This window comes from Pteropus medius, unplaced genomic scaffold, assembly GCF_902729225.1.
Source record: "Pteropus medius unplaced genomic scaffold, Ma_sr-lr_union100, whole genome shotgun sequence".
NCBI lineage: Eukaryota > Metazoa > Chordata > Mammalia > Chiroptera > Pteropodidae > Pteropus > Pteropus medius.
The window spans coordinates 5677142-5749230 of NW_024351729.1; the positions used below are offsets into that span (position 1 = coordinate 5677142).

The following is a 72089-nucleotide window of genomic DNA, read 5'->3' on the forward strand; positions in this document are numbered from 1 at the left end:
AAAGAGATTTATGCTCATTATATCCGAGATGCTGAAAGGTCTCCTTTTTTTGCAAATGAATACCTCCTCAAAATGAGTTTCAATATTGAAAGAGATAACAGAACACCCCGGTAGAATTCCTCCCAACAAAATTGCATTTCACTACCCATTTTTACCTCTTGATTTCCAAGAGGGTGTTAAAGATTTGCATCCCATCTTATCCCTAGAATAATGCCAGATGTTTTCTCTGGAAAAGGAATTTTTATGTTCTCAGCAGTACTGTGGCTCTAAGGAAAGAAGTGTGTCAGTGTCAGGGTAGCACAACCAAACCTCTGCTGGAGCAAAAGAGGAACACAGAAAACCCAAAGGAGAAGTGTTGTGTCGTGTTTTTTTCTTTTTTAACTCTCTTACAATGCATTCAGGCTCACTTTGACCCAAATAACCATCTGACTGGTTACTATTTTAAATGTGAAAGTAGTACAGAAAGGACAGTCTGTAGCCCCCATAAACCTGGAATGGACTGGGCTGAAGGCAGCAAAACTTCCCCCTAAGGCATGGAAATTACGCCAAATGTTCAAATGTTTTCTTTGATGGTTTCAATACTTGAATTAACAGTCCTTTGCCTAGATTAGTCCATGACACAAAAAATAATAAAATAAAGTTGAACTAAGGAGAGATATAAGAAACATAGAGAAAACATTTTTCAAAAAAACATTATTTGGCCTGTTGCTAAGTCCGATTTTAGGTATAAACAAAACAAAGCTCAGTGATAGTTAAAACTGAACGATAATTAAAAGAAAGAAGGAAAACTTTAGACATAAAGGCAAAATTTTTTAAATCAACATTTCATGCAGTAGCTCCTGCCGGGCCTTCCCATTTCTCAATAGCTTTGATTTATGGAAATAATGGTTATGCAATTTCCACACATTGTGCTCCAGTCACAGCATGTAGTCACTAGTAAAAAGAAAACAACTAAATGCACTTGAAGCTAGAGATTTTGATAAGCTTTTCTTTTTCATTTTACAAAGGTTTTTAACTTGATATTCTAAGGCAACTGAAATATTTCTATTGAGCTTTAATCAGATATATGTGAACATGGCAAAGTGTCTCATTTTCTTAAATGTATCTGTGGCAGCGGCACTGGTTAATCTAGTTGTGAAAAATTAACCAAAAGAAAACTGTTGGACTATGAGAATTCCACAGCTGACAGATTGTTGGTCTTTCTCTTAAAAAAAAAAAAAAAAAAAAAAAAAAACCTCCGCCATCTGTTTACAAAAGATGAGAAAACTTGGGAAAAAATTACTTCCCTTAGGGCACAATGCAAGAGCCATTCAAAGAGAGGTCGCCAGCATTTTCAGCGAGGATTCAGTACAAGGAGCAAGACAGCATCAGGTCTGCACAGTCGTCGGCCAGGACAAACAAAGGTGATTTCCTCTGGTCCTTATTTAGTTTTATTCTTTGTACTTGCAACAGTTTATTATTGTTGTTATTATTTTTTATTGGGTGTGGAGTGTTTCAGAAATCATCTTGGTTCCCTTTTCTGTTTTGTTTGTTTGTTTGTTTTTTAATTTGTTGAGACTGATGTCTGAAGTGTGCCACCTTCGCCACCTGTCACTGTAAGGAGGGCTGCAACTTGGAGAACATTCGAGTCTGAGTTCAGCTGCAGATTGGATGGTGAACGGCGGCAGCAGGAGGTAGAGGTGCAGATCTGGAGGTAGGTGGCAATACAGTATTTCAAAATAAAAACCCTCAAGTCGAAGATCAGTGGCAAATTTTCATACACTCTGTTTCCTGGAGAAATAAAACTAACCTATCAAATTTAATTCACTCAGACTGACTTTTCCCTTTTACATATAAAATCCTGGGAATTTCACTTCCTCATCCTGTCATTTCTACGTGATTAATCAATCGTATATCAATCACTTGTCACTAGATGGCATTGTGTAGTGTTTCTTGACAGCAGTAACTAACTTGGTAAAGGTAACAGCTAGGGTAAGTTTTCAGTATTTTCTTCTTTGGTATGAATCTAGATAATCTAAATCAGATCCTGGATATTTCATCTTTGCTTTATGGGTTTGGTTTTGTAAAATTTGTATATTCTTTGAAATTCATTTTCCTCAGTGTATCTTGCTAATATGTGAACCCAATAATTATTAGTCTTAAATAAATAATAAATTAGTTCTTCTAAATTTTCTTCCAAGTCACATACACAAATATTTACTTATAGACATTTTGCAAAAAATAAAATGAAGCTCAACGTATCCAGGATCTTTACCTAGATGTGCAAATAGAAAGAAATATATGTGTGACAACTTGTTTTATCTAAGCATGACCAGTTGGAATCTAGTCATAGACAGACATGTTGATGGAATAATACAAAAATGATCAGTTGATGCTTTCATAATGACTTGAAATTTATAAAGAAAAGATAACAGCAAAAAATAATGAAAACTGATGTAAATATGAGTTAATGGTCTTGTACGCCCAAATATGACAGGTAATTATAACCATTTTTATTTTTGTATTCCAATAAACTTTATGTTACTAAAGATGAACTCTAACTCTATGCTGTTAACAAAAGTCTTTCTAAATAATAATTATGATTTAGTGACCTAAAAATTTATAAACAATAATAGATGATAAAATGTATTATATAGAGGGAAGCTAATAAAATAGGTGACAGATTAAATGATAGATAAATGGATAGCATCTAATACAATACTTAATAGTCTAAATAGTTGTCTGAGATCTACAATATTCATCTGTTATTTTTATTTACTACCTAAAAAATTCTATTTCATTTTCTATTTTAATTTTATTTCATGTATTCATTTATGCATTCATTCAACAGCTAAATACCTACATTGGATTAGATACTACAGATGCAAAAACAAATAGGACACTAAATTTGCCCTCAGAAAGCTTTTAGTTTTTTATGTGTTGTTAAGCATCCATAAAGTAAGTTTCAGATTCAATCATAGATTTGGAGTTGAGAGGAAGTTTGAGAATGGGAGGAAGAAGCGGGGGAGGGGGGAATGCAGAGAGTCTAGGAAATAGGATGCATATTTTATTATGATCATAGTTCTGGCAGTAACTCATGCTATAACTCTGGATCTCCCTCATTGTATGTTCAAATAAAATAATTTTATATGAAAGTGATTTGTACATTGTAAAATACTTTTTAAATGTAAAGGTTTTTTTTTAACTTTTTAATTTCTTCCTATAAGGATCCCACAGTTTAAATAGAACTTTGATCCTGCAATCAAGTGCTCAGTCCTTTTTCATTTCCACACAATTTCAAAATTCTAACTGCATAAATAAAACCCATTAAATTTCCAACACACCCTGTAAAACAAAATGCAGACTGAAGTACCATGATCTTGGAGAGAGAAAAGGTAGGAGGCTAAACTCAAGGGCCCAGTGATCATATCAGACTCCGAAACACTGAGACTCTGAAATTAGCCCCTTCTCCTCTTCTACTCTGCTAACTGTTGCTGCTTCTCTTGGTTTCTGCAGATGATAAATGGAATTTTAAGCATATTCTGTTACAATAACACATGTGTGATAAGGAGACCTCTTGTGGAATCCATTCCGATCCTATAACATTACCTCTTCTTCACTTTGATGGTAGAAAAAACTAAAAAAGTTGGAGTTGATTACTGGATTAGGAGATTTGATACAACACCATGAATTCTTAGACTAGTTCAATAGTTTTGCAAAATGCTTCTTATTTTTCATTAAGGCCAGTTATATCACATTCTACAATAGATAAGTCAGAAAACTTCTTTTTCTACCAACTGTATGCAGAAATCAATATGTAAGAAACTCCGAATTCAAATGTATTTAAGACTTTAATGAAAGACACATAAAACGGTTCTTGGTCAAGTCCTTGACTGGATTGGGGTATGTAGAAAGTTGTTTTATCTTTACTTTCTGGTCCATTATCTGGGGATCTATCTGTCCTTTATTTTGTTACTGTATTAAGCGGTATTTTTGGTATGATAACAGCTTACCAGTAAAGATGAACTTAATTAAGCATTTGGGCTGAAAATGTCCCTTCAATAAATTAATTAGTATATCCTTGCTTGAAATAGTCTTATTTCATTAGGAAAATTAAAAAGTAGCTTGGATTTTTTGCCTTTAGAAAATGTATGCATATTCTTATTTTGTTCAAGAATATTCATTTTTGCCATCAGACATGATCTGGGAGAAAACTTGAAAGGCTGGAAATTAAACTTTAGAGACTGAGATATCTATTTATCCTATTTTTTTTTTTCCTGGCTTTCCCCTTAATTTTTCAGGCTTATGGCATTTTTTATTTTTTTTAAAGAGATATTAAAAGAATGACTTATTAGTATTTGTGTACAAGGAACCTAGTAAATGGAACTCTACATCACCAGTTTCAGAGACCATAACACTTAAGACTTTCACCATCAGTATATTTGGGTAAAAAGATGATCTTTATCATAAAAGTAGATGCATCCATATTTAGCTGTGGACAGAACTTCCCTGGTAGGAAGCAGAAAATTTTTAAAAAATTATTTTGGGAAAGTGTGTTTAGGCTTTTCTCTAAAAATAAAATGGTATTCCATCAGTACTGGTCATTTTTCAACCACTTGTGAAAAATGATCACAGATGCTCCTAAAAATCTAAAATGAACTTAATGTTGTTCTCTTATGAAATGGCAAACATCTTTTCTTTAACTGCATTTTAGAACAAAAAAGAAGGAGTTTATTGTATTCATTTGAATATGCAATATAAGCAAAACAATGTTCCCCTTGTCCCACCTACCCCCAAAAAACAACCTATAAACTTTACCACTTTGATTGAAGAGAATTCAGGAAGCCATATGGTCCCACCCAAAGTTCCTGTATTCAAAATGTCCTCATGGGGAAGAAGGTTCAAGGTGTTTTTAAGAACAGAACTTTCATGTTTCTGCCTATTAACAATGGCACTTCTTGTTTTGATCTCTAACCACACTAGACTATCAAGAAAGTAAAAAGATGGACTTCTCTTTTTTGCACAATGAAGAGCATTTTTACTGCCTCTCACCGTGTGTGTAGAGTTCAAAGTGAAGATTATCACAACTTAGTTCTCCTGAGGTCCTATACATTGATCTATGGTCTCCCAACAAGAGTTGGTATTTTCAATAATTTACTGTTACTAAGCCATTAGCCTGGTATTGAAGTCAACAAAATGTGCAACAATCCACATTTCAAATATAAATAAAGTTCCATGTTGCCTCTAAATGGCCCCAGTATTTTACTAAAATCTATTGATAGCCCCTAACAGATTTGAGATTCAGCGACTGCCACCTTTTAAGTCACCTTCTTACAAAAAAAGAATGAAGAGAGGAAGGAAATGGGGGGAGAAAATAGTCAAGTAAAAAAGAAAGGGTGGAAGGAAGGGAAAGAGAGGAAAGGGAAGAATAGAGTAGACTGAGAAGACTATCATTTCAAAGTGAGAAAGAAACTACTTGTAAGATTCAATAATCTAAGTACCTGCGGCTTCCCAAAACCAGAAAAAGAAAAAAAAAAAAAAGACTTAAGCAAATCCATTCCATGGGATATAAAAAATAACTTATGTTAATTTTTAAAAGTAGATACAGATTAATGGAATACTAAAGATGTATGACATAAAAAAAAAACCATTTTAGAAGGTAATGTTCTCAAAGTTAAAAAATATAGTACTCATTTTGAAAGAGGGCATTATTTAAAGTAAAAAAAAATCTCAGCAACTATTCTATTTTCTGTAATGACAGTTTACAAGAAATGTGAATATGTTTTCTTAACAAAAAAAGACAAAACTTGTCTTGGAATTTGTCTTTCAATTCTTGAGGGAAGTTATATATTTCTATGCCATAGAAAAGCAATTTATTGGCTTTCTTTCCAGATTCCAAAAAATCTGCTTTATATATGCATATATATAATTTAAATGATATATGCATAGATATAAATGTTTTAGGAAGACTTAAATGACTGCTTTCTTTAAAATATTTTAGTAATTGGGATAAATATAGTAAAAATAAATTCCTTCAGGTATTTATTATGATCTTTAATGTTTTCTGTATGGCTTTTTTAAAAACAAGAAATTCATGTTTCAGATGCAAATTCCAGATTGTACCCATACCAAATAATACTAAAATAATAAAACATTTGCTAAAGCAGAAGAGAAGCAAAACATCCTCAAAAGATGCTATTGGTGCAGCTAATAGCAAAGTTGTCAAGACTGCTAATCCCATTTGGAAATCTGTGCAACTTGATGAACAGATGCATGAAAGAAATTAGTGGGAGATCTGAGATAATGAAAGATAATTAGAAGTCAATTTTTAGCAGAATGCATTCTAGGGCAAAAATAAGTTTTAGATGCAGAGGATTTTTCTGTCAAAATAACTAAAGTGATTAGGCTTTCCTGACTAATACTTCCATAAACTTATAAAACTAAAATAAAAAATAGATACCTGTCTAAAAATAATGTTTTCTCTTTCTTCCATAAAATAACAAACACTTTATAAAATAATTTTGCTGTAAAAATAATTACCAGTACATGTTTCCCTTAATTCTTGACATAGGTTTTCCTATATTTTCCACAAGTAAACAACTGATAATTATCTGATACTCTTCATTCATTAGCAATATCAATCAAGTCAGGGAATTAGATAATAATTTTTTTAAAAAAACTTTATAAATAAAGCATATAATGTGGCTATGATAATCCATCAAGTTCAAGGAGACACTCAACATCTAAGATCACTTTTATCTCTAAAAATCAATTGCTAAGCAGGTCTAGTTTTAGATTGAGTGCTTAAGAGCAGGAACTAGAGAATCAGATAGTCTGTATTCTAATTATACTATAGTAGTACCACTCATTAGTGTCTCTAGTAAAGTAAACCAGTTTATCCCAGGAAAACGTAGTTTCTCCTTTTTAAATAGAGATGGTGATAGCCCACTTTTTGTAGGATTGTTCAGAGGATTAAATGAGATAATTCATGCTTGGTGCAATGTGTAAGACACAGTGAGTATGCTATAAAATTACCAGTTGCAATGTTATTGATGTTGGTGATAATGGTGATGCCTATTCTATAAAGCTTCTAAACTTCCTTCTGAGATTTCTAGTTTTACCTGAGACTAAAAGTTAAGCCCCACTTTCATGTTCTTCTTGAGAACTCAATGAATGTATCTATATAGGAGTAAAATGTTAGAATTACACTCTTGTTCCTGACATCTTCAACCTCCATAGTTCTTAGGTAAAGAGGTATGTAGACTTAAGAAAAGGAAAAGGTCATCCCTGTTGTACATGGGAGCCACGTATAAAGGAAGAAAACCAATTTCAAAGATGTAAGTAAATCTTGAGGTTGGTTATATCTCAAATGTAAAATGAGAGTCTTATAGAATTTGATAAAATTTTAAAGTGGATTTTGGAAGTTCAGGAGCACAAGGTCTTGTTAGGGAAAACAAAGAGAATTAACAGGCTATAAAAATCACAAAAGCTAGAAATATGCAGTGGATTAGGATTTGATGGGGAGCTATTGTGATGCTAATTAAGAACAGCAAACCCCTCCCAAAAGACCTTCACAGGAATACAGTACTTTTGACTGAGGCTGAGACCATTTTGACCTCTCACCCTGTCGCACAGACCAAGATAGAAGAAAATTTATTTAAGGAACAGAATTGCATTGCATCCTTTCTTTGGACCTGAAGAACCTTGAAAAGTTGTTGCCAGGGTAAGTCTTATGTTCAACCCACCCTGAGCTTAAGATGATATTATCAAGGCTGTGAGAAGGATCGTTAGTGCCTCTCTGATGTGCCAGTTGTTTCTTTACCATTTAAACTTTTGAACTTGGCACTTGCCCAAGATTCAAGGATGGTAGAGTGCTTCCGGAAGATCAGTGGTATATTTTGTTGAAGACATAAACTTGAACTTCTGTATAATAGACACTGACTATCCAAGGAAAAATTTTTTGTTACCTTTGATCTTAAGATTTATTACCTTGTTCTTTTCCCTCTTCTAATCCCTTTTTTGTATTCTTAGCAACGTAACATCTATGAACTACTAACTAGCAAAGAATGTAAGTTTTTGGCATATAGAAAATTAAATTATTGATGTTTGTGGTATACACGGGGAATCATTCATTTGAAGCTTTAAATTGTTAGATCTGTGTTTTTAAAAGGAAGTTATCATAAGAAGAAACAAAACTCAGGTGACTGGTTCTTTGCCATTTCTCCAAGCAATGTGAAATGTTCATTCAAAGTCTTATGAGTCAGTAGTGTAGTCCACATAATTATAATTGCGAAGAACCAAATATGACATAAGCTTGACTTGATCCGCTCAAGATTTTCAAGTCTGAGAACCTTGATTCTAGTATGATGTAGAGTGTTGGATGTATGACACAATTATCAGGCAACATTATATAATGTAGTGTGCAGAACTCTGTATGAGTGAGAGAGAGAGAAGGGGGGGGAGAGAGAGAGAGAGAAAGAGATAAAGAACTTTGCTGTTTGTCAGGGAAGGACAAACCTTTTTTTTTATCCTCTTAGGTTCTGTGGCTAGCTGAAGAATTAAACTGACATGAAACAGATTAACAAGAGAAAAGCATACAGATTTAATTTTTTTTCATATACATGACAGTCTTCATATAGAAGAAGCTATCAGGTCCAAAAGTTTATATTATAACCTCTTTACACAAAGAACGATAAATTGTGGGGATGTGACAAGACAAAGCGTCTTGGACTAGGGTAAATTGTGGGATAGCGACTAATAATTACAGGAAGGAGGCAGCTAATGGAAGGTAAGGGTTTTTTTGATAAGCTTGTACAGGTTCATTTCATCTAGGACTTCTAGTCTCTGGTGATAAGAATCTTCCCTTCAAGGTACTGGGAGGGCGCCTTTCTCATGGGTAATTTTATGACCTGCTTTAGGTAGAGGGTAGGTCCGACAGCCCTTCAGGCATCTGCTGTTTCTCAAGCACCTTCTGCTCAAAATAATCTATATGCTGAAGTGTGTGTAATGGAGTATTTGGGGATGGCATGTTCTGAATCCTTTCACCTGATAAACTTTTCAAATAAAAAAAAAAACTAAAGAAATTTTTTAAATTTCTAGTGTGGTGCATATGTTTGCTCTTTGTTCATAACATCATAGTAATCTGCACAGTAACCACTCTGCAGTCCTTCAGTTTACAGCCTGATAAATAGTCTGAGGCTTATGTGTAATTTAGTCAGAAAAATAAGCAATTTGATCAGCAAAGATTTTCAGGTTGAGCAGAAAACTGAAATAGTAAATTTTTAAGTCAGTGAGATATGTAAAACTGTAATGGAAAAGATATACTACTAGCATGACCGTACCTCTTTGAATTGATTATTAATCCCAAAATACTTCAATGACTTGAATGACAGACGTGAAGGAACACATGCAGAAAAATCAAGGGACAAACTGAACACTAAAAAAATTCTCTGATTCAAAACAAGTCAATTAGAAAACCTGATTTGAATTGCAAAATACTTATGAAATGATGAAATGGAATATTAAATGAATGGTAAAGAGAAGTTAGGAAGGATAATAGACAATGAAAATAAATGCAGATAGATTTTTATGTAATGTAAAGTATGCACATTAAGACATCTAAAAAATGTGCAGTTTTCATAATGCTGGCTTTTCAAGTGGAAGAATCAAAGATAATAAAAACACTAAGACTAAGATAAGGTCATTATATATATAGTATTTGTGTTTCTTGGGGAACTAAATATTAATGTAGAAGATATGTAACAATCTTTTAAATCCTGCTTTATGTTATATATTCTCTCCTGGAATTGCTTTGTGCTCTTAAAATTCTTTTTAATATGTTGCGCCTTCAGATTAGTTGTGCCAAGGGTACAATTTTAAAGATACAATAAAATTACTTACAGGCCCAGACAGATCAGTAGGCATTTCAAGTCAAGGCCAACTGTGAAGTGTGCCGCAGGTGTCCACTCCCTGGGATAGAAGCTCAGACTCCAAGCTGTCGGAAGGCCTGAAGTGTGAATTAACTGTGTTGATGTAAACCCTCTTCTAACTTGAAACACTCTCATTTCCCCAGTGTAGGTGGCTCATCCCCAGTTTATTCTCCTTTAGAAAGTGTGTGATTTAGAAGGTTAAAACTTTAAGGAGAATTAGTGTTCAGGTGTTCAGGAGTAGCCTTATAGATGCCCTGATGATTATTTTGCCATTTACTGAAACAAAGCAATGACGTGAGCACACTAAATAAACCTAATACCTGTGACACATCTGTAAAAACTGATGTTTGTAGGATTATTTATTTATTTATTTTTTATTGTACCTTACTGTATGCTCAAAACTATTCAGGGTCTCAATTCTATTGGTTCAATGAAATTGTCTTATTCCAGATTATGTGAATCTTGAGGAGTTTTGTTTTTCTTTTATTGATAAGGGCGATCGTGGTTTGTTTTTGCATCTTTGGTGCCTGATCCTAATCTTCAGGCTGTTTTATCATATAATAATTTTAATAATTAAAAAAAATTAAGTTCTAGATTATCTTTACTTAACCTAATCTTTACGTAACCTAATCCATATATCCAAGTAGATATTTCTCAATTCTCTCTAAAGCCTATAGTGATCTAATCTTAAACTTTCTTCTTGATAACCTCACGTGAAAGCCCAGCCCATTAGATTATTTCACTCAAGTCTCAATTGCTTCTTTACTCAGGACACCATAGAAATGCACCTAGAATTTCTTCGACCTCTTACGCTTTTTTCTTTTTCCTAATATGCCGTCCTGTTTAACTCAGGCTTCTATTCCCAACTCCCATTTCCCTCTTTTTTAAATTTTTATTTATTTTATTTTATTCCCTCTTTTTTAATTACCACAAACCGGAGTACTTTTCAGTTCTCAATGACCAGCACTAAAATGTTTACAGCTGAGGAAATAGTATCCAGAAATAAAGCTGTGTGTAACAACGTCTTATAAGGGTGTCTCAGGTAGGAGAAGCATTACCCTGTGATAAGTAAATTGCCCACTGTTTGCTGTGAAACTCAAACAGTTGAGGTTCCCAGGACTGCAGGGCAAGTGTGTGAGAGGTGGCCCACAGACACAACCCTCACTGTATGCAGGGCCTGAAGGGCAACTGTGGACAGAAATATTCAGGCCACTTGTCAGCATGTCCCTGATTACAATTGCAGTACTTCAATGGACAAAGATATTTTGTACTGTTTGAATCCCTACATTTTAAGCACTTCTATAGAGCTCTCTAAAATGAAATATCGGCAGGCTGTCCAGATTTCTAGTATTTAGTACTTGATTCCAAAAGCCTTCCAAAAGAACCAACACTGGCATTTCATTTCTTTTATTCTTATAATAAGTTAAAGATGAACTCTGGTCCAGAGATGAACTATTTCTGGCTTACCCTATTTTCAGCCAAATGCCTTGACAGCTTAGTTACCAGACATTTCTAGATTGCTACATGAAGATTTGGAGCATGAAGGGGAAGGAAAAGAGAGTTTTGCTTTTGACCAACTGTCTGGTTTGCGTACAAATAAGAGCAAAGCACTAAGCTGCTGGTGTACCTAGTCAGAATCCAAATTCTTCTCAAGGTAAAACAGCAACCTTTCAAAGTGAGTCACTGGCCACATTTGTAAAGCTGTGAAGGTGGGACACCTGATATTGTAAAAAACACCACTCTAAATTTGTAACCATACCAATCATGGTAAAGAAAAAGGAAAAAGAAAAGGTATGAAAACTCCGAAAGCCAAATCAAAGCTACCTTCCAAAGCAAAATGCCGACTCCAGGATTTTGGCTAGGTTTTTTTTTCCCTCGATTGCAATCATTTTAAGGACAAGGAGCTGCTTTCTCCAAATCTCATTTCTTCAAAAAAGCAAATCAAAGCAGAAGAATTAGCACTGATCTTCCTCCTGACAGAATCTAAAGAGTAGGATGGGGCTGTGTAACAGTGATGGAAATAGGATGAAACTCTTGTTGCTGTTTTCCAGAAGTGAATCTGAGGGTTGTCATGGTAACTCGCCAGGGTATAAAACTATTGTCAGCTTAAAGGTGTAATTTTGGGTTACATTCTTAAAAGAAGATATCAAGCGTTTGCATTAAAAGAGGAAGAGAAGGATCTTTAGGAAGTAGACCAAAACCGATTTCAGATTTAGTTTGGACTTTTGAAAGAATAGGTGTAGGAAGAAAACAACGGAAATATGTTAATTGGTAAATTTAGCTTTCTTGCTAAGTCTGGGGGTGCTGGGGGAAGACTCACACCAGATAGTAGGATTAAAAGAAAGAATCTGGAAGTCAAAAACAATTAGAGCCCTTTGATAACTTAAATATGAACATTCTCAAAAGAATTAACTCTATAAATAGAGAAAATTGCTCTCAGCTATTAGCTTCTCTGTTGTCATCTTGGTGCTACTTATGCAGGACTCCATTTCAGTGACCCTGATTCTGCTGCTGTTTTCCTATATTCTTTTCATTTTGAAGTCATTGCTTTTATACATTAATAACTTTATACAGTTTCCCCCGTTTTTACAGGAGATCATAAATGAAAGAAGGTCTCATTGTAGTTTACTTTTAGGACAATTATTCTTTGTAGAAGTTTTTTAACTGTATGAAATTCTAAAACCAAATTTTTACCTACTTTCTTATTCGAGTATGGTAGTATCTGAGCCTGCATCTTTGGGTTTTCAGATTCTAGTACCATATCCTTGGAGAAACAGGGCTCTATACAAACATACATGCCTTCCTGAAGCTCTAGGTTTACTAGGAAATGTATGGGAAAACCAATTATAAAATAAAATGCCAAATTCACAACAACATTTAAAACAAAACACAGAACTAGAAAGAAGTTTCCTGTTCGGGGCGGGATGATTTTGCACTACCTATGATTCTCACTGTTACTACTTTCTGGAAAATTTTGAGAAGCCATGATTCAAGCAGTCAGTCTCTTGGAGAATCCTGAGGACAAATCCTAACAATGCAATATGCAAGTAGCCCCAAACTACTATTTACAGTTGACCCAGGAACAACTCAGGTTTAGGGACTCGGATCCCTCATGCAGTTGAAATCCATGTATAACTTTTGACTCCCCAAAACTTAACTACTAATAGCCTGCTGTTCACTGGAGGTCTTATTGATGCCATAAACAGTCAATTAACATTTTGTATATGTATATATACTGTATTCTTACAATAAAGTAAGCTAGAGAAAGAAAATGTTATTAAGAAAATCATAAGGAATAAAAAATACATTTACAGTATTTACTGAAAAAAATCTGTGTATAAGTGGACCTGTGCAATTCAAATCCGTGTTGTTCAAGGGTCAACTATAATTATTTACACTTGGTTTGGGCCTGGTGATTTGCCTTTTTACAGTAATTACAAGGTTGAGTGTGGCTTAGTATAAGTCTAAGTCAGAGGTCATCAAAAAATCTACTCCCCGAATGCTGAATCAGGTCCACTGCTTATTTACCTACAGTCCATAAGCTAAAAATGGTTTTGAAGTTTTTCAATGATTAAAATATATATATACATATATATATATATATATATATATTTCATGACATGTGAAAATTATATGAAATTCAAATTTCAAGCTTAAATAAAGTTTTATTGGAACACAGCCACACTCATTTGCTTATGCATTGTCTGAGGCTCCTTTCTTGCCATAAGAGCAGAGTTGAATAGGTGCCACAGGGTCCATATGGACTGCAAAGCCCAAAATATTTATTATCTGGTCCTTTACAGAAAATCTTAGCCAACCTCTGTTCTAAGTCATGATCCACACTACTGCCAAGTTGCAGCCTGGGTTATCTAAACTTAAAACATCAATCAAATTATACTAATTCTCCACTAATGAGAGCTGTTTTTGATAAGAGTTTATTGTTCTGCTATGGAAGCCTGAAAATATGCAGAGACCAGATTTCTCAATGGTAGGGCTGCCAAGAAGATAAGATACACAAAGAGAAAACAAGAGATATTATAACACTTCTAAATTATCTCTTCCAAAGAAAATGGAAAACTCTTCAATGACATTTTCTGTTAGGTTTCCTTTTTTCATATGAGAAACCAAACTGACCCAGTTTCAGCCTTGTGGTAGCTGGAGACACTCCCACTTGATCAGTGATTTTTCTTTCAGAGGAATTAATGATCTGTCTGTGCATGTTCGAATCCTGACCTTATTTGTCAGGCTATCTGGGGTTGAATGTGCTGAGAAAGTGACAAAAGGAAGGAAGCATCTAGATATCTTTCTTCTGAGACTTCATTCATCTTTGGTTAACTGAAGAAGCCATGTGAATAGCTTTCTGGGCAAATGATAAGTGGCCTGTGTTAAACAGAGGAAAAGTATTCTTTTGAATTAAAACTAGTGATTATAATGTAGCTAAGTCTCTTGTCTCACTATTTAAGGCTAGAGAGTAGTACTTTTTCTTGGTCCTAGTAAATCTTTTTTAAAAAACAGCAACAGTTGGATTTACAATTGCACCGTTGCCTTGTCGGAGTGCTTTTCAACCTTTCTGCTCACGCACATGTTGGGTGATGTTCACTTGGGGTGTGCCCAAGCTTATACATAATTCCCACTCTTCACTGACTCATTTCACACTCAGGCTTGTAGAATGCAACTGAATACAAGAAAACTATGAATTCACTCTCATGTTATTTTTAAGTAAATTTAAGTACATTTATGCCAGTTTCAGGACTTGGGAACAACAAATTAGTTGAGACATATCTCCCATAAACTAGTCACAGCACTTCAGCTGAATGGCAACCATGGCCTTACCTGAGAACACTGGTTCCATAGTTGAAACATGAGATGCCCTGGCCCTGTAGCCTTGGAGAACATTCTCTGGGCAGTGACCTGGGAGGCAGCAGAGGAGCTGGCTTCAACATCATCTTCGTGGTGCTCCTGTGAGAAGAGGTTCCTGGAATCTGAGCTTTAAGTCTCTTTCAGCCCCGCATTTGGCACACTCTGGCACACTCTGGCACACTTTGCCTTTTCGAACTTGTTGCCCATCAGTGCAGTGGGCTGTTCGGTTCAGTTCCACTGAACGCAGGTAAGGGATCTATCCTCATCTTTATGCCATCCCCCGCATGATGCTGAGGTTCTCAGGAACCTCACAAACCGCTGGGGAAAAAGGTTTCAGTGCATCAGGATTACTTCTGTGCATGCTCTCAGTATTTTTTCGAGATTGTGCTCATTTTTATTTGACATTAAGGGGCGTTCTTCCAAGGTCATACCTTCTCAGAATCTTTTGCCCTTAGTATTTAGGACAGCAGGTACTTCCGCAGTGAGCATTCATCAAAATCATTCTTTTAAAAAATTATTTGATACATGGTGTCTTCTTTTAACAAGAAATAGAGAAAAAAGTTTGGGTACAGTGGATCGAGGTTAAAAGGATACCTACATTTAGGGAGAAAACGAAATTTCCTAAGTCATCACATTGGCTTTTAGATTTCCTCTATCTTCTTTTATAACAGCTTGTGGCTTCCTCAGACATGGATAGCAGAATGGATCCAGCAGATCAGTAATGTGGCACAAGGCAAGTTAGGATAATTGTGTGAATCTGCAGGGAACCTTCGATCTCCAGGGAGTTGCAGGTCTAATTGTCAAAAAGAGGAACACAATCCTAGCCCTGAAGTGGAAGACAAAAGGCCCTTGAATATGAATATGGTGGCTGGCCCTGTGTTCTGCAGAAGCAGGAAGTCCGTTCTTAATTACAAGGCTTGTTGCAAAAAACAAGATTTAGTTAATATCAGCTCTCTAGATAACACGGTCATATAATTTAATTTCTGGAAATGGTGTACACCACTTGGCAGCCACAAACCTGTCACTAGGGCTGCCAGCAGAGCTCTGTTCATCCAGTTGGACTTTTCTATTTCTCCCCGCCCCGATCAAGAGATAAAGCTTTTTCTTTTGTGATACAAACAATTATTTTTTAACTTTTGAACAATATTCTTTCTCTTGGTTTATTTTTTCTTACTGTGTTAAATGCTTTGTATGAAAGTCTTTATTTCCTCATTTTTCATTTTCCGTTTGCTTTTCCCATTTTTTTTTTTTTTAGGAATTGTGTTATTTCAATTTTAAATATGAATCTGCTGATGTTTTATTCTCTTTCAAAAGTAGTGATAAGATTTGATCGATTTCCTTAGCGTGACAGAAATTAAGATAGCAACATGTTAAAAAAAGAATCTACTCTTGATTAGATTGGATTTATGTTATTCATATAGCTTCTTTTTTTTAAATTTTATTGAAGTATAATCTCTATACAATAAAATTCAATAATTTTAAGTGTACATTTGAAAGAGTTCTGAGAAATGTGTAAAGCCCTATAACCACTACCAAAATTAGCATACAGAATATTTTCATCACCCTCAAAGACTCCTTTCTGCCCCTCTGCAGGTAATCTCCTCCCCTACCCTCCCACCCTCACCCCCACCTCCACTCCCCAGTCCCCCGAAGGGCCACTCAGCTTTCTTTCACTGCAGTCTGCCTTTTCAGAATTTCACATAAATGGAGTCAACTTTGTATGTATTCATTTGTCTCTGGCTTCTCTCACTCAGCATAATGCTTTTGAGATTTGTCCATGTTCTGTAGCTTGTTCCTTTTTGTTGTTACATGTATTAGTAGTTTATTCCTTTTATTGTGAAATAGTTTTCATTGTATGAGTCTATTACAATTTGTTTATTAGTTTACCAGTTGATGGACATTTAGGTTGTCTTCAATTTTTTGACTATTACAAATAAGCTTCTGTGAACATTCTCATACAAGTCTTTATGTGAATATAAGTTTTGGGTTCTCTTGGGTGGATAGATATCTAGGAGAAATATTGCTGGGTCATATAGTAAATGTAAGTTTAACTTTTTAAGGAACTGCAAACAGTTTTCCAGAGCGGCTCTGCCGTTTTGCATTTCCACTAGCAACTTATAAGAGTTTCACTTGTTCCACATAATCGCCAAGACTTGGTATTATCGACATTTTTAATTTTAGTCAGTATAGTGGTGATTTATGTGATTTTAATTTGAATTTTCCTAATAAATAATGATATTCACAATATTTGAAAAGACTTGTTTCACTGATTTTTCTCTTTCTGTTCTCTATTTTCTGATCCACTAATTTCTGCTCTTTATCTTTTTTCTTTCTTCTATTTACCTTGGATTTTAGTCTTATTTCTTTTTCTTCTTTCTTTGTATTTTTTGTATTCTTTTTCTTTTTTTTTTTTATGGCGAATGTAGGTATCCATCCTTATTTCTTAATTGTGTTGCTTAATGTGAAAGCTTAGATTGTTCATTTTAGATCTTTCTTCTCTTCTAATGTAAGCATTTAGTATTATAAAGTTCTCACCAGACACTGGTTTGGCTGCATCACATGCATTTTGCTATGTTGCACTATTTTTATTCACTTCGAAGTTGATGAACCTGAACTTCTTGAATGTTCCATGTACTGTGAAAAAAAAAGTGAATTCTGCTGTTTCTGAATAGAGTACTCTGTGTATGTCAATTAGGTCAAATAGGCTGATGGTACTGAGTTTTTGTTCACTGCTGTATCCCAGGTACCTCTTGGTTCCCTATCAATATTTGTTATATGGATGAATAAATGAATGATTGAATACATGGTCTGTGCCATGACTATAATTATTATTTTTATCTTTCATTCAGAGTTCTAAATAGTGGGCTGTCTAAAGAATAGTCTCAAATATAACCAGTGCATCTATCTATCAAACAATCAAACAATCGCATATGAACAGTAAGTTGAAACGTCATTTAGATTGCATGTCTTCCCTTTTATGTCATTTCTACATCTTTCACTGCAGGGTTTACAGTGTATTCCTGGTTATTTGAATTTCAAGAGATTGCTAATTATTTCTTTCAGGTGTAAACTGTCTTTCAATCATGTTCTGAAAGAAAACATCCAGAGAAAAAGAACTTAAATGCATTTAAGGAGAGTTGGTACAAATTTAATTATGGTGGACAACAGAAAATGGGGATGGAAAGGGGCCAGAAGGAAGAGAGACTGTGGCACTGAAATTTTTATATCTTAAGCACGTTCTTTAGTGATTGCAAATTTTTTCGTGTACTTTCCCATTACAAAGCTTTTGTTTCTTTGCATGACTTTTAAAAGAATGATCAGTCACGTTTGTGGCCCAAGAATGAAAAAATGGTAGTACTTGCCATCAAGATTATCAGTCTTTTTAAAGTAGCCTCATCATTCTCCCCAATGTATTTCTTATTTATTTATTTTCAAAGTTCAGGCAAATCAACATTGGTACTATTTTAAGACTTTTACACACTTCTCGGAATTACTGTAGATACACTGGCAGGCAGGACAACCAGGATTTCTGGATGGGGATTGTAACTGCTTTGTAATTGTGAAATTTAACTAGAGTTATAACTTGAGTAGTCTCCAAAAGTAGTGTCAGTTATATTTTTCTTCGTTAATGCACCTAAATCCACATAAAATTGGTGCACTATTAATGTCCAGCTCTGCTTTCTGTCACTTTAGTTCTCTAAGAGACTAATACCTTCTTCTGTTTCTTTTTTAACTCCCTCTAAGGAAACCTTGATAGGAATCAAGTCTGGCCAGTTTTGTTAGTTTTCACCTTAAGTGTAAGTGCTATCTTTAAAATCGCAGACTTCTGCTTGCTAGTCTGAGGGGTTGCTAATTAGGCCAAAACATGTCTTAGCCTGAGAATTTATCTTCATAATTTAAAACTTGAATATGTAAGAAAGTTAGCCAAGAGATTATGTGGGGATTCGGGGAGGTTAAACCTACTGAAACTAATTTAATGCAATTCTCTATAAAAACTTTCCTCTACCTCCAATCCCAAACTATTTTAATTAGATATTTCTCTGAGTATGCACACATTAACTTGACATACTCTTGTCTTTAGGTCATGGTCTCCTACATTTTCCTTCTGACTATTCCTTTTTTATTATTCCTACAAAGGGATTCTTTGTAGCTTGTTCTTAGATAATCAGGAAGAATGATTCTGCTCAAGTATAAAGGGGAATCATTCCAAATCCAACAAGAACTGCTCAGTTTGAGAGCCTGAGAAGGAGGCCATTAGTCACAGATTTGGAGACTAGTACTGTCCGACAGAAGCTTCTTGTGGGAGCAGTGATTGGAGGAAGTGGCTTGTGCGAGGATGTAGGCAGTGGGAGCCTAAGCTACTGTTCCCCTGGCCTCCATGGCCCCCAATGCTTCACTCAGCTAGAAAGCCAGCACAATCTTTGATCCTTCTGATGTCAAGAGGAGGAAATATAAGCTTCTCCTGAAAAGTGGGTTATAAATCATGGTGCAGGTTCATAGTAATATGGGTCTTCTATGTCACCTATTAAGTTGAGTTATTCCAAGATGGCACTTGGAGTCCTTAGTGCCAGTCAACTTTTGAGAAACCTTTCACTGACTTTTGAGTATGCTTTCATTTTGAGGCTGCTCAGGGCCACTGGCTAGTTCTGGTTGTGTGAAGTTAAAAAAAGCACCTCTTCTTCAGAGGCAGGAGACACGGCACTTGGCTTGCCTGGTGGCCTTATGTAAAAAAAGCTTGCACAAGTGCATATGTGGCTGCCTTGCAGCTACAACTATGACCACGACCCTAAGATCATTTCTGGCAAGAAATAGTCTGTCCCAAATATGTCTTGTGATCACCTCTGGATTGTGATAGCCAGCAACTACAGAGCAATTACAGGACAGATAAGGCTGGCAACTGTCGGAGTGCTGCAGAGAAAGGCTGTAAGATGTGGAGAGAAATCATATCTCCCTAAATTTGGCCTCTTAACTCAAATTTCCCATCCTCAGAGAGATTTTCCCTTGTCAATCCATCTAGGATAGAGTCCATTTTTTCCTTTATGCAAGTGACAATTACCGTATTCATGTGTTTATCTTATTTATTACCTATGTTTTCAACTATGTCCGTGAGGTTTCACCAATAGACTCTCCAATACATAGTTACTACTTGACACAGAGTTGGCACTGACTAAACATTTGCTGAATGAAGGAATGCCTTTAGCAACCTACACCAGTGGCAAGAATGAGAAGTATGAAGATGATACAAAATATAAGACAGGGTAGACAGCAGCCCTTGACCAAAGGGACACAAATCTATTTGATCTCTCATACTACATGGGTTTTCCTTGAATCTCACATGTTTATAGATAAGAGAGGCTAAGCATGTTTCATTGTCTATTTTTGGTTGACATTCACTGAGAATGCTAAGCATTGTGCTCAGTGATTTATTTACATACATTATGTTATCTAACCTGTACAACAAGTACTCTATGAAGTAGATATAATTGTTATTCCACTTTATGAATACAAAAACTGAGAGTTAGGTATTGGGGATGGGTGGTGGTGGTGGTGGTGGTTATATAACTAACATAATAAATGACGATGCAAGACACAACCCCAGGTCTCTCTGACCTCAATTATCACATTCTCAAACATTAGCAAATACATATTTCTCTTGAGCACAGTGAGATGGAGCAAGAAACGCAGAGTGCAAGCGTCTGGTACAAGCTCCCTTATCCTGGGTCTAATGGCCCAATCTACACTTGGTCTTTACGCACAGTAGAGGATTTCTGGTTCTGCCTGTGTCCTAATCTAGTAAATCACAACCTCCATGTCCATTACCTTATTTTGCTTTCACATTAGTGCTTACTCTCCACGCCTTGGGCAGAGAGCTATCTAACGCGTGGTTTCCACGTCCCTGGCCAGATTCAAGCTATTTGTCATCCTCGGTAAAGCATGAGGGGTCTGATACAGCCCAACAGCAAATAATGCTCAGTCTCTGGTGGGATTTTTTTCTCAAAGTTTTAATGATCCTTTTAAATGGTGACTTTCTTTACCTATCAGTTTTGAAACTGTTGTCATGGTGGCCCAAAGCCCTGGCAGCTTGGGAATGGCATCTACTCCCAGGAAAAAGGAAACTTCTTGAACCCAATATAAGAAACATTTATTAAATTTTCTCATCCCAGTATTATGGTAATTATTTAAGATATATATAGCAATTCAATATATGCGAATGAATTATAACTTAAAATTCTCCATTTAAGCATATGTGTTGAAGGCCTAGGTGACAGGAAGAAATAAAAATAAAAAGGTTAACTCTAAGAGGTTAAAAATCTAATTGTAATTATTTTTAACAAGACCCAGATATAATGAGATATTTTGATGTTCTGTTTAAAATCCTAATATCCTTTACAAACCCATCTGACACGCTGACCTCCTACCAACAGGATGTGCGCTTTCTTTCCTTTGTCTTGCTGATGTTAGTTTAGTTTGGTAGGTCACCTCGCATATTTGAGAACAGACACACAGAGTAGGGTAGAGAGGAGCAGTTGCACCTTTGTTAGTTTCCCTCTCGCCCTTGATCCAGCCGAATTTTGCAGATGGAAAAATTGAGACAACCTGGTTTATGGGTCATCCAGATTCGAATGTGGGGTAACATGGAAACATATAATCCAGTGATTCACCAAATTTTTTTATGATCCTGTACACTACTTAGATATGGCTAAAGACAAGCTCAAGTTTAAACTTCATTGTATTTTGTAAACTTGTGAAAGTTGCACTTAGTGTATTTTAATTACCCTTGATTATCATCCATGCTAGCCAGGAAGTAATTAAAATCAGAAAAACATTTCTTTCTGCATCTTGAGGCCTCTACCACTAAACATTAAGAATGGTTCATCTTGAGTTCTTTAAGAAAAATATAAAAATTTATACACTGCAATTTAAAAGTCAACCATGTTATTTTTCTTTATGTTGTTTTTGATCACTGTACCTTAATAGTGATCAAATAGTGTGTGGTGAAGATGAAAGCGTCAACTGAAATAAGCTATTTCTGCATGCTAGAAAAAGTGATTCTGAGCAAGGCCAAGTAATTTATTTCAATTCAGCAATCATTTATTGAAAGCCTAGGACCAAGCTATGTGCTATAGGCAGGGAGTACAAAGAGTAGCATCTCTCCTAATGGGGAGATGAGACAAAACAGAAGTGACTAATATTATGGAGTAGGACAGTTGTTTAAACGAGAGGGAGATTGTAGCTTTGGGGATAGGGAGTGGGGAATATTTGAGAAGTTGGTGATAGGAGGGAGTACATGATATTTCAATTAAATATTCCCCCAGACCATGACCTCTTTGAAAGTAGAACATAACACTTGAATCAAGCTTCACTGGTTTTTGTTTGGGGCATTACTTGTCTCTCACTCACATCTCTCGCTTCCATTACTACTTCCCTTTCCAAAGGAAGAGAGTAATGGAAGAGAAAATACTTTTCTTTCTCTGCAAATGCAAAATGTATTGTTTTGTTTAGGAACAATAATATAGACGAACTATTTACAAAATATACTCATATACTTGGGTAGGATAGGGGCATACATGCAGGCTATAAGAAAGTGATACAAACCTTTCCAGATTTCAAAGGGATTAACTCACAGAAATAAAAAAGTTGGAGGGGGAGCACGTATAAAAAAGGAAAAGCCAGGATGTGTTTCTTGCCATTTTACTATAGTCATGGTGTTATAAAAAGATCAGTCCAAAAGACCTTGTTTTATTTATTTAAGCAAGTAATCACACTTTCCAAAACTTTTGGATGCAAGTGCAGAAATAAAGGTATTTGTGAAGTCAGACTTGCAATTGCCAGGAAGTTGTAAAGAATGCCAATTTAATCTCTGCTACCTGTGTAAGTCCTAAGGGGAAGATGAGCTCATGAATGCATATGTAGATCATCACAGGTGGAATTAAAATACATAAATGTGGAAGTCAGATATAAACCCCTGAGGGTTATACAACATAAAAAAGATTAATTAAACAACCTGACGCTTTAAAAGGGGGAAACCTAAGATCCTCACAGGCTAGGGAAAACAGTTACTGCTCATTCTTCGAGGAAAACACCTTATATAAAGTTTGGGGTTTGAAAACCCTAACATTCCAACTAATCTAAGAGAATGTAAATTTAGGAGGAGGGACTTGCTTTATCTTCCATTGTGGTCTCCACAGCCTCTGGACCTGACAAGCATCTATATAACTGCTACCTGAATTGGATTAAGCTGAAATAAAAGAGATAAAGATTCTAAATCATCTATTGAAATCTTTAAAGGGTAAGTTTTTCTTTCTTTCCTTTTTTTTTTTCACCATTTTTTAAAAGTGGTATAGTTACTTAGCAAAGTATATGCTATTAGCCAATAAACAGCTGAATATTTATTTTAACATTTCATTTTGTGGTAACATTGTTTTCAGCAGTATAAGGATCAGTACAATGAGTGAGAGATATGCCCCTCCCCACACACACCAGGAAGTATCACATTTGCGGAGTGTGTCATGCAATAAACCTTTGATATATTAATGAATTGGCATCACAAGGGGATTCACTGGGGACCAAAACTAAAAACTTTCAAAACTTTAAAATGAATAAAGTAGCTACCAATCAAAAGGAAGAAATATGTAAATTCATACAAAGGAATAGAACAAAAATATGAGTTAAAATTGAGAATGCTGAGACTATGGAAAACATTAAAAAATGGAAAAGCAGAAATAGGAAGGAGATTTATGTGCAAAGACAAATTTGTTTGTTTGTTTGTTTGTTTTACGGTGACATTGGTTAACAAAATCCAGTAAATTTTCAGCTGTACATTTTAACAGTAAGGCATATATACATTTACACTGTGTGTTCACCTCCCATAGTTAGATTTCTTTCTGTCAGTACATATTTGACCCCTTTTATCTAGTCTACCTTCCGCCTCTCTCCTACCCCCTACCCTCTGGTAACCACGAGTCTATAGTCCATGTTTATGAGTCTTTATCTGTTTGTACTGTTTGTTACTTTTATGTTTATATCCTATGTATAAATGATATGTGGTTTTCAACTTTTTCTGTCTGACTTATTTCTCTTAGCATGATTCAAAGACAAATTAGTTTAAGAACCATAATATGGATGAAGGATTTTATGCAGGAGTCGGTTGGAGATTGTTCTCAAAAATAACCCAAAATGATTGAAAAAGAGGTATATGGCTAAAAAAAAAAATGAGCCAACGTAGACATTCCTTTTGAAAGGTAATGACTAAATCTCTAAAATTTGTGGAGAACCACAAAAGTAAACAGTAAGAAAAACGTTTGGACTAATGAAGAAAACATGTACAGTACATAGATATGTATTATTAAAATTTCAGGAATGTTTGTTTAGTGTAATAACTAACATGAACAATATAAGAGACAAAATCTAGAAAAAAAGAAATACTGGTTTCCTTCTTGTAATCTCACAAATAGACCTAACCAGACATGTTTATAGTTAATAGAGATTAAGTGATTACTTACAAGTGGGTTTAGGATCATAAGAAAACTCATCCTAGAGAATTCTGGAGCAGAAACACAGCAATTAGACCTGAAAACCTAGATAATTCTACCTGAGCCTCTATAAGGAGTCCTTTTATTCTGTGTCTTGAATTACTCAACATCCAGCAAACTGAAAATTTTACTAGTCAAAAGGAAATAACAAAGCACATCACCTTGGAATTCTGCAGGTCTTCAGCCGCAAAGACTCATTAACAACACAGCAACTAAAGACACAAGTACAATTCTTTCAGTAACAAACTCTGACAATTTAAAAGTAAGTAAGCCAATGTCAACAGTAAGAATTTAAATCTTGTTTAGTGCTTTTCTCCCACACAGAGAAACCAAAATGAAATGGGGCAGAAAAGTCCTGTACTCAGCTTTTGGATTCTCTGGTAAAAAGCACTGGTCATCAGAGTGTAATTTTACTAATAGTTGGATTTTAGTCTGTCATTTAGGTTCCATCTTGTATAAGCAGAACATCTTGTATTTGCATGTTCTTTTCTTTGAAGTGATTCCATATTTAGGGATTGGTTATATCATGAAAGGCTCTATCCTTCCTTGTTATTTCTGGTATAACAGAAATACTAGCCAATGTGCCTTTAAAACTTAAAAGACCAACAAATGGAATTTAGTACCCAAGTTCTTTATTTACTTTTTTTGGTCATATTATCATTTGGCATTTTAACCATCCTTTTGCTGACTTCACTATTTACTTAAAAGAGTAAATTTTATTTGTTCTGCAGGTATCTGAATCCATACTGATAATGATGTAGATGCTTTTACATGCTTTGAGAAAGTGCGTTGTGTGTGTGTAACTTTTTAAAAAATCAACATCTATCTCATGTGTACCTATTTGGAAGTCTGCCCCTAACTCATCTAGGTATTATTCTATGCCACCCGAAAAGATGAGTAACCAGCCTCTGCCCTTAAGGAGATTACCATCTATTTTAGCTGATTTAATTCACCATATATGTTCTTTTTTAGGATAAAAGAACAATTAAGCTCTCCGTGTGTTGAGTAAGCACCTTGCCTGAGTGGTAGTGAGATAAAATAATTTGGGAGACAGACGGATCTGGGTTTGAACCCTGACTGCGTACATTTAGTACTTTTGTTGATGCCTGACATTTTCACTTACACAATGAGGGTACTGATTTTTAGATTATTGAAGTGTCAAGAGGGTTAAATACGATAATGTATATAAAACACTTACCACATAGATAGGTTCTAAATTTTTTGCCCTTCCCCCTTATGTATTATTTAAATAAAATGCTCAGGTTTAGCATTGTCCATAATTTTCTCCATTAATTTTAGTCTAGGATTTTAAAATAATTTCATAAATCCAGCCAGGTTGTAATTGGCAGTACTTTTGGGTGGTAAATGAGACAGCAATCTAGTTGTTAAAAATTTAGAGACAATGTCGGAATGCCAGACCATGAAGCTCAAGAGCCAAGCCACAGCCCTTCCACACATTCATCACTAGTCACAGCCTCTGTGTTAGAATGGTCTGCCAGTGCTGGGGAGTGGGCAGAGGGAGGAGAACGGGGCAAAAGCATCCGTGGTGTTTCTGAAAAGCCTGGAGGAAGAAAAAAAAAGTGGGTAAGGAAATAGGGACTTGCTTTGCCACGGTTCTCTAAAAAAGAACATGTAAGTTCTACCAAGACAGTTTGACTGGAAATAAATATTGGAGTTTCTCTTTCACCACCTCCCAGTCTACCAGATCCTTCATGTGTTTTTTTTCAGAGAGAACACAAAGGAAAATCCAATCACATGCACACCTTTCATTCCTGGACAGCTCTTCTGCCCACAGTCCTTCCTCCTTCCCCATTCTGTTGAACACGAAAGTAAATTTGAGGCCAACTTTAATTCTCTACCTGAAACTCAAATAGTTGATTTCCTCTTTGTCTTCCAGGTTATTCTTTGCAACAATCTCCCTCGAGAGAGAATCAGGGTGCTCCCCTATGTGGATTAAGGAGACAGAAGGGCTCTCTAACTAAGAAATTCTAAAATTTAACTTAAGTACCCAAACCTTACTAGCTTTTTGGACTTAATCATTCTTTAATTCCCTTTTCCTCACATCCTATGCCTAATGAACTAGAGAATGTTAAAAGAAAAAAAACAGACTGGTCATTTTGCCATCCCCTGGGTAAAGAGTTATTTCTCTGTATTTTTAAAAATGGGACTCTCTCACTTTTGTTGTCATCATTGGCATTTTGGTGGAGGCTTCCTAACTTGTATTTTCTTCCTCTGCTGTGAATTTTCTTTTAATTTCATTTTTTAAAAGCTTAATTGCAGGTTACATATATAGGAAAGCACAGAAATCTTTAAGTGTATAACTTAATGAATTTTTATCCATTAAACCTGTATACTTCAACCAGATTAAGATCTAGAACATTTCAGCACACAGAAGGCTCCCTGGTGTCCCTTCCCAATTAATAATCCCTGTCATAAAAACTCTGCTGGTTTTGAACTTTATATAAACGGAGCCATAAACTTTGTTGTTTTGGGTGTATGGTTTGTTTTGAGCAGAATTAAGATTCAATTATATTGTTCCATGTATCAATAATTTGTTCTCCTGTTATATAGTATTCCATTGTGTGGATATACCACAATTTACCCTTCCCTGTTGATGAATATTTGTGTTGTTTCCATTATTTGGTTATTTTAAGTAAAGCTGCCTTGATCATCTACTATGGATTCTTAATTTTCGCCAGGCCCCCTTTCTGTAGAACTGTGATAAATAGAATTGTGAAGACTGTTTACAGACTCCCAGTTAATCCCAGTTAATCGTGCTCTACATTAGTTCTTCAGGTTATTTTGGCACCAGAATTTAAGGGCAATAAAAATCCTTTCTTCAAATTAAAAGAAAAAAAGAAAGCCAGAGAGAAGGAGGGAAGGAAGAAAGGAAGAAAGGAAAGAAAGAAGGAAGGAAAGTAGTGAAGTGGGAAATGTATAGGCATGTTGGTATAAAACCTTAAACTCATAATTCTCATTTTATAGAGGTATCTGATCATCTTAATTTGCTAAATAAGTAGTGCTTACATGATTACAGACTTCTTTACCTAACTTTTGGAAATACTCCTTGCTCTCCAGAAATTATTTAAAGAGTTTTGTCTTATCCCTTTAAGAAGTGATAAAATCATAGTGTCAAGTTCAAGTTTTAGGGCCAAGTTCACTAGGAAGTTTGTTTGATCTGAGTATTTTTCCTTGCGGGGGTTTTTTGTTTGTTTGTTTGTTTTAACTTCGTGAAGGGTCTAAATTCTTGAACAAATCCCAGAAAGACAGGAAAACAGTGACGTGCGTCTTTAAGCGTTCATTGTTTTGTGCAGTTACTCGTAATCTCATTGCTGACTCTTTTGATTCTTTATTTCATCTCCTCTAGATTTCTCTGCTTTTGTTGCAACTTAATTTGCTTCCTCAAGTGTGGAAAGTCATCAGACATTTAAGTTTGTTCCATTGAACCCTAAAAATCTACTACATCAATACATTATCTAGACAATTACCTAAACTATCCCTTTCTAACTTTTATACATAGATCATTGGAGAAACTGGTTAATTAAAATAAGTGCATGGTAATAAGCAAGTTATTTGCTCAGTAGTTTATTTTTTTATTATACAGATTTTCATTTCTATCATTAAGATTAAGGCTTGTTTATTATTGTGTATTCATTTTGGGAACGTTGGCTTATTTTTAATTGTGCTGTTTGTTTAGTTATGGCGAAATATACATACTCTTTGTAACATCATCGTTTAACGTTTGAAATCATATTATCGTCATTTTCAATTAAGTTTATGCCAAATGAAGTTTGAGAGGCAGCATGATAACTCAAGTTATATCAAGCCATAGAACTTCTTAATAGTAGCTGCATAGTGCTGTAGATAAGAGTAAATCGAAATGCTATGGCAATAGTGACATGGCTGTGCAAGCCAAGCTCTGGACATCAATTACTAAAAGAGTTAATCTAAGAAAAAAATATCGTCAATTTTCAGAATTTTAAAGTATGGTTAGTATTTGCCTATAAGTTGAAGCTTATATGATGAGTGTTTCACCTCACCACTCACACTAGAAGCAGTTTTATTTAAAGAAAGAATGGAAAGTATATAGGCCAAAGTTTAGAGAGAAAAGATAAATATTTTTGTTGAAGGTCAGTAGCCATGAAAATGCATTAGATAATAAATATATGAAAGGCTTGGCATTTATTACATTGCTTGGAAGGACATTTTTGAGTCTTCTGAGTTTTCTTTAAAAACCGCATTAGCAGCTCCATCTGGGAAAGAGTCCTCTGTCCTGACTGACATTCCTAGGCCAACTCTCCAGCTTTCCTTAAAGCATGCTTTGTATTAAGCTGTGAGGAAATAGCCCTTTGTTAGTGCTATAGTTTTGGGCTCAGAAGGCTGAAGTGATAAAAACATAAAAAGTGACTCTATTTAGACAAAAAAAAAAAAAAACAAAACCACACAAACTAAAACCCCACTCTAGCTAGAGCTGGTTTTGAATTCCTATGATAGTGTTTAACTTGTTCGAGTTTCGAATTCAGTATTTACAATTGGCTCTGTGTTGTGGAGCTGGAGAAACCTGTTGATACAGCTCCTTTAAGTGCTGTGGGTTTCAAAACAACTCTTTAGATAAGCACACATTCCTGTGGTGGGAGGCAGGTGGTGAGCTGATAGCCTTCTCCATTCATTCATAGGAGAAAGGACTGAAACTACCTCTCAATAGGTGAAGTTAAATATGTCCTGTAAGTGGATCGATTTTGTTATATAAATCGAAGTTCTGTTTGCAGAGGCCATAGCAATATTTTCTGACTTGGTGCCCTCCTATTCCCCCACCCTACGCCACCTCCAAAGCCCCGCTAGCTCACTGCTAGGTAAATATTAACTACTTCAGAGATGCCTTTCTTCCTCCTTGATGATAGAATTTTTTTTCTTTCTTTTTAGCTCAAAAGATAATTTTTTTTCCTTTTTGTCTTGTGAGCTTTGCCTAATACATTACATTGTTTCTCTTTTCCTTTGTTACTATGCTTGTCCACATCTTAAAAACAAAATAAATGCACGCTCTATAAATTTATAAAGGAATAATACCACTGTTCTCAGTGATTATATTCTTTGAGAATTTAAAATTTGGAAGTGCTTAGAAATTTCTTTTAAAAATACTATCAAAAACCTGTCACAAAATTTCCTCATTTTGTGAAGTTTTTGATTTTTGCTCTTATGGATAGTTTACAAAAATGCCTAGTATGTTTCAGAAATAATTATGCATATTTTAATGCATTGGAGGTTCGATTAAGGCTTTAGACTGATTATTCATTTGTAATTTATCTGTATATCCATACAAGTAATTTTATATAATATTTCAACAAAAGTAGGTAAAAATATTGCTCAGGGCAACAACATAGCTTAAAAAAGAATTACAGATCATATAAGGGTTGTGGGAGCAAGAGAAAATGGTTGCTGCTATTTATTATTCTTTGAAAGCCATGTCCTCATCCTTGTATTGCCATTTAAAATTTTGTAACTGTTGTCAAACTTTAGCAATGTAGAGAGAGAGAGAGAGATGCTGAGGTGTATCTTCCGTCCCTCCCTCCTTTTGTTCAGCTCCCAGTCCCGGTGGTCCTTGATAGTCAAAGACAATGCTACTGAGCTCCTGACAGTCTCTAGCTGGAGCCATTGATTGCACTCACTCAGCCACACTTTTATCTTGTGAGATCATTCATTCTAGGAACAGTGACATCAACTTTCCAGGGAGCTGGCCGGCTGGGAATACCACCCATGGGATGAAGTTAAAGGCCTTGAAATAGCAACCGATTCATAGTAGGAGCTGGGAATTTATTTATTGGAACAATCTTCAACCTTTTCCTTGGGCCGGTTATATTTCTATCCAGATTGTGAGGGAGCAAGTTTTCTTTTTTGTTTGTATTGCAGTTATAACCACAGCTTTAGAAATATTGAGTGACTTGATATTACCAAAATTAAGTCAATAGGCTTTATTCTAGTATTCCAAGCCCTCCAAACCATTATAGTTTTATTTTCAAAATACCCTTTAAATTTTGCTGAAGGGAATTTGGAAGGAGAGTTCCTGAGCTGGTAGTGCTCCAAAACCCTTAAATGAGAGCAGTGTTACATACTGAACTTTGCTATATGATCATATTGGCAGGGATGCTTTAGCTGCTCAAAAAAATAAAATGTTTTAAGTAATTACCAAAACCTACATTAAAAAAACTTCTGCCTTAAAACAACCTAAGCTTTAGACAAGCTCCACTAATCCACCATTCTCTTTTTAGCACACAGGGAGGCCTTAGTCATCTTTTGATGGCTTCCACCATATTTAGTTATTTGAGTTTTTGCCAGCAGTGTAAGTAGAAAAATTAGAAAATCTACAACTGAGAGTCCACATTTCCTCAGGAAAACAGTGATATTACATAGTAAATGGCCACTCCCTTGGGAAAGGACCAAGTTCTCTAGAGCAGGACTTCCTGAACTTTATAGTACATATGAGAATCTTTGGAGAGAGTGTCACAAAGCAGATTCTGATTTTGTAAGTCCAGGGTGGGACCTGGGACTCTGCCTTTTTAACAGGTGATGAGAATGCTGTGGTTCCCCATCATTATCATCTAGGCAGTTTTTAAAAAAACTATAGATGCTTGGATTGCACCTCCATTTCATTCTCCTACCCACCTCCCCCACCCCATCTTGGGTTTACAATCAAATTGGCCTGGGTTATGGCCTGAGCATGGGGATTTTTACAATCTCTCAGATGATACTAATATGCAGCTAAGTTTAAGAACCTCTAAATTAAAAATCAGTTTCCACTTGGCAATTCATTCACAAACCCTTTATCTGCAATTTTAGTTACCCATAGTCAAGCATGGTCTGAAAATACTAAATGGAAAATTCCAGAAATAAACAGTTCATAAGTTTTAAATTGTGAACTGTTCTGGGTAGCATGACAAAATCTCTTGCTGTCCTACCCCATACTTCCCAGATGAGATATTCTTTTGTCCAGCATGTCCATGCTGCATACATCACCTGCGCATTAGTCACTTAGTAGCCATCATGGTTATCAAATCAGTTATCAGAGAGAAAGAGAGGTAAAGAGAGAAAGCACTCATTCACATAACTTTCATTACAGTATATCGTTAAAATTGTTCTACTTTATTATTATTGTTAAGCTCTTACTGTGCCTAATTTATAAATTAAACTTTATCAGAGGTAATAATGTTTAGGGAAAAAACAGTATATATAAGGTTTAGTATTACTATTCATGGTTTCAGGCATCGACAAGGGGTCTCAAAACATCCCCTTCGCATAAGGCTGTATGCATCACCTACCTGGCCCCTGTAGGCATTTGAATTTCTGAATGAAACACCCTAGCCTTCCTTGGGGAAACCATATCAGTCTTTTAAAATCCCTTTTTAAATACTACTGCATTTTTCAGGTATATAATATAATTAAAAAATTCTAGCTGTCACCTTGCTCTAAATTCCACACAACTTTGTTATTCCTAAGGCAATGACCACATTCTGCCTTATAATTATATGTGTACTTATCTTAACCTCCCTAGTTGATAAACTACCTAAAGGCAGACATTGTCTCACCTCCTTTATCTTTCCCTGTGGTTTCCAAACCAGTGCCCCCGCACAGGGCCCTGAGCATGTATTTCTTCATTCAGCATTCACACAGAGCTGGTGTGCAAAGCAGGCTATGCAAAAATAGCTGTGTTCCCTTCCCTGCCTCAAGGAGCTTCACAGTCAAGTGAGAGAGACAGATTATCCACAAAGGATTTACAAAAACAAATGTAAGAGTTCAACTGAGATGTAAGGGAATCTGAACCTGTCCAGATGGGAAACAGTCTTTTTAACAAAGTCTTTTTGAAGAAATGATTGAGGTCTGAAGACTACATAATGAGGCTGAGGTGGGGAATGAGGGTGAAGAACATTCCAGATAGAGAAAACCAACATTTGCATGATTTTTAAAAGAACTTAAATTTTTTTTAAAATCAGAAATCTTCCTAGGTCAATCCTCCATTCACCTCGGTCCCCAGAGAGGTGCCAACTATTAGTGTTTTGTGTATCCTTTCAGTCTCTTTATACATGTTCAAGCATACTGTTTTTCATCTCTGAACCACACTCTTCCCCCCTTACTTTATTCTGTATTCTTTTTCATTCCCCTATAGAATTTTATTTCTTTCACAAGAAAAAAAAAAACTTGTTTTAAAGTTGAACGTTATTCTATTACATGGATATATTAAATAGTATGTTCCCAATAGTTGAGTTGCTTACACTAATCTGTTCTTGCAGACAATGCCATAATGAACAATCTTGTATCTTAGACATTTTTCACATATAAAAGTATACCTGTAAGCTCATTTTCCAGAAGAGAAACTGCTAATTCATGAGCACATGCATTTGGTTAATTTTTGAGATATATTGTTAGATTACCTTCCATAAGTATTATATCATTTTATATTTTCACCAGAAATATATGAGAGCCTCTTTTTCCCTACTGCCTCTCCAATAGTGTATGATCACCTTTTGGATGTTTTTTAGATCTAATAAATAAAAGTAATGATATCTCAATAGTTTCAATTAGGAGTTCTCTTATTATGAGAAAAGTTGAACATATCTTGATATGTTTAAGAGCTATTTCTATTTTTTCTGTAAATTTTCTTTTATATTATTTGTCTATTTTTATATTGGTTTGTTAGTAATTTTCTTATTAATTTCTAAAAGCTGTTTCTGTATTATAACTATTGTACTTTTTGATATGAGTTGCTAATAATTCTTCCAGTCTTCTGCATTTGCTTATAGTGTTGTGGAATTTTTTGTTTGTTAGTTGTTTGTTTGCTTGTTTTTACCTTACAGTTGATTTTGGTTTTGAGAGAGTTAAACTTATCAATCTTTCTATTATGATTTCAGGGTTTTAAATCATAGTTAGAATGACCTTCCCAGTCCAAGACTATAAATGGATTCTTCCCTTGTTACATTCTAGAACATTTATAGCTCTACTTTTTGACATTTAAAGTTTCTTATCTTTCATATATATTTGGTATATGATGTAAGGCATGGATCTGATTGTTTTTGTATGCCCATCCTTTGTCAAAATACCCTTTATTAAATAATTTTTTTAAAAAGATAACTGTGAGAGCATTGAGAAAGGGAAGCAAGATTCATGTTTAGGAGACCAGTTCTAAGACCGTAAAAAGTCATGACATGCCAAAGCAAGTGAAGGGTTAGGAAAACAAATATTCAATTTGTGTAGCAAGATGGACAGCAAATATATTACGTAGATGCTGCCATTACCACCACCCCTTCATGGTAGACATGGCCAATCTGTCATGGCACTTAAACAATTGTTTCAGTCAACTACGTCCAATTAATTAAAATGGACACATTTGCCATTCCTGGTATAGGATTTGGTTTGGGAGGAATGAGGGAGAAAGAGAAGCAGCATGAGAGGTGGATGAAAAGTCAGGTGCTGTCAGAGTCTTGACTGCATGTTAAGCAATGGAGACAAAGTGATTATTTTAAGGCAAAAAAGGGAGGGAATGATAGATTGAAGGACAGAACCCAAATGCTTTGTAGTAGTCCAGTCTAGAGATGCTGAGTACCTGAACTCAGATAGTAGAGTGAAATAGAGAGGAAAGGTCACATTCAAGAGGTAAACTCAATGGGACATAAAGAATTAAACTCATCAGGATTTGGAGACCAAGTAGCTGTAGGTAGTAAGAGAAAAGACAGGATAAAAATTATTGATCCCTCAAACTTGGGCATGTAGCAGTGCTGAGACCCAGCCAGAGAACTTAGGAGGAACAGATTTGAGGATGGCAAGATAAGAATAAAGAGAATGAGTTTGATTTTGGGTATCAGATATCAATGCTGTATTTGGACTGTTTGCATTTACCTATCACTGGGTTTAAAATGATGATGTGTTTAGGAATAAAGATTTAGTATGGATTCATATAAGGTAATTACTTGAATAAAGAAATTACATATATAAAAGCTAGAGAATGCAGTTAGGTCTATGAATTCCCATTATTAAAGATGACTGCCTCAGAAATAGTGAGAAAAGAAGAACTTGCAAATGGAGCATGTAATAATGAAAACAACAACAAAAGCTGATACAATTATACGTAAATTGGACTAGGAAGCATGAAGTGATCTTATGATGATAATCAATGTTAGCCTCCACCGGCTGGTCCCAGCATATTATGTCTAAGCTTGGGCTCTGGCACTTTAGACGTTAAAATCCTGAAGAATAGTCAAAGAACAACAAAGATAATTAAAGAGTTAAAAATAATGCCTCTAATAGCATGGAAGTATCTTTGAGTTAGCCTGGAGAAAAGAAGAACAAATGGTGACTCCATTCAGAATAGATGAAGGCACTATAGAAATAACTATTTCCTTGGAGCAAGAGAAGAAAGGATTAAACTATAAACTGATATGCATGAGATATGGGGCAAAACTTCCTGAGACAAGGGTTAAATATTAAACAAGAGTTCAATTTGGTAGTTCGAGTTGTCTGGAGGTTAAACAATCTTCTGTCTATGAATCTCTTAAGAATGGAGAGCTACATAGGAAACTCTCTTATTGAGCAAGCACTTTGTTACTGAATGATCCAGTTCCTGATCTCAAAATCCAACCTAAAGCTTGCGCCAGTTGCTGTCATAAGACCCCTATTTTAGAAGGTCTTCATCACCAGTGCTCCCTCAAGAACCATGTATTCATGCAATAATTATTTTTGAATGATACCTATGAGACATTATCTTAGGTGCCAAGGACACTGGGTGATCAAAACAGTAGGAATGTATCCAAAGTTTGTTGAGTGTTTGGTGCTCTGTATTGGGTAGTGAGCAATTAGCTGCTCAATTCTAAAACCCTCCTTCTTGAAAATCTGTCTCTTGCCATAGTGCAGGGGACTGGAGAGTCCCTGCTCTAAAAATCAGCAGAGTTCAGGAGTCTAGATTTAACATTTTTCAAATAAAACACAGATTGTCCATAGTTTTCATTTGTATCAAAATCATTCAAGATGTTATTTATTCATTGGGCTTAACTCATTTCCTTTTGACTATTCCTGACTGCCACTAGTGGATATGACAGCATGATGCTCAATGATGGTGTTTACTGGAGACTTACTTTAATAAGAGAGCGACTTATTTTAATTGCTCAGGTAGGCATAATTAGAATATGCATCATTTAGGTAGTCTGTTTATGTAATCCATGTAGACATACCATGTATTGTTAGATGCTTTGTAATGCAAGATACTTGGAAAGAAGGCAACTCCGACAATACATGTTTAGAAATTAGCTGAATGATTTAGAAATTAGCAGAATGGTTTTTTAAAGGCATTTTTTAGAATTGGAAATTGATTGCCATATGGATTGTGAGTTCTTTGATTTCTTTGAAGATACTGTTTAATGGAATTTGCTTTCTTGGTATTGAACTCAGCGTAGAGGCAAAAGGCTGTTTCTATCTTTATTTAAGTCAACCGTGCTGATTTAGAAGCTCCCGGTAGGATGGGAAGTCATATTCCTCCACTTATTATTTCCAAACGTCTTGAAGCATCCCCATATCACTTAATCAAATTTTGCAGATAGGGGATTTAGCAGTTGCAGAAGGTAGGATTAAGGAGAAAAGGTGCAGGGCCAGCATGATTAGAAAAAATAATTTTACCGATAAAATTTTCACCAATTCAGAGATGCACAAACTAGCCAAAATAAATTCGTAGCAGTTTAAGTATGAAATGACCCAGCAACGAAACAGAGTTTGGTTTGGAAATATAGATGTTAACAGGCAGATTTTTGTAGCCGAGCATGCATAGGCAGACCTTGATGACAATTGATGACTCTGAGAACAAAAGGGTGTGTGAGGAGGGATCCAAAGCAGCCCAAAATTAATTTTTTATGTAGAACAGTTACCTATTACAATAAATCCAATGACCAACTTACCATGCATAGGGAAATATGCTAGGTGCTTTATAAACCTCATCTTGTTAAATCTTCTTAGACAGCCTGTAATGTAAGGAATATTTTGCAGAAGAAAAAACTGAGGCCCGGATAGGTTAAATGATTTTCCCTACTCAGAAAATGGTGGTGCTGGGATTCAAACTAAAGTCTGGTTCAAATCTGTCCTTCTTCATTAAATCACACTGGTTCTTATTGTTTGTGCCTATTATTACACTGTTTTAGAAAATGAGTGATTTAGAATTTTCCCTTTAGTTCAAGCATTCCAACATTTCTAGAAGTGTTTTGGATGAGGCAGTTAGATGACAACATGAAAACTGTAACCTCATCAGTCATACCTCCCAGACACAGGTCAAGGTAATTTTTAAGGACAGAGGGTTTAAAGAGAACTCAACTGTTTGAAAAAAAAAATTGTGGTGAATGTGGCGAAGCAACTTGTAAATAGAAACCAAAAGAAAGTTTGGACATTATTGATATCTGGGCTTGAGGAATAAGCCAAAATAACAATAGCTGGTAATCCCACAGAGATAATGTCACCTAGCAATGTTTATATAAGTTAAGTAAGCTAAGTCTAGAAAACATAATCGAAAGAGATATAAGGAAAGTAGAGGTGAAAATATGTTATGTAAATGAATGATGTCACTTTAAAGTAGAATTTGAGATCCATTTAATAAAAAGGTCTATTGTATTCAGGGCTGTTCTGCCAAATTATACAAGGGCATGTATTTTCATGACATGATTGGTTTTGAGTGTACCGTTTTATCAGTGACATGATTTTCCCCTAAGTGAGAGTTGTAATATTTAAATATTAATACTTCTGTTTAAGGTTCATTTAGAAGTGAAATTTTTATAAGAACATAGAGTCCCCTCTTCCCCATTCCCTCAAACTTTGCCCAGTATTATATAATTTATTATAAAGATTGTTAATGATACATTATTGTACTAGAAGTAAATGTATTTTTTTAGGCTCAGTATATATTTCTTTAAATAAGATGAGCCATATTAAACCTAATATTTACTGTTAAGTAAAAAACTAGTATTCTACACATACAGAGTCTTAAGGAATTTTTATTTGGGCTCTATATAACTAAAGTTTAAGGCCACCCAATAATGGCATGCTTTAGCTCTCACACAGAAATTTAGCCCCGAAAAGAAAACACTTTTGGTTTTATAAAATGAGTTATTTTCAAGTTGGGCAAAGTAGATTTATTGTATTTCATATTTTTTAATTAAATATCCTTTTATCTACATTGTCTTTTTTCTCAGCAACTTGCTTTTTTTATCCTTTGAAAATGAAAGAGCCTGAAAACATTGTGAATATACTTGTAACATTGCAAAAGTATTCCATCAAAGTAACAGTGTTTTAGTCATTCATTAAAAAAAGCAAAGTTCAAACACACACACACCCCCTCTAAGGTATACAGATTGGGAAAATTTAGACCAAGGACCCAAAATTTCAAACTAAGGCTTTGTCATTTTCTGAAAATGTAGAGGCAAGAAATTATTCACCAGTTAAAATCTGGTAACCCCTTTATTTGTATCCATACATAACAAAACCTGTTGATTCCAGTGTTAAAGATCCAAGATGTGATGATTTGCGTACTCAGGAGAAGGGAAAGACAAACAAACGTTCTACTTATAATCTAGTAAACTTCAAAAAGGCAATTTCAAAAGGTGCTGATAACGTACTTTTGAAAATAGTCACAATCTTTGTCCCCAAGGTATTAAAAGACTAAAACTTTGTTGACAACTTCCTCTAATCAGCCAGTTACATAGGAGTGCTTCTTCACCACTATCTATTCCCATCCCCCAATCCATTTATGAAGTAAGTACCTATTGTGTGCAAGGCTTTCTTTGGGATGAGAGATGAGCAAGGAGAATGCATGTCTAAGATAAAGTGTTTGCCCATCCTGCCCATTGCTCGATGGACACAAGAAAAGCAGGAATACCAAAGATTAAAGAAAGCTCAGCAATGACAAAGTTATCCAATTTTTATAAGCAAAAAATAATGGAGAGAAGCTCTTAATTTAAGTATGCATGTAAGTTTCGTATTTTGAAATTTATAGTTTGGTACTGACTTTATTTGAACAATATATAAGTAATCTAAATCTTTTCAGAGCTCCAGGCCTCTAAAAGTTCTAAATGAAGGCCCTCTCTTCACCTTCCTTCTCTTAAGTAGATGAAAAGTCTCTGCTATTTCTTTTTTTTCCGTTCTGTAGTCTTAATTTTTTCCCCTGGAGAGAGCAATCATATGATCAGAAACCTTAAAATTTGTCAAACTCCATTGGGATAAGAAGGCTTTATTAGATTCAGATAGTGAGACCCTGATGGCAATGAATCTAATTCTATTTTGATGGTCTGACTGTATGGTATGGCTACTTTGCAGCTTACCTCTTTTTTTCTTGATGACTTTTTTCTTTTATGGCTTTGAAATGAGAGAGCAATAAACAAAATTTAGATTTGACTTGGAAAAGAGAACGTAATACAAGTACTATTTTTCATGGCCACAAAATATGGATTACTAATCTATATAATTTCTCAAAAAGAAAAAAAAGTCAAACCTTCTATAATTCTATAATTTAGATAAGGATGAAGAGGATGTCAGAAAATATCATCAATGGGTAATAATTTCACTGAGTACATTTTCCCAACAGAATATTATTCCGTGTAGAGTTACTCATCTGTGTCTCAGACTCACAAACTGGTTGGCAGGTTTTAGTGGCAGGAAAATTGATAAACAGTTATAGCCTGGAGATACAATTTCTCTTCTTACACATAAATGTTTTCCCATGGCCTTTGGCTGTTTTTATCTCAAAGCATTAATCTATGCTTCTTAGGGAAAATAAATTCATGATGATGCATCAGTAAATTCTCAATAGCTCAAAGTTTCCCTTAAATTGTATTTTAAAATACTACTTTTCTGTATTAAATTAAGGGTTCACTATTATCTAAGAGGTGATCTGAATTCAGAGTTTTTAATCAGGAGTATGTTGTAAATTCCAATTTGCTATAATGACTCTGAATAATTTATTTCTGATCCATCTCTCAGAACATTTTGAAACAGTAGGGCTAGAAATCTGCATTAAAAGAAAACAAAACAGAAACCTCCCTCAATGACTCAGACCTACCTCAATATATTATTTAAACAAAATAGCAACAACTTCAATAATTGTCCATTCTTCCATTTTAAAATGGAGTAAACTACGAAGGTGTTCATTTGAATAAGTGCCCAGTTTTGGTCACTCTGTGTACCAGAGGCTGGTGATGTGGTCTGAGCAGTACCAGCTTCCCGCCATTACCAACGCACCCAAAGAGCAGCTGTGTTACTCAGATTAACAAAACCCAGAACATAACATAAGTACCTGAGTAGCTGAAATGTGAGGAAGAGAGACTTTTAGGGACCTACCAAATTCTAACATTCTATGATTCTTAAAATAATTTTTAAAAAATAATCTACAGCCAGACATTTTCTTGTACAATAGGAAATAAGACCAGGAAGGAATTGGAAACAAGACAGGTAAAGCTGAGAGAAGGAAAATGTTCATATGTATATAGAATACTGAATGTCCAGATGTTGCACTGAGAATTTTCTAGGTATCAAAGCGGGCAGTGAAAAAACACTGGTTATCTTAGAGAGAGATAGTAATGCCAAAGACAGAAGCAGATCATTGTCAATATCAAATTTTGCAGACCTAACACAATTTTAAGTTTCTTGTGGATGAAATCTCTCTGTGAGTCAGAACTTTATTAAACTTTAGAAATAAACTTCTGGTATAAGGAACATTTACAAAGATGGGCACTTTGAGTAAGATCAGCAAAATGTCAGCAAAATCAATGGCACAACCACCTTTTTTACTAAAGTTATAATTGATACATAATTAAATGTTTTATTGCAACAATTAAAGCATACACTGAAACAATAAATATTTATGAACTATTCATCATACATAAGAGAACCGTGGGGAGAGATATAGATGAATAATACAGTCTCTAAACTCTAAGAGTTTATGATAGAACACTTGTACAGTTGATGAATTATTAGTACTTTAAACATATAAAGCTCTCTATAAACATCCATATATCACATACCCTACACAGAGAGTAAAATAACAAACTAAAATGCTTGAATCTTTTGCTATTTAATTTACTCTTCTCTTAGAAAGTTCAAAATGATTGATTAATGTCTTAAATTGTTATATATGTATATATATTTAACAATTCCTAAATTGTTATCATCTTAACAGGCTCATCTTACATTAAATCAATATCCACTCCACATCTACTTTAACCCATTACTTAATACTTAGTGTTTACTTAATACTGTGCTAGGCACTGGGGATACAAATGGAAGCAAATGACCTCTGCTCTCATGAAATATATATTCTAGTGAAGAGACAAATACAAAATAAATAATCACAAATAATTCATTCAAATTGTGATAAGCACTTTGAATAAAAAGGATGAGGACATGTTGGAGCAGGAGTGGTCTAATTTAGACTAAGGGGTCAGGAAAAGTATTCTGAAAAACGTAAAAATTAAGTAGAGATCTAAATGTATAAGAAGTTAGTCTAGTAAAAATAGGGTAGGACAATTCCTCAAGTTTTCCAGGCAGAGTTCCCAGAGCTTCTTTGCTTTCTACTCAATTATTCTTGAGCAATTTTATCCAGTCTATGGTTTCAAGTATCATCTGAATAATGACAACTCCAAAATTTGTTATCTGATTCACACTTCTCTTTGGAACTTGACCTGGATATTCCATTACTGACATGGCATCTCCACTGAGACATCTCTTAGGAATCTCAAACTTAAAATAGCTCAAACTATTAAGTCTTCATCCCCACCTCCACCTCCAAATCTGTCCCTCCTCCAGTCTTCTCTCTCAATAAGAAAAAAAAAAATACCTCCATCTATATAGTTATTTATAATAGAAATTCAAGAGGTATCCTTGACACCCCCGCCTCTTTTATCCATGCTATAGCAAGTCTCATCAATTCTCCCCCAAAATATATCTCAAATTTGTTAATACTCTTGATATTGTTTCTACACAAGCATCTTTGGCCTGCATTACTACAATAGCACCAGTGAATTCAAAATCAGCATCTGTGTCTGAATACAACCACAGCTATGGAGCCACAGACTGAGAATGTCAGTCTCAGACTGGTGGAAACACTTTCACCTAATATATTCCAGAGTATGTCACGGCAAGTGCTTTGCACTTACATTTTGCAAATGACTTGGCAAAACTCCTTTTCTGATGGCTGGCTAACAAGGCTACCAGTAACGTGAAATTAATTTTCCCCTGTGGTACCTGACTAAAAGGGACAATTTGGAAAAGAAATAGTTCCACACTATTGCTGGAGAATTGAACTAGTTATTTCACTTGCTATCTATATTTAAGATGTTAAATAGAATCTCCAATTAAAAAATTCAATCTCTAATTAAAACACCAAACATATCTTAGCCCCAAGCTGTATAGCTGCTTAGGAAAAAATATATATATATATTTAACAGTATCCTCAATAATATTACTTCAAAGTTTAAATAAATTATTTTTCTTCTTTAAAAAATGAGACCAAATTGCCAGATGAATTGTAATTTAATTCATTTAACCATAATTTACTCAAAAGTTGCTGATATCTTGTTTCTGTTAGTGCTACAGGATGGTTAAAAAAACAAACATGTTATTAAATGAAAATAGGTTAATCTTTGCTGGCTCTTTGATTTGGAAATGTTTCTGAAAAATAGTTTCTGAGAGTAATCTAAATTTGTGACTTTTACCAGCATATAACATCTATGTCCATTTGCAACAAGTATTGATATCACCACAAGATGATTTTTACTACATTCTAAGGTAGAAAATAATGTAAAATTTTACGGGTATACTGATCAATGTTTATAAACTATAAAGGACAAAACAACTTGATTATATTTATGATATGAGACGGAAAATTGCACAATTACTACTGAATTATAAGATCAATTACTGAAGCTGCTCCATCATACAATGGCTGTGACTCTTAATTTGGGTACCATAAATTTTAATTGCTTAGGCTCTCTGCTCAAGAATTTTAGAGATCTGCATTCTCTATATTTGCTTTGATATTAGACAAGAGGAATTTTATCATGCTTTTGATTTGAGATAAGCTATGCCCAAAGTAGCTCAATGGTTTGTTGTTCTTATCAACATATTTTCAGTGAAGTTGAATTTTAGTAGTAGTGTCAAGTACAAAGAAAGGTCCTCAGCTCTCATTCTGCTTCCTTTTAAACCGTTGTAGTACTCAATCTGCTGATATGAATTAAGATTCATGGTTTCATCCAGTTCTTTTAGGAATCTAGACTCATTTCTACTCTTCATCTGGTGATAAAAAGATAACACCTCTGTATTTTGAAACCTCTAAAATAATAGATCTTGATGTGCTAACATCTACGCATTCCAGAACTAGTCTAAATTAAAATATGTAATTCAATCGTATTTAATGTTTGAGCTCAAGACATATCTTTGTCATTTAGGATAGAATTATTGTACATTAGAGGAGTCGAATGTTGACTTTTACAGAATGAGATTGTTGTTTTACTAAAGTCATTCTTTACACAGTGGAGTAGATCCTCCTTGTAACGGCAGGAACTCTGATCTTGCAAAGCACAGATAGCTGTGAACCGTGTTTCTGCTTTTCCACACAGAGGGGAAGTAGATAGGCAAAATAAAAAAATACATTTTTTCTATCTACGAAACCAGTTTGTTTCTCTTTATTCCTTTGATTTAAGTATTTTCCCTTCTCGAACACACTGTGTGAAAGTTTAGAAAAAACTGATTAGAAATCTTGAACCCCACAAGTGCAGGTATCAAAAGACAGGCCTACGGGAAGTCCTCATGTAATGTCAACGATAGGTTCTGTGACTAAGCAAAACGATGTATAATGAAACCAATTTTACCATAGGCTAATTGATATAAACAAGAGTTAAGTTTCTAAGGCATCTCATATACATTATAATGAAAGGAAGTTAAGCAAAATGACATTATTCAAGAACCTGCTATATTTTATTTTGAAAAGAACTCTTTACTGCCTCCATATAAGCCACCTGTTCTAGTTGTTCAGTTTGGTATGCCTCTTTCCAGCTACTATTAAATGGCTTGTAATTTTCTTTTGCTTGCTCATTTCAGGGAGTCGGGAATGGCGATCAATGATAAATTGACAGGAAGTCTAAGATTTGTGTATAAGTAAAGATGATTTTGACTTTAAGGGGGGAAAATCTGTCTAAAAGTCATTTATTAAGTAAAATTATTATCTCACATAACAAAAATTCTAGAGATAGGGCAGTTTAGAAGTTGGGTAATTCAGTGATTAAACACTTTTCTCAGATATTTTCCATTTTTCCACTTTTCCAAATTCAGTGTGTTGTTTGTCCTTTTGGGCAGGTTACTTCTAGGTTTCCCGGGTAGATGACAAGTTCAGAGGCAGAAAAATGAAATTTCTGCTTCCATATATCTTCTTAGAAGGAAGAAACTTTTCCCAGAGGCCCCTTTGGCTTATTGGCCAGAATTATGTCACGAAGATAATCAAGAACTAATTGGTAAATGAAATGGAATATCACATTGGCTAAACTCAGCAGTGGTTTATGGAACCTGAGAACCTGGAGATTCTTTCAGGGAGTTCACAAGGTTGAAATTGTTTTCCTTAATAATGCTAAGATGTTATTTGGCCTTTTTCACTCCTTTGGTAGTGTAAAAGCAGGAATGGTGAGGTAATGCTCCCTGTTGTTTATCACAAATAAAGGCTGTGGCTTCAAAATGTAGTAGTCATTGTATTCTTACCTGCCAAGCACTTACGTAAAGTTTGTTGTTATTATTATTGCTGTTTTCTGGTCCATACTGAAATGCTTTTGTTATTTCTGTCTCACATTGTATGATTGAATTATGAGCTGAAATGGTCGCTTTTTTCATGAAACACTTTTTTTTTTTTTTTAATCTGTAAGACTGACAAAGTATGATTATTCAGACTCGGGTATATGGCAGACATTTTCTTGAAAATAAACAAAGTGACTGTCACTTCAAGGAAAACAACTGATAATATTTGTTGCAAATGACAAAATTCAAGCTTTCAGGTGAAAATTAGAATGCTGGATAACTTGTATCCACTACTGTGAGCTTGACAGCTTCCTGGGAGTTAAATATTTTTCTGATGATGTTGGTGGTAATATTAACAAAAATGATTTTTTGATATGCTGTGGTGAAATCAGTATTTGAAAGATCTGTGTAACTCAGTGAACCAATATTTTCCCAATGACATATGCATGTTACAAAGTCAGTCATGGGTAATAGATCCATTCAAAGACCAAAACAGACTGAAAGATTTAAGGGTAACTGACTACAAAGTTTCACTGATCTGTTTTCATAGTCCACATTGTAATTAACCTTTCCTAAGAGGAACTACCAATTTTTTAGTTTTAGTGTAGTATCAAAAAAGAATATCCAAAATTATCTGAAGTCTATTAAAATACTTCTTTTTTCAACTACTTATTTATATGAGGCAGAATTTTCTTAATGTACTTCAGAAGCAGAAGCAGATCTGGGAATCTATTAACGTTTTCTATTAAGCCAGACTTCTCAAAAATTTTTTCTTATTTTGAAAAATGTAGTTATTTCTATTAATATGTAATAGGTTTGTTGTTTCTATTTTAAATAGTTATTATTTTTTAAAAAATTTAGTTACCGAGATGGTAAATATTGATAGATATGACTCACATAAAAAAATGTCCTTTTCAATCCTCAATAGTTTGATTGTAAAAGGTTCCCGAAACCAAAAAGTTTGCAACTACCTGATTTAGACCAATCAAAGATTTGCCATTTGGGCCTTAGCTTTCACCACTTCTGTGTACATGATTTTATGTTGTCTCAATAAAATCTGAATTCTATTAACAGAGTGGTTAATTGCTTGATTAGACAGTAATGATCTGCCAGTTAAGCCAAAGGAGAATTTTTCCAGGGGCATGGAGCAATCAGCAAACTGCGATCTGTCTTTGGGAACGTTGGCAAGGGGTTCTCAGATTGTATATCTCAGGGACAGGGACCTACCTCATACTGCAATGCTCCTGAGCTGCCAGATTCTAGGGGAAAGTTTTCTTCAAAAGCCGCACACAAAAAATGGATAGAGGAAGTTAGTTGCCTTCATGCTCATTGAGCCTCTGGTCTGACCCCAAAAGCAATGGTGTTCTTTGCTGGGGATGTTTGTTTCTTTTCCAGAGTACACAAAATACTGACATTGCATACCACTGCCTCATACCAGAACTGGAGGTCTCAGCTATATCTTGGCTCACTCCCTGGCTCCACAAGTCAACCAAGGCTGTTTTGATTGATGGATTGGTGATTATTCAGGATAATTAATGCGTGACGGTAAAGGGAGCAGGTAAAAATAGAATCAAACAATATTAGTATGAAATCAGAGAGGATAATGGTGATAAAGAAAATAGTCATGGGTATATGCAAGGAAACTGTTAGGTGACTGGGGAAATCATAATGCTCGTAACCATGATTAAGGACACAATAGGAGTCACAAGATTAGGATTTACAATGAGGGTTTCTCGTTTAGACATACTGAGTTTAATATCCTTGGAAGTCTGCAGGGAGACATGTCCCTAGGCAGTTATAATATGGTCTGACCTTTAAAAAAGAAATTGGGTTAGAATACAGATCTTGGAGTATTCAAAATAAGGTCATAGTTGAAGCTGCGGGAATTGGTAAGATTTTTTTCTCCCCTGAGAGATAAATTGATAAGACAAGGCAGTCAAAGATAGAAACTTAGGAAGTGTCACCTAAGGGATGGTAAGAAGAGGAATCCAGTACTGGAGACTGGAAAAGAGTATTAGGCAGGAAGAAAACAAAGAAGGTATTATTAAAGATGCTAAAGGAAGAAAGTTTTTCACAACTTTACCATGCAAGATGAAAATTGTGAAAAGGCAGTAAGATTTGGCAAATAAGAAATTAATGATGACTTTTAAAAATAAACTATTTTCATAACAGTTTTAGACATACAGAAAAATTGTAGATGGTAGAGTTCTTACACACCCAACATCCTGTTTCTCCTATTAACATCTTACTTTGGCATGCCATATTTGTTAAAATTAATGAACCAACATTGATACACTATTATTAACTTAAGTCCATAGTTTTTTCAGATTTCCTTAGTTTTACCTCTGTCCTTTTTCTGTTCCCAATCCCATCCAGGTTATCACATTACATTTAGATGTCATATCTTCTTGGGATCCTCTTGGCTGTGACAGTTTCTCAAGTTTTCCTTGTTTTGATAACCATGACTGTTTGAGGAGTACTGGTCAGGTATTTTGTAGAATAATCCTCATGTTTTTCTTAGGATTCTACTGGGGTTGTGGATTTTAGGGAGGAAGACCACAGAGGTAAACTGTCATCTTAATCATACTATATTGAAGGCACATACTATCAACAGATTTTATCACTGTTGATGTTGACCTTGATCACCTGGCTAAATGAGTGTCAGGTTTCCCCACTGTAAATTACTCCTTTTCCCGCTCTTCCCATATTGTACTCATTGAAAAGAAGTCACTATATATAGCCTACATGTAAAATGGGGACTTATGCTCCTCCTCCTCAAGGATAGAGTACCTACATAAATTATTTGGAATTCTTTTGCATGGGATATTTGCCCATTCTCCCAATTTTTAAATTTATTAAGTCATTTATTTATATCAGAATGGACTCCTGAATATTTATTTTATACCTTGAGTTGTAATCTAAAACTATATTAATTTTGTTGCTCGACTTGTTTCAGCCACTGGGAGTTCTTTCAGTAGCTTCTGTGTCTCTTTTACATACCCCATTCAGTGACGACTTTTGGGTGATCCACTGCACCAGAGTGGGGAGCACAGGCATAACAGTGTGTGGAGAAGTGGCGAAGCAATGGAAGCAGAAAAACAGTTAAGTAGTGCCTCAGATCAAGGCGAGGCTTATGATTTGGCTTTATAAGTCCTCTAGACATTTTAATCTCATAAAAACACAAACAGATAAAAGTTCTGGCTATGTCATAAAAAGCCTCAAAGCATTAAAAAAATAAAACCATAAAACCCAGAGTGATCGTTGGGTGAACACTGAGGACGCCACTTAAAATTTATACCTGATGAGACTGAGAAAATAGTTACTGTCTGTTCTTACTGCTTTCATTTTTCTCATACACTATATTTTTCTTTTAACAGAGTAATGTGATAAATGTTAATTACAAAGTGAGTATGCCAGAATTGTTGATGTTCTTAAAACTTCTCTGTGAATGCCAGCAGTGTAGGATTATAGAGAAAATGACTTGATTTTAGGTCTCATTTAAATTCCTGCAAAGACTTGATCTTTAGAAATGCTATAAAAATGTTTTCCAGCGAATAGGTAATTTTTCTCACAGTGACTATCTTCTATCAGTAAAGCAATTAAAAATATTTAGAAGACAAATTGTTTTCATTTTGTTCTCTGATCATTTCTTCATTTGAATTAACTTGATGAAGTTTTAAATTTTTACAGCGGACAAAAGAAGCAAGAGAGAGGGTTCAAGGTGTTGTTTGATAGAGTATGGACAGATTAAGGATGAAGAGGCAATATTGATTCATAACTCCCCCCACACATACTATCGGCAGCCATGTTTATGGTTTGGGTCCAGGAAGTCATTTTCAGCGTCCATTCTACTAATATTTACTCCATATCTACTTTGCACCAAATAATGTGATAGATGCTGAGGATACTACAATGAATAAGTCATAGTCTTGCTAACAAGCAGTTGGTGAGTATAGGCGACATAGATTGGGGGCAGACAAGTAAACTACAAGTGTAGTCCACTACAAGCTTTGTGCTGTATGTGCGAGCATATAGGAGATACAGCTAACCCAGAATTGGTCTGGTAGAGTCAGGGAAGCTCCTCAGAGTGAAACCAAACTACATCCCGAAGGACAAGTTGGAGGTAATCAGATTAAGGAAGGGGTGCAGAGGAGAGGAGGCACTTTAAGCAGGAAAAAGCATAATAGTTGAGGAGTAACAAGTTTTTCAGTATGGCTAGACCATAGAATTCTAGACCTGCATCGCCCAGTAGAAGTATAATGTAGAACCGCCCATGTAATTAAAAAATTTTAGTGGTCACATTATGAAAGTAAAAACAGTCAAGTAAAATTGATTTTAATAATATTTTTATTTATCCCAATATTTAAAATCATTTCACCTCAGCATGTAATATGAAAAGTTAGTAGACATTTTTACATATTTTGCACCACATTTAAGAAATCCAATGTGTGAATTACACTTACAGCATGTCTCAATTTGGATTAACCACATTTCAAGTGCTCAGTAGGCACATGTGGCTAGTGGGTACTATATTAGACTGTATAGTTGCAGAGTAAAGTAATGAGATAAATCTACAGAGATAATATGGGAGCAGATTAGGTAGGTATTGTTTGTTGGTGAAGTTATTTAACCCAAGGGAATGGGAGGTTTTGACAAGCTTATGCATGGGAATAACCTATGCTTAAGCTTTCACTGTGGAAGATGGATTGGTGGTGGGCTTGACCAGAAGCCAACTAGTTCTAGGCAATATATGATAATACTTTTAAGGAGGGGAGTGACTTGGGTGTGGTGAAAAGTAGGAGTTAAGAGTTAGAAGGAGAGAGGGAACTGAGAAAAGAGACTAGAATGACTACCTCATTCTGCTGGTTCCCCCTTCCTGGGAGTACAGTAGAACCATTTTGAGAACTGAGAGAAACAAGAGGAAGAATGAAAGGATTGGGAGGTGAGGTATTTAGTTTGGGACATCCAAAATTATAAGAGTTGAGACATCAAGTGGTATGTTCATATCTAAAAACAGAGAGATGTCATCAACATATAAATAGTAACTGACACCATACCATGCAGTTGGATAAAATTACCTAGGATGAGTATGTAGAATAGTAATTCTCAATCCTGAGTTTTTTATAAGAATTACGTAGGAGGTGGTTTAAAATGCAGAGTTTTGGTCTTTATCCCCAAGATGCCTGCTCATTAGGGTGAGGGCTGAAAATTGCACTTTTACTAAGAACCCCTAGAAACTCTGATGCTGATCCAAGTGGTTCCTTTAAAGCACTCCTTTACAAACACTGGTGTGGAATGATAAATAAGGAGAAACTGCCTACACATATGGAAGTGTAGATAACAAAAGCCCTTGAAGAAGAAAGGAAAAGAGCCACTAGAGAGGTTAATGAAAAATCAGCAGAGTGTTATCTGTCATGAAAGAGGAGGGGGAGCTGGATTCTTACCTCAAAGGGGAGCAAGTCTGGAGGTGGGATGGCTAGGCAGGTACCTTACTTGATGGGGCAGTCAGCATGGGAAAAAGGCACCACCCTTTGGCTACTTCTCAAGCTGTGTATCCTAAATGTGTCTTCTTAAAGCTACCAATAAACCCATTAAATTCCAGAGTATTTGAAGGAGGAAGTGGTGTACTGCCTTAAAAGGAGCAGAGAAATCAAATAAAATTCTATTTGAAAATGACCATTTGATTTAGTAACTCGGGCCATTGATGGCAATTTGTATGACCTGGTGGGATGAAGCCTAGTTTCAATAGGTGAGTTGTAAAAGTGGGTTGAGTGAGTGTGTAAAACAGTTTTTTTTTTTTTTAAAGAATTTTGGCTATAAAAGTGAGGAAAGAGAAAGCAGAGTGCATAAATGGATGTTCACTTAGGCAATACTAAGAGATGCATGCCCATCTTCTGAGTCTGTCCATCCTTATTTCATTTCTATTGTGGGGGTTGACTCAATAATGTAAAACCACAGGATCTCTGTACATGCTTCATAGAATATAGTTATTAAATAATATTGTGCTTATATATTCAAATTAGTCAAACGATATTCAGTCATTCTATCATCTTTTCAACTAATTATGGTAATGGATAAACCATTTTGCAGAAAAATTATACCTAATTACTAATGGTTTGAAAAAAGTGCCAACCTGTCATAGGTTGTGGTTGGATGAGGGAAATAAGAAAGGAAAAGAAATTGGGACGTTGAATCTGAATTTCTTAGTCTTCTTCTTACCTGTCCTCTATTGGCCAATCATGCATAATTGGCAGAGCTTGCCTTCCCAGCCCCAAACTAGTAAGATTCTACCATCACTTGACCATGGTTAGTCCAAAAGTCAATTCATCTAGCTCTGATAAAGAAGAGCTTATCAGAACTTCATTGTTACAGTAATTTCATATTAGCTGTTATCTCCTTTTTACTCCTCAACACCACTCCCATTACTAGGTTAATCTAGAACCGACTGATTACCAGTCACCAAATCTATTATTTCATAATGTAGAGTATCAGTTTAGATATTGCACAAATGCAGTAAATATTTAAAAGATGTGCTTTGCTTCCACTATGAATATGGAGTGCTACATAATATAAAAATTCAAATAAAATGAAATACAAATAGGAGTGTTAGAGCTTCATTTCTAAACATAGCTGAAATTTCAATCAGAACATTTTTGTTGGCAAAAACAATTTAGTCCTTAGTTTATTAAAAGAGATTTGAAAATTTAGCAAGTATATTTCCCTTCTCCCTCTTCTTCCCCCTTCATTAAAACTTAAAAACATAGTAGTAAAGAAATAACAAAGGTATAGCTATAAAGACAGAGAATGTAGTGGGCAAGAGTAATAAACACTTTTGGAAGATGGAAAGCGATGGTGAATAATCCCTCAAGAAACTTAGTCCCTGGGGATGAGAATGGCAGGGAGAAGGAAGCTCACTGGTGCTCTAGCACCCCAGAAACACTTGAGAATTGAAAGCACTGTGGCTTCATGAAAGGAGGTGAAAGATAGGCCTGGAAATGAGGATATTAGAAAATCTATGTTAGAAGCAGATTCCCCAGTCTTCTAGATTATAAACGTATATATCTGAGTAAAATCCTAATCTTTCTTATTGAGAGTCAATAGCAGATATCTAAAATTGATGAAATAGCTGGATAAGCATATCACTTTAAAATATGGAGATAGTCTATGGCCATGCCACCGTGAACATGTCCAATCTTGTCTGATCTCGGAAGCTAAGCAGAGTCAGGCCTGGTTAGTACTTGGATAGGAGACCACCTAGGAATACCAGGTGCTGTAGGCATTAAAACAATAAAAATAAAAAATAAATAAAATAAAATAAACTATGTGGATAAATCCCTGGAATAGAAACTAAAATAACTGAAGGTTTTGTTCTGAGGAGGTAGGTCCTGGAGTTGGTGTTAGACTGTTGTTTCTATTTTATTTGATTTTTAAAATTGTGGTTTAATATCCATAAATAAATGTACCATTTCAGTCATTTTTAAATACTCTAGCAAAGAGGCTTTATTACTCATATTTAACAGTAGATGAAGATGAATGAATGAATTTACAATTTTTGCTTTTTTGCTGGTATCTCAGATACAATAAATTAATTGAATGGATTTAATCATATTTTTGTTGCAGTAAAATATGCATAAAACTTACCATTTTAACTAATTTTAATTACACAATTCATTGGCATTAAGTACATTCACAATGTTGTGTAGCCATCATAACTTCCCATTTCTAATTTTTTCATTAACCCAAATAGAAACTCTATATCCACTAAACATCAACTCTCCATTCTCTCTCTCCTTTAACCGTTTCCTCACACCTCACAACCCCACAGTTTCTGGTAACCTCTGTTTTAGTACCCTCTGTCTTTATGAATTTACCTATTCTAGGTGTCTGTATCAATGGAATCATAAAATATTTGTGTTTTTGTGTCTGACTTATTTCACTTAGCATAATGTTTTCAAGATTAATTCACGTTGTGCCATGTATTTCTATTTGAATTTTAAAGCTAACGTTAATGTATTACATTGGGAAAAATAGAAATTAAACAAAATCCTGCAAAGTATTGCTCATTCTATAGGTATTTAAAACAAAGCTGAATAATCAGGTTAAGAAGGGTCTTTCAAGTCCACAGCTAGTAAGTTAATACAGTTGGGGTTCCAATTTGATTGTCTCTTTGACACTTATCAAGTCCAACAATTTCTGCCTATCCACTATTACGTCACACATGGACTTGTAGAGAGTGTAAATTCATATAAATCTAAGCACTGAGATGAATCTTTAATCTCCTAAATGAATTGCACTTTTAATGTGCTGGTATATATTAGCCTGCACCTGACCAATTCTTCATTGATTAGCACATTAGTAGCTCATATTTACATGACTGTGATCAAAGTCATTAACACATACTTCATTCTGCCTAATTTTTCGCACAACCTTACTGATATAAATAAATATTTGAACAACTACATCAAATCACCATAAAGAGGGGAAAGCTTTCGATTTAAGAGACTGTGGAGTAAACATCTCCCTTGGAATTGATTCAAAGCTAGTCAAGCTGAAGATAAAGTAAAAAAAAAATGTTCACATTATAAGTATCTTGAAATATTTTTATTCTGTTCTTTATTACATTTAAGATGTCCATTGAACTGCAACATTTATGGACTGAGAAGTTTTTGGTTCTATAGATTTTTGTCTTTAATTACCAACTTTTGCAGAAAGCGATGTAGCTATTCTCACAAAAATGGAGAACTTGATATAAGAGGTAAGGTAATGTAAGAATTAATTAGAACCAGACTGTCTGGACTGGGGTCCTGGCTCTGCCACATTTATGTAACCACTTCAGTTTTCTTCATCTATGAAATGGGCACAATAATATCTACCTTGCAGGGCTGTCATAGAAATAAAATGAGCTACCATATTTAAAGCATTTTAAATGATGCCTGGCACATTTTAAACCATATTACCTTCTTGTGTTCAGGATGGGAAAAAAGACTGTGAAACATAACTGCTTAGAGAAAGCAGCTGTCATTATAATTGGAATGAAACTTGAGGGTAATGAAATCATCGGAGACTGTAGATGAGATCATCTACAAGAAAAAAACCCAAGCATAGTAGTTGCTTACTATTGGGTGCTGCCAGAATCATTCTTCAAAAAAACATTAGGAAGTTTCTAAAACTTTTCTAAAGATGTGTGCTGGTAAAAAGAGGTGGTATATGGGATTCTAAGAAAGTAAAAGTGATTTATTCTAGTGAAAATAAAATATGATTTGAGCTTAGAAACAGTGAGAGAAAAATTCGGAAATCCCTACAAACTACTCTTTGTTTTGACAGTTTATTTATTGCCTTCCCTAATATATAGAATTTTGCTTCATCATTGCTGTCAAATTTTTAATAAATAAAGGTAAGCAATATTTGTTAAGATAAACCAAGTGTGTCTTGACTTTAAAACACATACTTGAATGTTTTCATGTCAGTTGTGAAGTGGGTCTCATTATTAATTATCTTGGAAGCCCTAGGCAAGATTTGAAATTTGCTCTCATGTGATGACATTTTAAAATGAATTTAAAAAATGAGTTAATTTTAACCAGTTAAGTAAATGAACCTGTTTTTAAAAATATTTACGTAACTTATTGCTAATTCATTTCCATGTTGATAATTTTCCTTAAAGTGTAACCATCTACAAATACTCTTCAAATTTCCAGTATTCGTGTGGATATTTATGTTCCTTTCTTTTTTATTCCTTTAAACTAGAAGCTAGGGTTTGTTTTGGAAAGTTGATTTCTGCTGTGTCTCCAGAGTTCCAGAAGATCCAAAATGGCTACCTGTTGGCATCTAGGCCCCATGACTTGTTCAAATGGCTGCTTACCAAGCCTATTGTTTTTGTTTGTTTATTTGTTTGTTTTGTTTTGCATTTTAGTATTCTATAAGTGAACAAGGCTGGTTAGAAGCCAGATTGAGAAATTACTTATTTGTGTAGTTTTCTTTCTGTCTCTTTATACCACACTACTGTTAGGAATCTAGATAATCATGCTTTCTCCCTTCTTAAAACTTCCTCTTCACAAAAACCCTGAAAAGATATACTCTCACAGAAGTATAAATACATAATAAAATGATAGTGACTTCCCTCAGGGTCAAAATCTCTTTGATTTCAAGACCCAGGATTGAAGTTCTAAATGTGGAATTCCAGGGATTGACAAGCACAATATTGTAGGTTTAGGGCAAGAAGTGTTCCTGGCACCAACATATAGGTAAATGTGTGGTCTGCTGGTTATCCTAGCTCTAGCTTGGAGCTTCTTGCATTTTTTCATTCTTCTGAGTGGGCCTTCCTCTTTTTCCTAGTTTAGTTCTCATTTCTATTTTTGAAAGGGCTTATCATGGTGAATCAGAGTCTTTAAGCCTCTCCATTATTATTTCTTCCAGTAGGAATGTTTAATGCTAAAGGCCTTTTGTTTGTAGTACAAGGAATTAAACCAAGGAATCTGGGTAGTCTAATAATAGCATCATCTAGACAAATCATTTGGAAGTTAATTTTTCTATCATAAGTAGAGAGTTGCTTGAATTGTTGTTTTAATTGTTTCATTTTTCCAATTTATTTTTGTTTCTGCAGATAGCATGAAACTCATTTTGTTGCATAGGCCAACCAACTCCGAATGGTCTCACTTGAGAGGCACATCAGTCAAATTTGACTCTCACCAGGGTGGGATTGGTTCATCTCTACCTGCCATTGTGTACTCTCTTCGAAGTGGTGGGCTTTGTGGAGGAGAATGGACTTGTCAATTACATGGGTCCTACTTCTTAGAAAGGACTCCTCTAATGTGAACATCCATACAAGCTCTCGGGGCTATTTATCTTAATTTTGGGAATGGCAAGTCTTTAAGTGAGTGGATCCATAAAGTTATGGTGGAGCCATAATTTCTCAAGGGATCAGAAAAAGACTGCCCCACTTCCCATACTGACCACGGGCTTGACATGTTACATATCACACAGTACCACAGGCCTTCAAAGAATCTTTTGCATTTCTCTGGCTTCAGATCTGGATCTGGGGGCCTTAATCTTAATATCTAGGCTGAAGTACATAGTCTCTAAAAGTAAATAATCAGTTGTTAATTTTGAGGCCTATATTTATAATGTATTTTTGAGGTCTTCTTTTCCCAATTCTTTAACAGCTGTTTCTGGTAATTAGTACCTCCACCTTAGGGCTATATATCAATATAATTTAGTCTTCCTTGTACTCTTGCCTCTAAGCATAACCTTCTCTGAACCAAACTATTTTGGCCATGTAAAAATCAGTTTAAAATGAACATGAATTTAAGGAAGTTTCTTTATCTTTGGTTATTACTAATCTTGATTCATGAAAAGAACAATTGACTTTGAAAGATCTGATTTCTTAGAATCAGTCATGTTCTTTATAAATTTAATGAAAGGTTCTTAAATTTGTTGTGAATGACAATTTTCTCCTTTACTAGAGGAAAAACTAAGTTATGACCTGGACTTTAGTTACAACTAAAGATTGAGGTATGAAGTGTGGTTCTTATTTCCTTTACTTATTTTAGCAGCTTCTTTTCTAATCCTGAGGGGCATAATAAGGCCTTAGACTTATTATATCATGCCTCAAAAAGGTAGATTGATCATGCTTAAAGTTTTAGATACACAAAATAAAATTTTGACTGAAGCAGTGTGAATAAGCAAAATGAATAAAAGGTAAACCATTTACACATAATTCAATATTCTCTCGTCCCCCTAGGAATTGCAAATCACATACATTGTTTTTATAGTTCAGATGAGCTTCTTTATGAATCAAATGAGATGGCTAGAAAAAAATGTCTGACCCTTTCAGAAAGTTCTATGATTCTAACATATTAGAAATTCCTTACCCTTACACATTCCTTGTATATAAAACTAGTAAAAATAAGAAATATATTATAGTGCTATTTTTGCTGTACTCTCCATTGTTTAACTCAGCAGGTGATTTTGAATAAGGCTGCAAGTCATTTTCTGAGATTTCTTTTTCCCAATAGGAAAATTCGTATACTCGTTTGCAGCTCATTTCCCTTACCTGGTAATTTTCTTTCTGTTAAGCCCTGCCTTAACAGTGTGAATATACTTGATCATATATGAATGTTTGAGTGAGTGTATAAAAGAAGTGGTAAGAGACATGGTCTATCTTCAAGTAGCTTACCCTATAGTTTTATGCAGGGATAGTATAAAAAATATGTAACAATTAGTAAAGCATAGGCACTAAACAATTAGAATGGAGGCCTTTGATAAGAAATGGATCCTGCAAGTTTCCTTCTTAGCCAGGCATTAACCTTTTAAGTTCCTGAAATGTGAGTGGTCTGGGGAATCCTGAGAGAAAGGGCTGGTGCAAGGGCAGGAATCATGGGGGAGTTCCGTTCAGAGCTGCAGATGTTGACTAACTTGCATTGAAATATTTCAACACCTGATCAATGAGTTCGGCTGTACCTGTACCAGTGGAATGTTAGCCTTGTGCATACATAACTAAAAGGCATTGTGGGCACCCTAAAATATGACAACTATAAATACTACATCTTATTGATATTTAGAAGATCCTGCATATATTTTAAGGATGCTGATAATATGTTTGATAAAATTATGAGCCTTAAAATATCAGGGTAATTTGGAAGCTTTTTGTGTTTTGGACCCAAAAGATGTACTATATTGGTATGTAGGATGCATACTATATTGATTTTATGACATCTAATGACTCTAGTTCTGATTTTATTAAATCCAAGGACTTTACAATAAATTAAAGCAGTTTCCTTAATTTATCTGTGAATCTTAAGACTGTGCTCATTGTCTCCCAGTTAGTGACAATGGTTAGACTTGAAACTAGGATTATGACTTGATCTCATTCCTCTACACCTCAGGCCTTCTTTTGCCTAATAGCAGCTGTGGAAACCGCCAGGAATGAGGCTTTTCCATAGATATAACAAGCTTAGTATCCTGGCAGTCAGTAGAGTAGGCTTTTATAAACACCTAAAAGATGTTCTTTGTAGAGATACAAAACAGAAACAACACAACCTTCCTTCAGGACGGTAAATATGCAGAATAGCAAGAATATGTAGCTATACTAACTGGGTTTGATCTCAACTCTCCTCCCTACCTGTTCTGTGATCTTAGGCAAGTTACTTAACTTCTTATGCCACAGTTTCCTGATAGGATAATACCCACCTTACTGTGTTATGAGGATGAAATGAACATATATATAAAGCTCTTAATAAGTACCTGACGCATAGCAAATCTTGCTATTATCTTGCTATTACTATTTATCATGGTTTTATGCACTCTGCAAGGTACCCCCAGAACGCTATTAGAAATTCTGGCTGAATACAGGAACAGGCACACCAGACAATATGGATAAGCCTCACCGTGGAGATTGAAATAAGTGACAGGAAGCAGAGTAATGAGCAAAGGGAAGGTGTCCAGAGCCATCTTTTAAGAAAGTACGGGTTGTGAATTGCTTAAGAGGGTAGGAGGCAATTCAGGTTTCAGGTATGGTGTGAGCAAAGGAATGGGAGCAAGAATGAGCACGACGTAGGCAGGAGTCCATGGAATTTCTTGGCTGGATCCGGAGTTTTTGCCGTTTGTTGGGTGTTAAGAAATAACGAGTTAAGCAGTAGAAGGTGGTGGAAAGCCTTGGAAAGTTAGCGAAAGCCTCAAGAATTATCTAAGGGCGTGCAATGCTCAATGGACCCAACTTTTTCTTTTAGGTTTGGAAGGCCCGCAGGAAGTGCACTTTAGAATAAATTGTGGGGGCGGCGGGAGTGGAGAGAGAACTATGCAAAAGACCTCGCACTTAGCACTAAACAAATGTTCCTTTTTGCCCTAAGACTGAAAGCTTACTTTAACAAAGGAGAGGAGTTAAATTAACGTAGATGTTTAACTCCTGTACAGATAAACATCCTAATTTATCAATCTGAAACCTTTTGGTTAAAGCGTTGTGCTTAGCGCGCTCATTACTCATCCGCCTCCCCAGGCCGCAGCAACCGACGACCAAAGCCGGGAGAAAAGGAGTGGTAAAGAGCGCTCCACGCATGCGTTAGAAGCCGCCCCAACTCCCCCACGGCGTTCTTTCTTGGAACAAAACTAGCGTGGAGCCACGGGGCTCCGCAATTTGCGTACACTCGAATTAACTCTTGCTCCGACTGTCCGCGTGGAATCCGCGAGTGGTGCGGTTCCCCTACGCAAGTTGCGTTACCCTAGTGAATGGCTGGGTGGTGCGTGTACGCCTAGAACGTAGCACCCATTAGGCGGACCGGGTGCGGCTGCGCAGGGACCTGAGTGGGCCTTGTACGCCGCTAGCGTAGTGTGGTGTCTGACGTGCGGGCTTCCGCGACGCAGTTAGCGCAGCCAGCTTTGGTGAATACACGATTTGGTGCAGCCGGGGTTTGGTACCGAGCGGAGAGGAGATGCACACGGCACTCGAGTGTGAGGTAACTATAAAACCCCGATTTGTTTACATTCCCTCCCCCAGAACCGGCCCCAAGCGCTGCGGATACTGCGAGTCCCGGGACGGCGGCGGCGGGGGTTGGGGGGTTGCGATTAGAAAGGGAGACTGGAACCTGGGAGTCGTGGCTGCGTCCCTCGGGGATCCTGGCGCTGGGGTTCCCGCAGCTGCTGCAGTCCGTGGCAGCCGCGAAGCCGGAGCAAAGCGCGTGGGGCTGCGCGTGGGGCGCGGCGGCTCCTCGTGTGCGCTCTCGGCTGCCGCGGGTTTGGCGGCCGGGCAGCCTCCGCCCCGCGTGCAGCACCGGGCTCCGATTTAGTCTCTTATGCAGTCCGGGGAGCCGCGCGTGGAGAGAGTGACCGACGGGCGGGCGGCGGCGGTTAGGGGGCTGCGCGCGGGCGGCCATGGGGGCTGAGGGTGGGAGGATGTGCAGTCTGGTCTTGGAGGGGTCAGGCTGGGGTGGGGTCGAACGCCCCGGGTTGTTCTCGGGCCCTTCCCTTGGGTCTGTTATGGGATCGGGCGAGGAGACCCAGGGATGGAGCCTGGGCGCCGCAGTTCCGGCACCCGGAGGCTAACGGACGGTGGTGCCGGTGCTGGGTTCCTGGAGGAACATAAATGGGAGGAGATCGTGGGGAGGGGTTTCTTCTGACCAACCGAAAAAGAAAGCCGGAGTGGGGCGCAAGGGGATTCACATTGAAGCCTACAGAGGTCCCTGGGCGAGGGGTTCCATGGGGGGCTGGGTCAGTGAACCAGCAGGTGGGCAGGGAGGAGGTGGCATGGGCTTTGTTCCTGAAGGCCCTGGGGCGGAGAGCGGTGTGGGGCCCGGCTGGGAGAGTATGTCGGGGAGCTCTTGCGGCTCCCCTCACCGGGTAGCGGGATCTGCTCAACCCCTTATGCTTCTCCCTTTGGACCCCTGAGTGCCCCAGCTAAGAAAGGGGCCTTTGGAGGGCGCGGGGAACAAGTGACGTTGAAGGTCTTCCTGTGGCTTCTGTAAAGAAATGTTCACGTGGGGAGCCTGTCCACATGGCCTGTCCTTATGAGCTGGGCACGAGGAAGAAATATCAGCAGAATCCTAAGTCTTCAGTTGGAAGGGTCGTTCACTCAAGTCCCTGTTTTAAGTAATAAAGAGTGACATTAAAGCACGTAATTTTTTAAAAAGATTGTAGGTTTTGCTGTCTTTTTTTTTAACTTTCATTTAATGTCTTACGCTATTAAGTACTCCAGTTTCACCTTAACTGAGTCATTCCTGATGGAGCAAAACTCATGTGACAGGTTTACATTTCATTTGTATGCTTATCTAAATTCTATATAGTTAAGAACAAGGCAAGATATTGGAAAAAGTGGCGAATTTTGAATGTAGTTAATTTTTGTAATGCAATTGAAAGCCTTAAGACTCGTGTACTGTTTTATATTATTGGGACTTCCTATTCTACAAATTTTGAATATATTATGAGTCTGTCACTTGTTCAAGATCTTGGGAGTCCATACCAGACAACCCACATCCCTACCTGGCTAAATTCCGGTAGAGGGAGAGAGATACATGGTATCAGTGATAGTGGTATGAAGAAAATAGTGTTTTACTGGAGAGACAAACTTGTGTGACGAACCTCAGAATAATGTCTTTAAATGTATGAAATCAATAGAATTGCAACAGAAACCAATTTTGAAATATAAATATCAGTATTATTTATGAAGAAGTCATCCATGTTTTAGTAAATCATTAAATATCAAGAGTTGTGGCAGGCCTGATGACTAGTAAGTGATCTTTGAAGGATTTAGTTTGATTTATAGTGATAAAGTTTCAGGTAATGCATGTCACTGTGATTTTTGCCTATATTCATAACAAGGAAAAACTGAATTTCAAAGATTAAAAGTAAGGTGTCTTCCCTATCAAAATTCACAAACCTGAATTTTATAGACAGACCGCTGGATAAGAACTGTTCTAGAATGATTTGGTACTACTTTAAAAGAAGTGGTTAGGGAAGACCTCTTTTGGGGTGACATCAATAATATATTGCATGAGGATAGTCTGTACTTGTTCTTTTAACAATTTATATTCCTCTATTAGCTTAAAAGCTAATACAGTTCTTCCTCCTTTTTAGTACCTGATTTGAAGTACTTTTAGGAGGCCTCAAGTTTAGTATGCAGAGTACTACTGTAGGGAGAATTTTTTATTTAAGCTGATTTTTGGAGAATATGGGATATAGGTATTATAGCTAGGGAAATTATTCAATGGGAATGATCATTTGCTTTTAATTAAAGAATTTATCTTGTTATTCTATTACCCCTCCCCCACCAATCCCCAGTATCGATAAGAATCAAGAACTTTGGAGTTCAAAACCGTGACCCAGTATTGACTAGTTTGGTTACTTTTGAGCAAGTTGTTTTACCTTAATCTTTTATCTGTGAACTTGAAGTACTAAAAAAACCTATCTCATTGTTTACTGTGACCATTAAATGACATAATAAACCAAAGGGCTACAGATACTTAATTTCTTACCTTTTTTTTATGTATAAAAGTTTCAGTTATTTAGCAGTAGAAGGACTACTTTCTGCCTTGTCTTTTTCTCCAGTTCTTTATTACCCCCAGAATGTGTTTTAGTGGTCTCTACTGGGCCTTTGTTGGCGACACCGTTATCCTGCTATTGTTACTCATGTAATATAACACATCGAATTTTTTCTGCTTCTCTTGCTTTTCTAATTTATAATTTCATGCATACATCTTGTTTTCCCCTCCAGACTAAATTTCTTGAGGAAGACATACTCCATAACTTTTTGTCACATGATGCTCACGACACATTATTCAATAAATGTGCGAATCTTGTCAGGCTCTTTAATGAAGTTTAAAATGTTTATTGAGTGAAGCACAACTTCAATTTAGCATTAACACAAAGAAGTAATTTGAGTAAAAATGTCAGCCCTTGTGTATGTAGTGCCTACCTTAAGAATGAATGGAAATGCTGTGTGCTTCCTTTGTTTTATATCAAAAGAACATTATCATTTGTGCATTTTAAACCGATAAAAGATGCAGAAATACACAGAAAAGGGGAAAAAGTGTAGGCAATTAAAAGGGAAAGCTGATTTTTTTTCTTTGTAACAAGTTTTATAACCCTATTAAGTCATCTTTTATTATGTGAAATTCTCAAAAATATATTAGCTTTTTTTAAGTTTACAGGTTAGAAGAGTGCCCAGTCTGTCCCAACAGCTTGATGCTGCCCCCTAGTGTTTGGTTCTCATTGAAGTTTTCTTGAGCTTAGATTCACCACTTTTACCTTCACCTTTTCCTAAAAACAAGATCTATTTAAATTACAATTAGATTCCTTAGTGCTGTATATCTAGCCTATCCTAGGATTTCCTCCAGCTGGTTAGTATTGCTTTTAAGATGGTCATCGCCATTTTGAATTTGTTAACTTTGATTGCTTCCATAGTTATTTTTAATTGGCTGATTGCTTTTAGCTCCCAGTTTTCCAAATTTGATCTTGGCTTTGTCTTGAATAGAGTGATATAAAAATGTGCTTTCTGGCTCAGTCTAGTCCCATACAACTTTGTATTGCCTTGACTGTACTGAAAATAAAATTTGAAAATGCTAAAATCACATGGTGAGCTTTTTTTTTTTAATTCAAGTTTATTTTTAACTAGTTTATTTTTACTAGAATGAGCTTTGAAAAATAGCCTCTAGGACCTTTAATCGCAAGATTTTCTATAGTCATTTATGTAAACTAAAGTTTCAAATTATACCAGTTATTGATATTCTAGACTACTTTTTTCATTGTTTTCATAAATTCTGTGAGTCACATGACTTAGGTTTTTCCAAAATAAGCAAATATATTCTCAATAAAAATTTACCACAATCAGAATATTCGAAAGTGTGTTCAGTAAGTATGAAGACAATTTACAACTGAAATTGTAAAGTTTTAAACAATAGCATTGAAATTATTTCCAGCTGCTTAAGGGATACAATTTATTGTTATATCACATAAATATAGTGTCAAATTATATTTTTCTAATCAGAACATAAAGGTTTTTTTTTTTTTTTGGTTGCAGATGCAAGGATTGGATATTTTAAATTTTTAATATTAGATTTCTCATGTTAAAAGATGCTATTAGAATGGGGCGGTAGTGGTAGTGTTCAGAGGTGTAAGTATAAGGATAAAGTCTAAAATCTTACTCATTGTTTAAATTATATTCAGTAAGTGGTAGATGATTTTATAATTACCTAATTTTATAATTACTCATTATATTGAAGATATTTTACTGCTGAAGGGGAGGGCAGTATCAGATTATATTTGTCTTTGCATTAACATTTCTAACATATGTATACCCTTAATATGTACCCTATTTTGCGGGACCATCCATCCCGTTCAGGAAAAGAGGTTTTTGGGGATTAAAAAAGTGAGTCAGAATGTTGTAGGAAGTATCCTTATCCTATTAATATGGTAAGATTATGTACTTTCATAGGACCAGAAATATTATTAGAATTACTGTGGGCTATGTGTTATTTTTAATCCTCTCATAATTAATACGTGTCAGTGATCACTTTAGTTTTTAGATTTTCATTCACATAAAAAGAAAATCTAAATAGCTTTCGATTGTAGTAACAAGATTACAAGATATACATTCCACTGTTCTATTACTTCAATGTCTGTAAAATACAAAGAGACCATTTCATATGTGCCCTCACACTTCTAAATTTTTTCTCAATTCACTTTTGATTCTTTTACGTCTACCAATCCCTAGGTCTAGTTCTTACTCTTCTATCATTCTTTGACATGTTGCTATTATTTTAAAAAGCTGTATTTCCCTAAACCTATATGAGTAAAATACTTTAGTAGAGAAGGGTTCAGTCAAATATAAATTTATTAGTAAAGTGGGTTCTCGGGTAGTCTTCCCTTAAATAGTGTAGAAGCTTTTCATCTCCCCCTTTCTATTTTCTCTCTGTAGGAGATATAACACCTTTATTCTGCTTGGAGTTGGATTGGGAAGCCCTTGGTTTTCGACTCTGAGCTACCACGTAACACTATCACACTGTCTCTACTACTTTTGTAGCATCTCTCGCAGTTTACTAATTTGGAATGTGTACCTCCTTCAGAGGAGAATGTTTCATACTTGTTTTTATGCCTTCTTCCTGCCTCTTTTCCTTTTTCCTGCTTTTTTCTTCCTTTTTCTCCTCTCCATGCCCCCCCTTCCTTATAAAGCAATTCATGATCACATGTTTGCTGGCCAAATATTTTGGTGTAATAACTCTTAGTGCACCTCTTCTGAAGGTGAATCATTACTTTATTCTGTTTATATGTAAAGTGCTGTTATACAGGAAGATGGTCTCTTGATGAAGGAGGCTGTGAAAAGATTGATTTACATACCTTTCCAAGATAAACATATTTATAATAAGGTAGTAAAACAATGAAATCAGTAAAACAATGTAATATTAGAAAAACATGATTATAACATTTATTTATTACCTAATAAAATTTGTTATTAGAGAACAAAATAGAGAACAGCTAGATACTATGTCTTATGTATAATATATATATATTATAAACCAATGAAACCTTGTTTTCTAGTTCCATCAATACTTCAGTGTAGAATTTCAGCTGACTTCATGACTTTTTTAATGTTTGGAACATACTTTAAAAATAGTTTAATTAGGATATTCTAGTTTCAAATAAAGTGAATAATTTGATGTATATAACTAGCGTAAATAAAAAGTTCATGTTCAGGAAAATAATCATACAAATTAAAAAAATAAATCAGAAAGATATGCTAAAATGTCACTGAAAAAGATTTAAGAAAATGTTAAGTTCACTATAAATATTATAGTACATGATATGATTAAGAATGTATGAAAAAATGTTAGAGCTTTCCTATGAAGATTTTTGCCTAAACACAAGTATTTGAAAGTTTTATTGAGGCTAAAATATAAACTTTCTTAGTTAACAGATAGATATGTAAGAGTATTGTTGACTAGTTCAATGGATGTTATTTTCCCCCCAAACAAGGATGTTAGAGGTCCTAGTTCTTTAGAGATTGTGTTAATTTTTATTATAGTTTTTAAGAGAAGAAAATAAATATGGGGAGAAGAAACGTCTTAATTTAGAAATCAGAAGAAATCACAAAAAGTTCATAGAACATACACATGAAAATTCATAGGGCATATACATAAAAACACACATAAAAGTGAAAAACATTGTAATCAAAATTAAAAGGCATTGGACAGAACTGAATATGTTTTTGGCAGAAAATACGACCAAGTCATGGTATATAAAGGACATATATGTTGATAAGCATAGTGAGACAACAAGAATAATTTTGAAAGTATAAATAAAAATAAGAAGCTCTTTTACTTATTCCAAAATTAATACCGTGTGTTAATGAGAATGTTATGATCATACTGCTGGTAGCAGTATAACCAAACAATTTTTCTAGAAACCAATTTGGAAGTATGTCATAAGACCTTTAAAATTTTTGGTTTTCTCTACATCTCAGATTTATCCAAGCAAGTAACCAAAAATAATAGCACAAATTGGAATTAAAGTGGTTGCATATCGTGATTAAAACTCTGCAAATTCCTGTGAAAATATTCAAATTGAGAGTAATTCATTTTCTTCTGTACAAGACATAATGTGATTTTGTTAACAAAAACTTTAAGATTTTAATAGCTGACTTATTTTTAGTTTTTTCATTATGCATGAATATCGTTTGAAGAATTAAATAGTTCTGTGAAGTTTTTAGGGAAAAGGTGAAAAATGAGTCCCCTTTCTTTTTTTATGTTCTGCTTAGAGAGACAGGAACTTTTTTAGTTCCTTTAGCTATTCACTGCCACATCTCCAACATGTTCACTTTTTGTTCATTTTAATTTTAGCCACTGTCTGTTTATTGAAAGTTGAGGATTTAGCATTCTTCCTATCTCTCCATGTACCTCCTCATTTCCTATATCCCAGTTTTTCATTACAATTATATTGTAATTTTGGTTTAAAATAGCATTTAGTATTATAATTTCGACTATAAATGTTATTTACAATTGAGCCATTGTAATAAACTGTTTCCTTCACAACATCGTTTTTCTGGCATTAATAATTTTCTTAATATTTTTTCCTTTTTATTTTTTTTTAGTTCCTGTATAGTACAAAATCTACCCAAGCTCTGTGTAACTGAATGTAGCTTTATAAGAAAAGGGAATGTGCCCTAAGAAGACTCTATGTTTACAGAAAAATTTATGTAGTTTTTATGATTGGATATTGTTAGACTTGATAATAAAGATGGATCAATAAGGAAATTGGTAGTTTGCTAGTAAAAATTAAGTAATTTTCACATTTGAATTACACTTTGGAGCAAGATTCTTCTAAAATGGCAAAACTGAATCATTTCATTTTTTTCAACAATTAAGAAGACCTTGATGGTTTAAATTAATTATAAGGACAGCTAAAATTAATCAGACAGAAAGCTTCCCTGGTGGGGAAGAAGTAGTCTGTGCTGTCAGCATCAAAAAATGCTAATGTTATAAAAGATTACATTTGGACGTTCCATAATTTTTTTTTTTTTTTTTGACCTCTTGGAAAGGAAAGGTAGTTTTACACTTGACCTTAGCCAAAAGGCCGAGAAGCGATGGGGAAAGGTAATATTAGCTGGCATGGCATTACTTACGAATGGCAAGCTGATGCATAATCAGAGATGCGTAGCAGTGATGCTGCTGAGAAAGGAAAACACACAGGGAAGAATGAAGATGATGGAGTGATAAAGATTTGAAGCAGTGGTAGTAGCTATTAAGAAGCCAGTGGTAATGAGTTAAAAGAGAACACAGCTCTGCAGGTTGAAGATGAGTACTCCAGCTTTGGATATAGTTGTGCAGGGATGGAATGGTTGAAGCAACAGCAAGTTTCTTGAGACTGAGGGAACAAATCTGAGGTTGAAAGAGCTTGGGTTTTTGATCATGTAATTGCTGTAGAACCACCCATTTTTCCTAACTTATTTTTATGTGAAAATTTTCTTTTTGTTTTAAAATTTTCTCTTTGTTTAGTTGAGGGTTCTGTTATTTGCAACCAAAGCATTGTTAAAATATTTTTAAAAATTCAAAATATTTTTAAAATTCAAAATATTACAGTAAAGATTTTAAAATGTGTGTGTCTCCTGTGCTTAAGTGTGAGTTTCTCTACAATAAATAGAAGTGGAATTTGGGGGCTGTAGAATATATTCATATTCAGCTTCAGGAGATGTCAGATTGCTTTCCAAAGTGGTATTACCAATGTATACTCCCACCAGCACTGTAAGATAGTTTCTGTTTGCCTTCATTACATCTTTGTTTAACACCTGGAATTGTCAGATATTAATTTTAGCCTAGTAACATCTTGGTGCATTATATAGATTATTAATAATCATGTTGCTGCTCAACCAGCTGTCCTGTTGATATTCTTTGTTGTTGTCTCTGCAATATTGGAGTTTTTTGGTATGTTTATATATATTTGTGCATGTATGTATACATATATACATATATTCTATATATTCTGGATAATGATCTTTTATATGCATTGTTTGTATATATACCTTGCCAAAGGTATATATACCTTGCCAGAGGTATATATGCAAACAATGGATTATCCAGAGTATGGATTATCATAAGCTTTGTTTATGATGTTCTTTACTGTAGAGTAATACTTAAAGAATTTAGTTTAATTAAAATAAAATTTTCCTTTAAGATTTGTGCTTTCTGTGTCTTATCTAAAAAATCTTTCTCTTTCCTAAAATCGTGATACTCTCCTCTAGTGTCTTCTTAAACTTGTTAAGAATTTTGCTTTTCACAAATAGGACTTTAATTTTCTTGGAGATGACTTGTTTATGGTGTGAGGAAGAACCATTTTTTCACAATATTATCCTCTTTCTGAACTCCGCTTTCTTCCTCTGGTCTATTTGTCTTTCCTTGTGCCATTCTATGGTATTTTAATTAGTGTGACTTTATAAAAAGAAGTCTATGTCTATCACCTTGTTAATCTTCTGAATTGTTTTGGTTGTCCTTGGGTTTTTGCTCTTCCATGTGAACTTTTAGGTGAGCTTCTGCAGTTTCACCAAAAACAAACAGCTACCAAAAACAAACAGCTACCAGGATTTTGTTGACACTGAATTAAATTTATATATATACTTGAGAATACTTTATATATCTTATGCTATTTATCTCATCCATGTAGGCCTTTCTCCAGTTTTTGCAGTTCTTCTTTACTGACCTTCAATAATGTCTTATAAATTTCTCCTTTTAATGCTCTTGTTCTCTTTCTTTCAAGAAGCCTTGTAATTTTTGTTTATAATTACATTTTCTAAGTTTTCATTGGAGGAAATTTGATTTTTAAAAAACTTTCTTGAAATACAATATGTATACAGAAGAGTACAGGGTATTAGTGCAATGAATTATCACAAAGTAAGTGTATTTGTGTTACCATTACTCAAATCAAGAAAGAGAATATTACCATACTTTTTAATCCCAATTATTGCCCCCACTTTCCTTTCACAAAGTTTAATTTTACCGATTTTTAACTTTATATAAATAGAATTATACGTGATGATTTCTTTAGTGTTTGTCGTCTCTTGATCGATCTAATATATGTAAAGTTTATCTGTTAATGTCTGAAGCCATTTCATTTTCATGCCTGTGTCATAGTTCATTGTAAGATTATTTCCTTTTATTTGTTCATTCTACTGATGAATGTTTGACCTTTTTCTTTGAACTACAATGAATAATGATTATGTGAACTTTCATGTTCTTGTCTTATTGGTGTCCCTATATATGCATTTCTGTTGAGTCTATACCCAGGAGCAGAATTGCTATGTGAGTGAACATGCTTATGTTCAGTCTGGCAGATCCTGCCAAACAGTTTTCCAATAGATACCAATCTGCGGTCTCACCATCAGTGTATGCAGTTTCCAGTAGACTCCATGTTTTCGCTTACATCTTTTATATTCTGTTCATTCTGGTCAATTTATAGTGGTATCTAACTGTGATTTTAATTTGCATTTCTCCAATAACTACTGAGGTTCAGAATCTAATACATTTCTTAGTAATTTAGCTATTCTTTTATGAAGGGCCTGTTTACATTTCCTGCCTCTTTTTCCATTGAGTTGTATCATGGTTTTCATACTGATTTGTGGAAATTCCTTATGTATGCTTGACTGGTAACATTGTGGCAATCTTCTCCCAATCTGTGGCTTACCTTTTTAATCTCTTAATGATAACTCTTGATGAACAGAAATTTCTTAATTTTAATGTAGTATACTTTATCAGTCTTTTCTTTTATAATGTTTTTTGTGTCCTGTCTTGGAAGGTCTTGAAGCTAGTCTCCCAAATAAATCTCGTAGATGTGCACTTTTCCAGTACAATAGCTAGTGGTAGCCACATGCGGATAATAATGAGCACTTGAAATGTGGCTATCTTGAATAAGATGGTCTGTAAATGTAAAATACATGCCAAATTTAAAAGTCAAAGCTTAAAAAAGAAAGTAAAAATCTGATTAATGATTTTCATATCAATTATATGTTGAAACAATATTTGGGGTATAGTAGGTTAAATAAAATAGAACATGAAAATTACTTTCATCTGTTTATTGTATAAAACTTTGAAATTACATAATTGACTCACATAGTATCTCTATATTCTACAACTGTGCTGTCCAGTAGAACTTTCTGTGGTGATGGACATGTTCTACCTCTGTACTGTCTGTCCCCTTTGGTAACCATGTGGCTATTGAGCATTTAAAATGTGGCTTAGCATGACTAAGAAGCTGAATTTTTAATTTTATTGTAGTTAGTTTAAATTTAAGTAGCCACACATGGCTAGTGGCTGCCATGTTGGACAGCACAGTTTGGGGACATTTTCTATTTTAACATTTATTATTTTAGACTTAGGTTTACAGTCCATCTGTAATTGATTTTTACAGTATGAAGATTGGGGCCAAGTTTTATTTAGTTTTTCTCCTATGTAGAAATCTAGTTGACTAAGCACCAAGGAATAGAGAATCCTTTCCTATTTTTTCAACTCTGTTTTGTTTCTTTGGTATGTTCGTTTTTATACCACCACCACTTTGTCTTTAATAACTGGTAGAGTAATTCCTTCTGTCTTGTCTTTCAAGAGTGTCTTGGCCTTTCTTGGCCCTTTCTATTCCACATAAATATTAAAAATGCCTCATTAATTCCCACAAAGTTACTTCTGGGATTTTGATTGAGATTACATTGGATCTGTATCTCATCCAATCATAAGCATGATATAGTCATTCATTTATTTAGGTCTTTTCATAATATGAGTTTTTTTTTTTTTAAATGTAAAGGCCTTGCATATTTCTTGTTAGATTTATTCCTAGCTATTGGCTATTCTAAATGATACTGTTTTCTAATTTTATTTTCTAATTATTGCTGGTATATAGTAATATAGTTGATTTTAGGTTATTGTCATATCCAGCAACTTGACTAAATAAACATATTAATTTTTAGATACTCTTTTGGATTTTCTACATACCCAATCCTGCCATTTGTGAGTAATGACAATTTCATTTCTTTCTGATTCTTATACATTTTATCATTTTATTTCATCTTATTGCACTGACCAGGACCTCAAGATCAGGGATCAGCAAACTTTTTTGTAAAGGACCAGATAGGAAGAAAGCCAACAATTTCCTGTATAAATTTATAGACTCTTATGTGTTCTGCTTAAAGGGAGTCAGAGTAGTCTTGTACATGAGTCTTGAGCAGTTCGTATTAATTCAAAGTTCTGTCCACTATTTCAATAAATTAAAAGGAGCCATTTTTTTAGGGAACTGGAAAGGGAAAGAATGATTCATAGCCATGAAAGAAATGGGGTAAAATGTTTGTCTAGTGGATTAGCAACTGCTGGAAAGTTTATAATTATTTTGAATGTGCCTAAGTATACACTTATGCTTGCCTCTCTTTTAAATCCCTTTAGGAAAAATAGAAATGAAGGTACATATGCACACAAAATTTTGCCTCATTTGTTTGCTGACATTTATTTTTCATCATTGCAACCATTGCCATGAAGACCATGACCACGGTCCTGAAGAGCATCACAGACACCATCGTGGAATGGCAGAGTCGGAGTCAAGCAAATTTTCAGTGCTGGATGCTGAAAATGAAAAAAAATATTATATTGAAAAACTTTTTGACCGTTATGGTGAAAATGGAAGATTATCCTTTTTTGGTCTGGAGAAACTTTTAACAAACTTGGGCCTTGGAGAAATAAAAGTAGTTGAGATTAATCATGAGGATCTTGGCCACGATCATGTTTCTCACTTAGATATTTTGGCAGTTCAAGAGGGAAAGCATTTTCACTCTCATAACCACCAGCATTCCCATAATCACTTAAATTCAGAAAATCAAACTGTGACCAGTGCATCAACAAAAAGAAACCATAAATGTGATCCAGAGAAAGAGACAATTGAAGTACCTGTCAAATCTGATGATAAACATATGCATGACCATAATCATCGCTTATGTCACCACCATTGTTTGCATCATCACCTTGATCATAACACTACTCGCCATTTTTCTAATGATTCCATTACTCACAGTGAGCGTGGGGAGCCCAGCCATGAACCTTCAACAGAGACCAATAAAACACAGGAACAATCTGAAAGTAAGCTACCGAAAGGAAAGAGGAAGAAAAAAGGGAAGAAGAGTAATGAAAATTCTGAGGTTATTACACCAGGTTTTCCCCCTAACCATGATCAGGGTGAACAGTATGAGCATAATCGGGTCCACAAACCTGATCGTGTACATAACCCAGGTCATTCTCATGTACGTCTTCCAGAACATAATGGTCATGATCCTGGTCATGGACACCAAGATCTTGATCCTGATAATGAAGGTGAACTACGACATACTAGAAAGCGAGAAGCACCACATGTTAAAAAAAGTGCAATTTATTCAACTGCAAGTCACAAAGACCATAATGAAGATGACCGTCAGCATGAGGTAAGTATAAAAAGATAGTTGCTCCATAATTCTCAGATAATTGTGGAGCATTTTAGGTTAAAAGAGAAGTAACAGTGGAATAGTCAAATCATATTTAAACTGTTACTAGGTAATGTTCCCCCAAATAAATACATTAAGGAATTAAAATCAGATTGAAGATTTGTATCTGGATTTTCATTTGCATTGGTCATTCTCAAATTTGGGTTCTTCAAATCTAAGTGTGTAAAGGTTAGAAAATATATCCCTTATTTTCAGTCTTGTGACTTTTTTTGTTGTTGTTGTTGGCTTATGACTTTTTTTTTTTGACTCCCTAAGTTAGTTTTCATGTTCTTACTTACTCTTAGCTGGTTTCCAGATATTTGTAAATTAAAGCCTTTTTTGTTTATTCTTTCTTCTTGGGAAGTGACTTGACAGCTTCTTTTTCATAATTATTAACTTGCTCTATTAACTATGGAATAATAGTTCCCTGTCATTATTATAAATCCAAATCAGGTATTTTGCACATGTGGTAGATTTATTTTCTCTGTGTCACTTTGTGATAGGGCCTCCTTGCTCATGATAGTCTTTTCTCGTGCCCTT

The 72089-nt window shown here is 35.2% G+C and overlaps 1 protein-coding gene, 1 long non-coding RNA gene and 1 pseudogene across 2 annotated transcripts in view; all 3 read left to right on the forward strand.

The window, feature by feature from the left end:
- Positions 1–915: 915 nt before the first annotated feature.
- LOC120587488 (uncharacterized) lies at positions 916–23019 on the forward strand. Its single transcript, XR_005648980.1, has 3 exons — positions 916–1403; positions 1557–1693; positions 22958–23019. It is a non-coding gene; the product is annotated as an uncharacterized LOC120587488 (long non-coding RNA).
- A 28233-nt stretch (positions 23020–51252) lies between these two features.
- LOC120587864 (uncharacterized) lies at positions 51253–51371 on the forward strand (annotated as a pseudogene).
- Positions 51372–58402: 7031 nt separating this feature from the next.
- Positions 58403–72089, forward strand: part of SLC39A10 (solute carrier family 39 member 10) — a 47639-nt gene continuing 33952 nt past the window's right edge. Inside the window, exons 1-2 of the mRNA XM_039844300.1 lie at positions 58403–58539; positions 70486–71510. Coding sequence (XP_039700234.1) covers positions 70497–71510 — 1014 coding nt within the window. The 5' untranslated portion in view covers positions 58403–58539; positions 70486–70496. The remainder of the gene's footprint in view (positions 58540–70485; positions 71511–72089) is intronic.